Source organism: Lepeophtheirus salmonis, chromosome 14, assembly GCF_016086655.4.
Source record: "Lepeophtheirus salmonis chromosome 14, UVic_Lsal_1.4, whole genome shotgun sequence".
NCBI lineage: Eukaryota > Metazoa > Arthropoda > Copepoda > Siphonostomatoida > Caligidae > Lepeophtheirus > Lepeophtheirus salmonis.
The window spans coordinates 28,681,945-28,754,033 of NC_052144.2; the positions used below are offsets into that span (position 1 = coordinate 28,681,945).

At 31.5% G+C, this 72,089-nt stretch overlaps 2 protein-coding genes across 2 annotated transcripts; one reads left to right on the top strand and one right to left on the bottom strand.

The window, feature by feature from the left end:
• Positions 1 to 5,534: 5,534 nt before the first annotated feature.
• LOC121129621 (uncharacterized) lies at positions 5,535 to 12,141 on the top strand. Its single transcript, XM_040725345.2, has 4 exons — positions 5,535 to 5,731; positions 10,128 to 10,380; positions 11,320 to 11,681; positions 11,740 to 12,141. The coding sequence occupies exons 1-4, from the start codon at positions 5,676 to 5,678 to the stop codon at positions 11,867 to 11,869; spliced, it is 801 nt and encodes a 266-aa protein (XP_040581279.1). The 5' UTR covers positions 5,535 to 5,675; the 3' UTR covers positions 11,870 to 12,141.
• An 11,342-nt stretch (positions 12,142 to 23,483) lies between these two features.
• On the bottom strand, positions 23,484 to 29,347 carry LOC121129918 (glycine receptor subunit alpha-3). The gene is made up of 6 exons (XM_040725626.2): positions 29,092 to 29,347; positions 28,392 to 28,718; positions 26,887 to 27,099; positions 25,858 to 25,951; positions 25,704 to 25,804; positions 23,484 to 23,833 (listed from the first exon to the last, which is right to left on the bottom strand). Exons 1-6 carry the CDS (start codon positions 29,311 to 29,313, stop codon positions 23,525 to 23,527), a joined length of 1,266 nt encoding a protein of 421 aa, XP_040581560.1. The 5' UTR covers positions 29,314 to 29,347; the 3' UTR covers positions 23,484 to 23,524.
• Positions 29,348 to 72,089: the final 42,742 nt, after the last annotated feature.

Here is a 72,089-nt window from a genome sequence, read left to right on the forward strand (position 1 = left end):
GTGTAGAGATGTACAACTTTTTTTTATTAAATTATGATAAATTTGGCCAAAGCTATAAACCTCATATAAAATCACATCCATAATTATTACAAGACAAGCCTCCAGGGAATTCGTTAAAGTTATAAAGGTCTTAGCCCGGTCAAGGTTTTTAAAAACAAAACCTAACACTAATCTATGTTGTATCTACATTTACATATTTATATTCGTTGTTTATGAAAAAGGACACGGAAATCAAATTAATTAATTTAAAAGTTGTTAGACCATGTATCGTCACATGATCAGTAGGTTTTATTTTTCAGCAAAGAAAAACACCATAGTGCAAAGCATAATGTCGGCACTATGTAATTTATAATTCTATGTTGGTATGGTAGACTCTCGTTAAATAGAGTTTTCCCCTTTCTTTTAGGCCTTAGAACCAAGGACAATGAATACACTTTTTAGTGTTATATTCAAAAGTGTCTGAAACTCGGTAAAAAGGCGTCTTTATATAAGTAAACATTCTTCTGAAAATGACTGAAACTCCCCGAAGTATAATCCTTTCAAAAATTTGCTATTCTATAATTAAAAAATGAAAAATTGCACTACATAATACCAAGTGGTCCATTAAAATCTGAACACTTTGAATTTTAAACTTCAACACGATATAATTTATTTATAAACAAAAGAATTATAACAAAATTAATAATATAAATGGATGTTTGCCTGAGCTCTCTTAATCAGTAATGTAGCCCCCTTTAGCAGCAATAATGGCTTCCAGGCAGAGGCGAAAGGGCTGGCACCCTCTGTAGATGTAGGGGCTTCAGTGTTTGAATGAGGGACAATGCAAGCCTTCCCCTTGAAATGCACCCGAAAGGGTTTTAGAGGGGGTGGGGATTGGCAAAAGTGTCAAAAAGGAGTTCAAAAGAAATAAAAAGACTTCTCCACTCATTCAAAGCTCTCAGACAGTCTTGTGAGCCCCTGATTTCTCGTAGGACATATGGCCTTGAGGGATTGAGCTAGGCTGTTTTCTTTAACTCCTATATGTCCATTTAGGCTAAATTACCTTCTTTCTCTCCAACGTTTTGCGTAGAAGATGGTCCTTGAGACGCCCAACCACTTAGAGTGCGTGAATGGAAATTCGTCAATTACGTTCAGATATCATTTTCTCGACTTGTACAGGGTAGGGCAGAAAAACATGGACTTGAGATATAATTAGAAATACATCAATAACTATATATTTTCAATAATAGGCGAAAAAACATTGTAGGCCAGATTTTTGCAAAACTTTTTTCACTCAATATTGCCACCTTCATAATCAATCACAGCCTTTACACGACACCTGAACGCCAAGCAGAAGTTGATTACAAACTAGTCAGACAAGTTTTCCAATATAACCACTATGGAGGACTTCAGTGAGTCCACATTTAGGTGTGAGGTTCTGTTGGCTTCCCTCTCCAAAGTACCCCATATAGAAAAGTCCAGTGGGTTCAAATCTTTTGAGGAAGGGGCCATATATCTTTGGACCAGAAGCGAGCCATGTTATCTGTGCAGAACTTTTGGCACTTGGCAGACGTGTGAGAGGGGGGCTGTCCTGAGTTCAAACTTAGTTACCCTCCGAGTAGTTGTTCATAAGCACCTTATAGTCGGGCTCTTAGCTAATTTTCAGTCCAGACTAAAAAAGAACGGATACCTCTTCTTTCCATCAGAGGCCACACCGCCGAGGACCATTGTTTGGGCCAGATATTTGGTGTGTAAAAACCCTTGGACCTTTTCTTTTGTTTCAACAAGCCAACGTTAGTTCCGGCAGTTATGGAATTGATCAAATGTGAAAATCTTCTTCTTCTATAAAATTTTCACAATTGACCCGTTTACCTTGATCCATTTGAGGATTTTCTTGTACCCCTCGAGTATTCTGGCTTTCATGTCCTATGTCAGAAGGTTGTGGGATCCTTTTGAAAGAAAAAAATCCCAAGTTGTGCCTTATAGCCCTCCTGATGGCCCAAAGAGCCAAAGAGAAGTCGTTGGCGAGGTGATTCATCGATTTAGTTGGATCATCCTCTATATTCTCTGTATCCCTCTTTGAATTATATCCTTCCCTTCCTGAATCCTCAAGAGATTTTCTCCATTTCATTTCATGTTGGCCAGGCTTTTAGAGCACTTAACAATGTCCTTAATCTTCATCACATCAACTGCAGCATTTAGGAGTTCTGAAATGCGCTGTCTTTTTACTTGTTGCTCGCTCATGATGATGAACTTACTAAATAATTATTATAGTTTGTTTATGTAAAAAGGACGCTGGAAACAGAATATTAAAAAATAATCACTAAACCTTTTCATAGTAAGATAAAATAACCATTAATTAACAGTCCAAGTTAGGATACCCTGCCCTGTCCATAAGCGAGGAGCTTAGGTTTTTTTTTGTAACTGATTGTTTGTGCTTTAACATATCGAAATATAAATTAATTTAAATCACTCAACCTTCATTAACCATTGAATTAGTATGTGTTAAGATTTCAATAGACAACCCGGTGGTATATGAAAGGTTGAACTCGAAAGTTGGTAAATTGTCCTAGCACGAACTAAACTCCACGCATAACTCAAAAAATCGAATACCAACCCAGTTGAAAATTCTAAATTAAAGTCAAAAACTGGTACTTTTAAACTTTTGAATGACAACGACATATGTAATTCCATAAATTATAGTTCAGAGGCTTAAATCTCCAAGGTTTTTCAAAAACTCCCAACCCTGTATCCTACTATTTCCTACTTGCGTTTTGAAATCCTCGATTCGAGCAGTTTGACAATTTTTTGGCTCTAAACCTTCATAAATGCAATTACATATAATAGGATAGTAAAAGGAGATCCATTATTTTTCCAAAAGTTGGCTTTAGTAATGTGTATTTCGCTTTGTGTAAGTAAAATCGGTATACACTAGATAGAATTAAAAAAAAAAGATTTTGCTTAAAAAAATCAAAGCCAGTTTTGTCATTGTTTGACTTAATCTGGTTTGAGCGTCTGTCAAAGATAAGGCCAACAAAAAGAAAATACACTATATTTTACAGTTTTTCTTCAATAAAGGCGAAAACGCAAGCCAAACGGTTGAAAATGTGAATAGTGTTTATTTTCCTTAGACTTGAATAAACAATTTTGGTTTCGTCAATTCCGTCTCGATAGGCCAATTGTCGACAATATAACCACTGTTTTGATTAGCAAGAAGATAAACAATAATTTGAAAAAAAAAAAAATATATATTAAAAATTAAGGATTACTTTTTACTAAATCTAATATATAGTCAAGGGATCTTTAAATAGGGAAAAAAATATGAAAATTTCTTACTTATGACCTTCCAGTGTTGCAAAAGTATAATTTCATCGAAAAAGTGATAAAACTATGTTGTTGTTTTTTTTTTTTGTTGAAAAGTGATGTATTTAATTTGAGAGATGTTAGACAGGGTGCAACAAAATAACTCCCTTATTTATAATGTATGGATATCAGGTAGTAGCTGAGTAATAGTGGTTTTATGCTAGAGGCGAGATTTTAAAGTTTTCTTAGGAATACTCTCAGTGATGTTTGTGGAATGGAGTAGTGAGGAACGTGCGTTTGCCGTCGAAAATTAATAGTGAAAAAATGCTTTGACACGACGTTTTGATAAAATTATATTAATTGCTATTAGCTTCTGTGTTTTATTTTTAGTATCTACAAAGAACTTTATTCTTCTTTATTTTGTTTTAATCATAGAATATATAAAAAAAAAAATTTAGATTATCATTTTATTAAAAATTAAAATCATGGTAATGCAAATTTAATTCATACCGCAAGCCTTATTTATAAATTATCACCTCGTAAAGGAATCTTTGTAATTCTAAATTTAAAAAGCAGGTTTGCTATTTATATAATGCGAAAATAAAGAATTTTCTTGATGGGGGGCATTATAGCTAAAACAAAAATGGTTTGCCTTTAATGTAACTCTGTATATCTAACACTTGAGTCCTTATACGTTCAGTACCCTTATATTTGGGTATAAAAATGTTCCGGTCTCTTTTTCTCAATTTTACAGAAAAAACATAATTTATCCTTTTTTAATGTTCCTTTAATTGGTCAGATGGAGTTCCACTGATTAAGTAATAGTAAACATTGTAGTATTACAATTACTCCATCTGACCTAGGAATCTTGTATAAAATCCATTTTGAGTTTAAAGCACAAAACAAGAAGGATTCCATATGACACCATTGGGAAAATGATATGGCATAGTTTAAAAGCAAAATAAAGTAGAAAAAAATGGATAATTCCAAATAATATAATACAAATTTAAAAGAGTAAATTCCTTTTAATTCCTTTTCTGGAATGTCATGAAGAATAGTATCCAAGAATTAACTATTGCTGCATCCACAAAATGATATAATATTCTGAGATGGAATCTTTTCACACCTATTTTTGTTCTGTACAGAGGCACAAGCATTTCATTTAGGTCAACACCACCCAAGTTCCTACTGTACTCTTTCACGATTGCAGGGATAGAAACATCACTATGTCTTTTTTCAACTACTGAGGATCGTTTCTGGATTCTTACCCAAATAAGCAGATGCAACATTTACAAGGTTATTATCATATCATTTGACGACTGTAGTTTGTTTTTTGTCTCCTTTTGAATATCAGAGCTTCCTCTACCATCATTCTTTAGCATAGCATTACTTTTCAAACTACAGCCAAGTAATCTATTACTTCTGACTGTCCCTGTACAATAAATGTATATCTCCTTGAGAGCACAGAGTAGACTTTGAGATGTGAACCAATTATCAGTGTAAAGCTTGAAGTTTTGATTCTTTAGAAGTCTACTAACCAGCGTTATGACAATATATCTAGTTATCCCAACTCTGTACTATTAGACATTGTAGTTTCTTTTTTTCTGCCACTTGTGCCATATCTAGTAAAAACTTTGAATTTATGAGGTTTATTTATCATGTTTTGCTTCAATGAGTTATGTTCCATGAAGGGTATCATCATTTCGTCCACCGAATTATGTTAAAAAAGCTTGATTTTTAATTATTTTTCAGTTAAACTTTTAATTTGTCTTATGGAATATTTAACATATATGCATTGTTATTGCATCCTGTCTAATGGAAAAATACATTTAGTTTCTAGAAACATCAGCAAGATCAGTTACTTTGAGTTAAAAGATTATTAATTTCAATTTAAAAAATACATAATCTTTGATTTTGACCGATTTTTGAGGAAAAAAATATATATTTGTTGAAATGGACAAGGATTCTAATATGAAAAGTCCGGAAAATATCATCAGGCTTTTTTTGGGCGTTATAGAATTGAATGTAATAAAATACTATTTTTTTGTTTTTTTTTGTATTCCCAGCTAAAAATAAGTATCCTACAAATTATGTATAACTATGCCTTTTGTACCGTAGAGCACCTTTCCAATTTGAGAACGAAGGACACATAAATACGAAAAGCAACCATTGCCATGCTCTCCTCCTTCTTTTCTTCTCCTTTCCGCACGCATGAAGTATGCTGTACGTACTCCTACCTCGTGCTTACTAATAACTAACTTCCCTTTCACCTACCTCAATCAACACACACTCTCAAATACAAAAAATTTTATTCATAAACCTTCCAAATAAAATCATTTTCCTTTATTTGAATAAATTAGTTTATTGAATGACATTCTCATTTCAGGAGAACTATGGCTGATCAGGATCCTGTTGAAGTGACTCCAGAAGAGGAGGATACTCCCAAGAAGTAAGTAAATATATACAGGCCTGTCTCTAGGACTTTTAAGAATCATCTTACTTTTTGTCTGGCACTAATTGTTCTACATTTTTTTCCACGAAACCTTTCTGGCTATTGCACAAGATATACCCAATTTCCCCTCACACCCTAGTGTTGGAACAGGCCTACATATACAAGAGTTATATCGGACCTTAGGCTATCGGTCCTTGAGAAATGTTCTCTACATATCATCATATATTCAAAAAGTGCACTGTAAATGATTCTAAGAGGGAACAGGGGTGTGACTATGCTTTTCTTTTCGGGTTGGCTAGTTTTTTTTTTTTTTTTTTTTAACTTTGACTTTGTAGTATTTTAGTTAGTCAGGATCATTTATGTTAGTTTTACGTGGTGTCTCTTAAAGCCATTTTGCTTCAATGATATTTCGCTTTAATTTATAAACAAATGAGAGTTTTACGTCATTATTGTATATTTTTTTGGTTGAAATTGATGTTCCCTTTGAATTTTCTAATCAAAATATGTTGATAACAGAGAAGTGATTAGCACTTCTTCAACTCGAATTGTTGTCCTTTTTTATTTATTTTCTTATTATACAAATTTTATGACTTATTTTGTCTCTGGTGGCTTACTCATTGCATAGTGAGATTTTGATAGCATGTATGCATGGAAGTTTGGGGCTTAATTCCATCATTTATGGATTTATTAAGGCAAAATAAACTAGAGGCAAAATAAATTGGTTATAGGTGACAGTACCTAACGCCGTTTTACACCCTCTGTGGTCAGATGTCTATAGTGAATAATAATAAACGATTGAGACCGATGTCAGTTTGTTAATTGAATTCGTTCTGTATAATCTCAATTATCTTTTATGCACAATAATATAATTTACCAATATTCTTAATTAATTTATTTATATTCTAACTGTATAAAATATACATGTTCATGTAATAAATCTTGTAAGTCAGGGGGAACGGCTGGCCTTTGACTTTCCCACAAACTCCGCCTATGCATTGGATGTTAATAATAACTCCAAGATAACTCCAATTCGAAGTTAATTGATGATGACGTCATTTGGGAAAGATTGATCCATGGAATGTTTTTTTATTGGATTTGGACGCGTCCTAATCATTTAGAAGGGGAAAGGGCGGAACGTCATACTTTAGGGATCGATACATCGCTAAAATATACTTTAGTTTATTTTTTGTCAGAAAAACAAAATATAAACATACATACTATTTAACTAATTATGCATTGATTGCCGAAACACCAAGCTCTTTTAATATTTACATGAATGCTCGTTAGTGGTTAAAACTTTGTGTTTGCATTTTAATTTTGTTTTGCCTAAGAAAAATACTGCTTTTCTATAAATACATTTCTCCCTATGTAAACAAATAAAATATGCACATGCATGCATACAAGACTGGTCATGCAATTGTGTGTGAAAAGCATTGATGATAGACATTAATCATGGAAGTCATCAGTCAATGCTTGACTAAAAGCAAATTACTAATGGATTCATGTTTAAAAAAAAAAAAAAAAAAAAAAACAGTCATGCTTTTTTCCTAAATATTAATAAATTTTTAAAAACCATATCAACTACACAAAATTATTATATTCTTGTATAGTTTATAAATACATTTTTGTTATTACAAATGCAGTGTTTTGAGCCTATGGGCTGTGACTCACAAGAGGGCGTGAAGAGCATATGGGGAGGAGGTGGAATACAAGTTTCAAAAGAAATATTCATATAAAGAAGAAGATTATAACCTAATATGAATCTTTCAAAGAATGAATAGTGCTGTATTGGTCTTTATTTATTCAGCTTAGTCCTAAAACCGGTCCTTGCGACTTCAGTACTAGAATTGACTTAAAAAAAAAAAGAAATAAAGTTCAATTACGTCATCAAGGACCGACCTTTATAAGGGCTGATATGCAGGATTGAGCGGGACAGGACCGCAGTCTTCAGTCTTATATAGAAGCCAGCACAACACTAAGAATAAGTAAGGGACCCAGCCTCATCTTTTGATAAAAAATAAGCTGTTTGCGAAGGGCAAACTCATCTTAAATATTGTATTTTACATACTGTGTCTGACAGATACATTATAATACAGTGTGGCCGAGTGCAAAACACTGTGTGATTTACACGCAAATCTGCTCTAACTCCAGGTCTGGAGGATACATAGTTGCTCAAAAGTGATCATTAAATAGGAGGGAACAAATCAAAAGTCCTGGCCAAAATGTAGTAAATTTTTTGACTGGCATCCTGTGGCCCAGATGGTATTTTAGGATCTTGCCTCCCTCATGCTAATCATTTTTTAAAGCTCATTGTTATTTTTTAAGATATTGAACATTTTCCCCTCTCCCTAACATGTAGATGCGCAATTAGGGTTGCGAGTTTTGTTGAGGGAAATAAGGCAGCCCATAATTGCTATTTAGTTCCTTAGTCTCATTCTATTAGCTACTTATTATTGTCAATAAACAATAAAAAACCGTGATAGAACTAATCAAACTAGTTATTACTAGCCAACTACTGAACTAATCATTAATAACTGTTCTAACTGTTCTTTTTCTCTCTTTACTTAATATCAGTTATATTTAACATTTCGCACAAGTTGATTTATAATCCAGTGTGTTTTATTAGAATTTCATCTTATTGAGTTCTTTTGGATATATATTGACTAATGATGAATTGTTAGTTATATGTAAGAATTGAAAGATATTTAAAAATTGTCATAGTTTAATAAATTAATTCACAAAAATTAGTAACGGATTATAAAGGTCAATTTTTTCTTAGCCAATATTTTTATTGGTTTTTCAGGACTAATTTTAATTTTATTTGCAATTCAATATCTTACATATTTTTATAAGTGTGCATACATTTTCAAGGTCAATGAAAGTAGAGGTGTGGTAATCCCCCCCCCAAATAATTGACATTTTCTATAAGAAAATTTTGCTTGCTTTCTTTTTTTTGTCAAAAACGGAAAAATCTGCTGTGCTGCCTTTCCGATAGCAGCTCTGATTGTGCATATGCATGTGTTCAAATTTGAACACATGTTACTGACAACCCATTTATATTTCTGGACTGAATTACTTAATTTATATTAATTAAACAAAGTCTGTCTGTCTTTCAAGGCCTCATTTTGATAGTATTCTTTTTAACTTTGAACTGCAACGAACGTGCGTAGCTGAATCTTATCGTGTCATATAAAACGAAAAATAAAATTGGAGGACACATCTATATTCTTTAAAGAAAGTTTGTCTGCTTAATAAATCCGAGCAACGATGTTACTCCTGTATATAAATATTAATGTGTAATAATATGTTGTCAAAAAAGTCATGATCCATGAGGGTATTACGGGGAAAATGCCACAATTACCTGATCGATGAGTCCATAAATCTTTTAATTTCAATGTTAATTAGTAATTTTGAAGATCTTAGCAAATCAGTCTAAATAAAGTAAGCTTTTTGAATGAAAAGTAAAGGGATATAACTTGAACCAAGAGTTGTGTCGTATCCCTATAAGTTGAAAATAGTTGCAGCCCATATCTTCTATTAAAATGCCAGGATTTGTAGATAATACAAGATAAAAATAAATAAATATTATATATCTACATTCTAGCAGTACTTGATGCGCTTATTAGGAATTTAAATTGTGTTTTTTTCGCATAAAATATAGTTTTTTTGAATTTTTTGTCTGAGAATTATTGATTTGCAAATTTTTGAATTTTTAGTTATGAAAAAATATTGCATTTTCTCAGCATTGAAACCACATGAAATATAAACGCATATTTCAAATTAACATACCATTTTGAAAAGGATTAACTTATTTACATGAAAGTTTGCCCAAACCGATAAAAATATTCAAAATCTACAAATATTTAATTATCCAAAAATATAGACTTGATTTGTAAATACAAATAATAGATTTGTTATTAGCGTGTCAAACACAGTTGCAATGTAATATAGGTAGAATCATTTTTTTAAAGTAACATTTTGTTAACTTGTGTAATGGATAAATTCAGATACGGTCTTAATTGTTGCTGGGGCCTGAGAGATACGAATTACAAGGGCCTTAAATCCAAATTGGATTAGCAATAAGTATAATAACTGAGGCCGGGTCGATTAAAGCCTTCTTTCCTTATTGAAAATTGAAATTTAATTTCAAATCTTATTATTTAAGATAATTTTGTTAAAGGAACTTTTATTAGAACACAATTTTTCTCAAGTGACCTTTTTTAAAAAGAAATTCTTCATTCCTCTCGAGTTATCTACAAATATATATGTATATATATAATATCAAATGAAACTAATAAAAGTGCAGGCCCACTACAGCCGCATAGGCTGGAGTAGCCTAAAAATAATAGGCTATATCATGAAACCAATGTTTATTCAGATTTTTGTTTTTTAGGGAAGAAGAGAGCGAAGAGGCGGAAGAGAATAAGGAAGATTCCAATGAAGAGAAAAACGACGAACCCGAGGAAGAAGATAAAAAAGAAAACGTAGAAAGTGAGGATGAAAAGAAGGATGAGGCCGAGGGGGGTGGTGAGGATGAGAAAGAAGAGCCAAATGAAGAAGATAAGGAAGAAGTGAGTGAGGACCCAGTTGTTGAATCCGAAGCCATTCAGTCCAACGAGGGATCTGGTGCTACTGCTCCGGAGGAGGTATTGTATTATCTCGTGAAAGATAGTTTCCAGACCTATCGGAGGTATTCACATGAAGAAGCATAAATGTTTGGGAATTCACTTCTTTGGAATTCTATTTATAATAGTCTTCAAAACTCTACAATTTTCCTTTTGAAAATAAAGAGGTTCTGTGATTTATAATACATCTTCATTAGAGGAAAGAAAGTCCAATGAAAAGATAAACTGTAAGCACATAAGTAGTGTTGGATCGGTCCTAGGATTGATTCCCTAATCACTCTTCCTCTCATCTTCAGTCTTTTTTAACCACTCCTACCATTTTTAGCATTCAACAGTTCTAAGGACCGATACATCGGTCCTTCAGTCCTACGGTCCTAGCTATTTTTTCATTTTCTTCACTCCTAGCCTGGATTTAAATATAAAAACAAAGAAAATATTGAATTATTGCTAGAACGTAGATATAATAATAAGATCTAAAAAACCAATAAAAACCAGTTCTACGACTGACAAATTTTATTAAGACCCAACTGACAGTACTGCAGTCTTTTTTGACCGATCTCCCACTTCATGTAAGTAATTTTCAGTGGAGGGGACTTGGACTCTAGACTTTTGACTCGACTAAGACTGTAGCCGGGATTTTGAATTAGGTGAAGTTCAGTATGTAATTGAAGACTTGACTTGGACTTATTATGTAATGAATTTTTCCACCTGCATTAATTTTCATGCTCATTTAATCATGAAAATTTTCGCTCTTACAAAAAAGAAATATTTGAAATCAAAGAACCTATTCTTTGTGGAAGGGAGAATTCTTAAGGCTTGAGGATAATAACATACAACGTTCTTAGAAATAAATTGTTTATTGGTTCATGTCAAAATGACACAAGAATGATAGATGTGGAAACCCACCTTCAGACTCACTAAATAAATGATTTAATTAATACTTATTCGCCTATTTCTTAGGAAGAGGAAAACAAAGATGAAGAGGATGAGGCTACAAACGAAACCAACGAGGAGGATCCACTTGATCCTGATAGGGTAAAAGCTGTTTTTAATGTTTTTCAAAAGGACGATGTAGCCCCTGTCAGTGAAATCGGTTCAATGATTCGCTCTTTGGGATTTAATCCCTTAGACGAGGAAATTGATGAGATTATAAAGCCTTATTCTGAGGATTCTGTAGAATCCATTGACTTTGAAATATTCAAAACTCTAGTGGAGGCCGAGAAGGAGAAACGGAAGGATATTGACGAGGATCAACGATTTAAGGAAGCGTTTGAGATATTTGACAAGGAACACACTGGGAAAATTTCAAAAAATGAACTGAAGTATGTAGTTTAAGTTCCTTAATGTATATATAATGTAATCAAATATGTAATGTTTTAGAGAAGTTTTAACGACAATGGGTAGTATGAAACTCACTGAAGAAGAAGCGGATGACGTTATTAATAAATTAGAGCTTGATGAAGACGAAAACATTAGTCACGAAGCCATCATTAAGCTCTTGCGAAGTTAAATTAAATAGGGATTACATAATTATGGATGAATAAGTCATGATTAAATTGGAGGTAGATTTGCATTTAAGAAGCATGGACTCACTGTCCATTTAAAAATCCCAAATATATTTTCACACAAAGCAATTAGATTTGTAGATAGTCACAAATATCATGTACACATATACTTTTAACATGTTGTTTATCATTAACTGAGCTTAAGTATTTTAAACATGTTTAGGATTCACTTTATGAAATAAAACAAATATTAAAACCAATAGATAATATAAAAAAAGGTCTTTTATAAGTTTCCTTTCGACATATTAAGATTGTATCGGTTCTTAATATGGGACTTAAAATAGGTCTCGTATAGTCAAGCTTAATCCTTGATATAGGTTATCCTCACTAATATTATAGTAATATATCTCAGTTAATTGATTTAGTAAATCTATAAGTCTGTTCCATGCATGTAACAGTTCGACATTATTTTTAATTTATGTTTAAGTGAAGTATTAATTCTTCTGATAAATATTGGATCCTATATAGTCAAGATTGATTGACTATAACCGTCACCAGCTCATATATATAATGATGTCATTTAGCAAAGTCAATTTCTATGCTGTTTGCGTCCAATCTAATAAGGAATTACTATTATAACTACACAGTGATGAAAATCGGGCTTATTTTGGGCATGTAAAAAAAAAAAAGAAACTGGAAATCAAGATGATCACCCAGATCATTAGAAGAATGTTTTAGAAGAAAACAGCTTAGTTATCATGACTAATAAGTAAAATTCAGTGTAGAATGGGTATGTTAAACAAAAAAAAACAAAAAAACTAAAATCAATACGATCCCCCTGACCATTAGAAGAATGTTTTAGAAGAGAGTAGCTAAGTTGTCATAACCAATGATGAAAATCTAGTGTAGAATGGGAATGTTAAATAAAAAAGAAACCGAAAATCAACATGGTAACCCTTAATAATTTGAAAAATGTGTAGGAGGAGAGAAAGAATAATGCTCATGACATTTCATAAGATCAGCTACAATCAGCTGTGACAAGAGAGGAAGGAGAAAATGTTATAAACAAGGAGATTTGCTAGAATTACTCCGATGTTGATCCCTCATTATACTCTGAGTCCAATAAGTACTTATAATTATAACTCCGCAACAAATCCTCTCTACCTCTTTATGAGCACACACGAACGTTCAAACAGGTTAAGAATATAATTGAATCTATTTAAGAAAGGATGTTCACTACTCAGGAATTAAGTAATAATGACAACTACTTAGGAAAAGAAAATTCCTTAATATATACAGCCAATTACAAATTAACGGGCCAGCTAAAAAGCACTGTTTTTGTATCATTATTCATTGGGCATGCCATTTCGATATATTGTCTACAATCAGCTGCTACAAGGGAGGAGGAGCATACATAAATGCTCAATGGGGTTTGGAATATAATTGAATGTAGTAGAAAAAAGAAAATCACTAATTAGGAGTTAAATAATAATGATAACAGATGGGGAAGTCACAACACTACATGAAACGATACCATTTTAGTTAGTGTTGCTTCAATCCTTATTTAGTACTGAACACTGGAGTCCCGTCCAGCTTAGTCTTGGTACGATCCCATTCAGTCACACATATCAGGCCTCAAAAATGATAAAGTTCGGTCCTTGATGAGGTCACTCAACTTTTTTTTTTCAATTATAGTACTGACAGTCCAAGGCTGGACTTGCCCAAATAAATGAGGACTGAGAAAACCCTAGTTTTATAACTTTTGATCGGATTTTTTTAATAAAATAAACATTTTAATGCTACGTTTTTTTAAGAAAGGGAAACAACTTAAGGAAGAAAACAAAAATGAAAAAACAATTTTACCTTTGAAACTGTGGATTTTAAGAAGCCCCTCCCCCCTCAGTTTAAAAATATTTAAACGAAATATTGTATAAAACATCATCTATGTAAAAAAAACCCAACGTCTTTTCTTGAAAAGGTCATCATAATTTCTTTTCTTTAAAAGGAAGCCCATAAATTATTTTCTTTTAAAACCGTCAATTACATATTAAGATAGTCTTTTATTAGAAAAGTCAACAAATACCTGAGCTTTGTTGAAACTCTGACATTGAGTAATGGAAGTGACAAGTTTAAAAAAACAAACACTGCATTGGGGCCCCTTTCAAAAAATCTATTTTTACCTGTTATGTCTACTATTTAGAGCTTTATTTTGATGTGAAAGAACAGTATCAAAGTTAATAATAATGGAAAAAAAAACAATGCAAGATAGGAAAAATATACTATTTATTACTTTATTTTATTTATAACTCATGAAAAATGGGTTTCATGAAAAAATAAAATAATTGAATAAAAAAAAAGATCTTATCTGGGAGCAAATATTTTTTTCCATTTTTCTTCTAGTGCTTTATATTATTGCTAAAATTGTAAAATAAATCTGATATTACATTTAAAAAAAAGGTAAATTTTGATTGATTTTTTCATTTAAGTTTTAAAATATAAAGACTAAGTGTAAGGTTGCGTTAAATAAAATTACAATCATATTCCGAAATTAAATTAGATATATGACTATATAAATAATTAATACTTATCATTTACTTTGAAGCATCTTTAAATTATTGTAAATTCACAACTTCAAACCTTTTAGTTACTTATTTTGTCAAATTAAACGACTTAATTTTATTTAAAACATGAAAGACAATATTTTTTAATCCAAATAGAAAATTAATTTTAATTATTAAGTCAAATTTACTTATGATTACCTGCATAAATTAAACTCAAACGTTTTATCTAAAACTGATTTGTTTTTATTTAAATATAGATTATATCATTTCCCGCCTACCAACAGGTCCAAAAGTTTCGAAATTTTCACAAATAACTAGCAATTGGCTAATTTAATCATAAGATGAAAACTATATTTCAGTATTTACGAATATCTTAAAAATCAAATATGATATATTTGATTGGTTACTATAATTATATTAGCTACACGCAGCTGTGACAGGGGGAAGGGAAATAGAAATGAAAGAGGGCATATGCTAGAGTTACTCCGATATCGATCCTTAATTCTACTTTGAGTCCAAAAAGGACTCACAACTATAACTCCTCAACAAATAATTAAGGTTCATCTTTTATGAGCACACACGAATGAATGTTCAATCCGGTTTCTTATATATCAACAGTATATTGTGCGTAGTAGATAAATAAGAGTACTCCTCAAGAATTAAATAATAATGACAACAGCTTAGGAAAAGAAAATTCACTTTTCAGTTTGCCAACTCCAAAAAACAGGCGAGTTACAAAATACATCAAATTTCATCCTTTGATTAATGTCTCATCCAGAGCTATTTTTTGACCAAGGGCGTGTGAATGAGTGAACATATTTTAGGTAGATTTTTTTTGGATTAGTTATATATTTTTTCAAAAAGAATGTAACACTCATCCCTTCGAGTTTCTTTAGTTTGTCCAAATGGCATGAATGGATGAGGATTAAAGATTAGTTCCAGTACTTAGATTCTAAACAAAAACGCTGAAAAAAAAATATATATACATATATTATATGGATTATAACAGTCAATTAAACAGGAAGGGTACTGTGTACTATCAAAGATTTTATGAAGGAAGTTTATTTATTCAAAATTTTTATTAATATTGATTACAACACTAAGATTAAGGTCAAGAAAATTACTTTCGTTTATACATATTTTTTATTATCATCAATGGTATATAATAAGTCCTCTTCCTGGATCACCATTATATCCGTCTCTTGTTCATCTTTAATATTTTCCAGTTTACTTAGTTCTTTTACTGATCTATTAGAACCAAATAGGTCCTTTGTTTTTAACTCTTTGCCAGTTAATTCATGAGCTTTATCAATGGACACTTCTTGTGAGGTTTCCTCCATATTTTGTTTTTCCAATATGTGAGTACAAGTTGCATCTTTAAACTCTTTCAATGAATAAGGGATTGCTTTTTGTTCCTCCAATGTTGTCCCTTTAATGACTGGCTCAAGGTCTTCCCTTAAAGTAGCTTTCCTTTCAATATCTTGAGTTGGTTCTGATATATCTGTTTGTGTCCTCTTTTCAAAGTAATACTGGAGCCACCACATAGTTATAAAAGGTAAAGTCGACATTAAAAGTATCAACCATCCTAACAATACAGGAATGGACATATTCATTGAAAATATATGAACGTATACATCCTCAATATGTATGGTATGCCTCCAGGAAAACAACAACATGATAGCTGCTACTAATAGCAACAAGAATAAAAGTGCATTGATCAAAACTAAACGGTTCTTTTTCGGAACCAGAAGATTTCCCATTTTATCGATGAATTCAACTTTGTCCATACTTGATTTATTAACAATATTATGAATTGACGAGAAAAATATTTTTTAAATAAATTATTCATTTTGATTATATTATTATAATTGAATAAAATGTATTAAAAAGATTTCTTATGTATACTTTATTACTGTTGAGTGTGGAAAAACAACAGAGATTTCACAAATAATTCTTATGAATACAAATTGATGCCATGGAGAGACAGTCATATTTGAATAAAATAAAAATGAACATTTATATGAACCCCTTATCAAACGGATATACTTTTATTTATTTTTAATTTTTGATAGATGAGGATGAATGGATTAGTTAGTAGGATAATTGAAGAAAAATATATGACCCTTGCCAATATAGTAGCTAATTTATTAACTACATTATGTAAATATGAATAACATTTCAAATGTTATATATAATAAACTTGTTAGAGCCTCCTTTTGATGGATGTGACGCCAAGCTTTACTCAATACTTTCATTTATATATGTTGCCCCATTTCAAGCACCATATAACCACTGTGTCACTTACAGATAACATCATATTCTCTTTACGTTTTGTTTGTAGTATTTTTTTTAATATGTGAACTCTGAAATATACAATGGGATTAAATTGCTTGTATAGGTGCATTCTAGGTGATATAAATTAGGTTTGTTTAGTCTAAAATAAAAATAAGTAAAATGCATTAGATCGTTATCCGCTAGGTTATTGATGGAAATTATTCTTTGCATGTATTGAATGTATTTATGTAATTGAAATTACTACCCATGTTTTCCCTGATAGGCAGGGTACCACTATTTTATTAAATTTAGTCTGCCTGGCCAACTTTTTTAATAGTGGAGGAATATATTTTTGATAGACAATAAACGACTTAAAGGTCCTTACTTTTGTCAATCCCATTTTGACATAAAATTACAAGGAAAAAGTTCATTAATTTCCTTCATTATAATAAAAAAAAGGGCCTTTATAGTTTGAAATTTGATGGTTCAGACCCGTAAGAAGGCGGAGATTATCAATGCTGACGTTTCCTGAAATAACTTTACATATTATACTCTAAAGTTGGTTTTAATTTTCGCAATATCTAAAATAGTACTACTAAACCTCGTTATTATCCTTTTTATAAATAATTTTTGATCTTTTGGACTCCGACAATGATGAAAATAGTGTTAAATAAATAACATAATGGGACTAAAAATATTTACCCATTGCTATTATTGAGTTAATGTTGTAGGTATCTATTTTTTATAGGCTTGTACACAAGTATTGGTATATGAACGGTGTATATTTACAGTTTATATTTAGAATTATTTAAACAAAAGTCAAAATCGAGTCAAATTTATTAATTTTTGTTTCAATTAATATTTGTTTTTAACGCCCAATTATGATTAATTAATGATAAGTATAAAAATTCAAAATAGAAGGTTCTCTTCTTTATGACAGTAATGTATTTTCCCCTCAAAATATATAAGATGCAGATGGTGTTAACATGGCACTTAATTCAGCTGTGCCATAAACAGTGATGAAAATCCTGTGTATTTTTTAGCTGGCTCGCTTTTTTGGAATTGATATTTTGAAGAATTGTCATTATTATTCAATTCTTGATTAGTGAGCATCATTTCCTAAATAGATTCAATATATTCATAACCTGATTGAACATTCCAAGTGTGCTCATAAAAGACGGAAAGTAACCCTGAGTATTTGTTACGGAGTTATGATTGTAGTCCTTGTTGGACTCAGAGTAAAATTGGGGATCAAAATCGAAGTAATTCTAGCAAATGTCATTGTTTATATCCATTTCACCTTTCTCCCTTGTCAATTCTGATTGTAGATCATCTAATGAAACGTTATAACCATTATTTACTCTCTCCTCCAAGACATTCTTCCAATTGTCAGGTTAAGCATGTTGATTATCAAATTTTTTTTTAACATGCCCATTCTACATTGGATTTTTATCACTGACCATAAATTTCGATTTCTATGTATCCTATATAGTATTAAAATAATTTATTTGTGTGTGAGATGTACGTCCCACTTTGAAAAACAATGATAAAGCGCATTTATTTCAAGAAAGGAGACAGATACAGACTTTAAGCATTAAATAAAAAATGTTGATCATAATTATGATGTACGCACATAAAGCTATGTATTATTCTGATCAGACCAGATTCCTGGGTTCTGGAGGGCAAGTTTGTTTTTTTGCTAATAAGTACTGGCGGAAAAAGGTAGAACGTATCTTAAGTACTAATTAAAAAAGGAAAAAAGGAAGAATTGGATTAGAAAATTAGTCTTAGTATGTATCTTCATTATGGTTGAAGAAGGAACATCTTATATAATAATTATAATTATTCCAAAATCAGCCGTACTCTGGTGGCGATGAGTTTTCATTTTCACTTATAAGAAAACAGTTTCCGATTAAGTTACTGATGGCAATGCCAATAAATAAATCACAAGGTGAAGCATTCGAAAAAATTGCTTTATATATATCAAAATGAGTATTTTCACATGGTCAATGATATGTGGCATTTTCAAGAGTGTCAAAAGAGGTGCAGATTTGATTATATTTAATTCAAATGGACAGAATACGACAAAAATGTTGTATACGAGGAAGTTTTACAATAGAAATTTACCTATTATATATTTATGGTAGATCGTTTTAGTCTAGAATTTTAACATAAATAATAATACAATCTTTTTAATTTTTCATTGGCTATATTTAAGATAACGTGTTTGTGCTAGTAGTATACATATATATAAAATCACCCGCTTACTTAAATATACACTCCAGTGCCGGTGAAACCAACCCATTGATCAAATCGAAGTAACATATTTTCAAAATAAAAAATTTAATTATTTATTTTTAACTCTAGATCGTGTGAGCTGGGGAATTATATGATGGTGACGTAATCAAGGGAGTTAACAACAATTTTTTTAGCGGGGAAGGGGGACAAAGATTTTTTTTTGGAAGAGACGAAAAAGTCAAAAATTAGTGACTAAATTTGAGCGAATAACAGATTAAAAACTAATGGATTTTTTCTCTCAAAAATTATGACATATCAATTCTTTTAGAAAAATAATTTTTTTATTGTGATAGATATAAAAACTCTGCAGAAAGAGGGGGGGAATGGCCCCTATGGTTCGTTCCAGTGTCTTAGGAAAGATTACAATCATGATCTCTAGTAGGAAAATCAGTAATTCTACTAGTATACATAGATTACAATCCTATTAACCCTTGGACAAATTACAATTTTACTGATGGAGAAAATAGCATTGAATATTTGAAGAAGTTGTGTGTTTTCGAAAATATAACATCTTTAACTTGTCCTCTAGTTAAACCAATATTAACGTAAGTTTCATTTTAGTACATACATTATTTTTAGTTAAAAAAACCTATACAACCAGTGGGGTGGAATGTATTTTTGGATGGATATTATATGGGGTTTATGATGCTCAGGGAAGTGGCTGTGGAAGAATTTTTCCATTCAATAGTTAGACTAGACTTAAGCGAACTGCTACCTGAATGTACGAAATACGAATGATCTGTTAAGTATTCAGTTCTTTTAGTAAATCATTTTTTTGGTTAAAACAGTTCAGTTAAATGATATATTCTAGAATCATTACGAGTCCCAGCATGATCCTATAAATGATGATAATTGTTGTATCCTACAAGTTAGAGCTTGAAGTAGGGGAGAATAAGTGATAAAGTAAGAGAAGGGAGTTAGGGGCCCGATCAATTTGCTTATAGTTATTGTTTACGTAGATTTGAATTGTGAAAAGAGGAAGGGAAGAGAAAAGGGGATCATGAAATTGATGAGTGTGGATGTATTTATGAGAAGAAGTAGGAGCGTGTAGTTATTAGACGATCAAGAAGAGGAATGACAAGATTTACTTTCATTTTCCAAGGTATAAATAGATTGGGATTCCATTTCTACTCACTATTAAAGATTTATCATGACGTCATTTATAATCCATAAATCATTCGTATCCGTCTCCCATCCATCACTAATCTCCATTGCCGAATGGCCAGTGCAAAGCCCCCCTCCCTCTACAGCCCAACAAAGAAACTACTCATTAGTGTAGAAACATAAACATAAATGAAATGTACAGGAATGAATTTTACAGGTAATGAATTTAATAGGAATGAAATCACCGGTCACGGTATCCATAGATTGTATGCCTTGGCGTTATATTTTCAAAAACATGATACCTCTTCAAATATTCAATGCTACTATCTCCCTCAGTAATTTGTCCTAGGAGAGAATAGGATTTTAATCTCTACTAGTAGAATTGTTGATTCTCCTAGTAGAGATCATGATTGTGGTCTATCCTAGGACAAATAACGATCCTACTAGATTTCAATATCTACTGCTACATATACATATATTTACCATTTTATTATTACTTATGAAGAAATTTTAGCTATCATATAAAAATACAAAAATATAGCTACGGTTTCAATACAATAGTACTAAGCAATATAGTAATACAATATGGAATGTACTTTGTAGGGTTTTAATATTATGAAGTGTATATATGTAATTCATTTCAAAGTCGTGGAGAGATACTGATAGTATAGGACTACTTAAAAAATAATTACCAGTTGATGTGATTGACTTATTTATGAAGGTAACGACGCGCAAGAGCTTAAATTGATTAAGTCATTATACTAACAGCGTAGCGAAATAAATAAGTTTGGGAGGCTATTTTTCTGTCCATTGTCGTTTTTTATCGGAGGGGGTGGAGGTGTTCTCGGAGAACTATAGTCTGTTATCGTAATAGAATAAACAGTATTGTGAAAGCAACGTTAATTTTCTGAACTAGTAAATCTCTTGACTTATTTATTACGGCCTTGTCAGATTTGATTAATTATAGAGAAATAATCAAGGTTATTTGAGTAAAAAGATCAAGGGTGAATACATTATTAAAATGACAATGTTTGAATATGTTTGGTTGTGTTTCTGAGTGGTTTATCGATGAGATACATTAGTCATTTACATGATTTATTCATAATTATATAACAATGTGTATATAATCTCAATATATGTACTTGAATAAAGTCGAATTAGGAAATACATAAGTAAAGCTTCTCAAATTTTTAATACCACATACTTTTAGTTAAGGTGTTTTTTACTTCTGGAATTAAATAGAGTGTTTTCATGTGACGTCAGCATCTTGGGACATAAATTCAAGTATCAGGAAACAATTAGGTTTTATTTGAGATAAAACTATTTCTCATGAAACCTAAGTTACTTCCCCTCAAATCCTAACGCACGTACTTTCCTGTGGTTGTTTAGCAACTTCAATATTTAAGCTTTATATTTTAACAAACTGCTTTGTCTGTCCTTAGTAATTGTTGCATATATGATATAATACCTTCTATAAGCAATTCTAACTTATTGAAAATAAATATAGGCTAAATCAATAAGTTGAAATAGATTTAATATACAACACGTCGTTACCTTTATTGTATGACGCAACCTTTCCTTTGAAAAGAAACAGAAAAAAGGCTAGAAATCATCTGGTAGTTAGCCACATAAGTCAATCATACCAACTGCTATATATTTTGGATGTTTTCCTGGATTATCACCCTCATATATTATTTCTTTACCATTTTTAAAATATATTTTGTAATAAATAAATCTACATTGTATTTTATTCGTTAGATTACTAAAGTATTACTTAGGAATAGTTTATTAAAAGCGTAGCTTTTAAGTTGTAATACTATATGATAGCCAAAATTTATTCATATAAATAATAAGATGGTCAATATATATATTATATAAACGACGAGGGATCAACAAGAAATTGTAATTTTGTCCTTTTTGGTACTGAGCATAAGTATAGAATAACTTATTACCTTGTTTATTTATCAAAAAGATTACATTATGAAATAGCCATGACATATCGAGCTAGAGGTGGCAATCGAAAGATGACAACAAATACATAGTATTTTTGTGTTAGCGAGGTAATCCCGTGACAAAATAAATATAAAATATATAAATATTCACTTGCAATAAAGAAAAAAAACCAGCCAAATTGATACAATGCATGAGTCGAGAGTATTTCATTCAAAAATGCTTTGAAATTAAAGATTAGAACATCGATATTTCCTTCCATTGCACAAAAGATCCGAAGACTCCAATGAACATAGTATTTAGATTTCTATAGAATTTATTTGAAAGTTTTGTTTTATGAATGCTCGTCTATTGTCGTTGCGTTTCTTTAGGAACTAGAAAGTTATAATACTAAAATACAAATTATCTTGACTTTCATAAGAAGAAATGATGGTCACTTTCCTCAAAGCTACTATAAATTACTTACATGCAAATAAATATATATTGGTTACTAGTGTCTAGGAGTAATTCATGAATGGATAATATTTTCAGAAATATTCTCTAGAAAAATCCTGATCCAAAATGATGTGAGCTCATCGTTATATTTGTGAGACCGTCCTTAGGCACACAAGAGACCAATTCTGAGGCCTGAACTTCTTTGACATTACCATCTAAATGAGAATAAAAACCAGTCAAAAATCATGTAAGAACTATTTCCGAAGAAACTGGAAGACTTAGGCAAGGAGAAATTCCTTTTGGCAAATTAACATTTGAATACATGAGATAGATTCCAAAATAAAGAGTTTTAGTTAAACGTTAACTTTGTTTTTTATATTTAATAATCTTCAAATACTAAAATATAATTGCATTATTAACTAAACTCCACCATCTTTCTGGAGACTTCATCCGAAATATTTTATCAAAAATGAGCATAAAGGAAATAAGTTCAGTACAAAAAATTAGAATATAAAACCCAGTGACATTCTTTTCAAACAACCCATTAATTTCATTTGGCATCCCTTACATAGTAAAAAATAGTTGATTATATTAATTGACAAACTCTTGAGCCTTTGGTTAGAGTCCAATTAACACGTTTGATGGCATTGATCTATAACTTCCTTCTATTTATGTCTGTTGGAAAAGTAAACATTTTCATATATTGTGGCAGCTGACCATTTTAAACCAATCAGTACTGAGTGACCGCTCTTTCCATTGAGTCCTTTACCTACACCTAGATACATATATAATTCTCCCTGTTCATCATGCCTGTTGATATTAATCATGGGGGCTGATAAATAATACGAATACAATTAAAGCATTCTTTAAAACTTTGATAAACAGTCCTAAAATTTGTTAATAACTTATAAACTAATGAAGCATCATTAGTTACAACAACTGACATTTAATAAATTAAGAATTTACAAGCCTACTAGTTACAATGAAATCAACAATGTGAGAAAGGATTTTATTTCAAAATTCAATCAATACTCTATTTTAGCTATATATTGACCAATAAACAATATTGAACAAAATAAATAATGACATCAATATCCAGACAGAGGCATGATCTATATTCGTTGTTAAAACCCCTAGAGCAACCTCGTTTGTGACTGCACTTATTTTTGGCTTCTCCTCCACAATGGACAATTCACTATGGGACACCTTACTATTGTTTCTTTTGGTCTTTTGTTTCTTTTTCTTCAAATCCAGAACATATTTCCGCTGCCTCCGAATTATAAAGAGCACGACTGCATATTCTAAGACAGTGATGAAAACAAAAACGATGCAGCTAAGGATCCAGACCTAGAAAGAATACGACGAAAAATAATCAAGGTTGTACCTATATCGGACGGGCAGTTGTTCTCGCAGTTCAACACCTAGAACCGGAAATGACCAACTAGAGCCAGGATTGAGTAATATTGCATATCCGTCTCGGGCTAATAAATTGTGAAATTATCATTTTAGATTTTGACTACTTTTAATATATATAAATAAATTATGATATATGAAAGACAAATATGTATACTTTATTCCTATGTATGATGACTTGAAGTACACCTCTTTTTTTTTTGTACCTAGGTACAACTTTATTCTTCTTTATATTTTCCTAATTGTTTAATGTAAAAAATCTTTATACATTACATTATTAATGTCTAAAAATCATGGAATTGTATATTTAATACATACCACAAATCTTATCTTGTATAGAAAATCTAGAATGAGTCCTCGTACTTCTAAATTCACAAAGCGTTCTTACTGTTTTTATAATAATACAATTAATGATTTCTTAATTGGGGGCAATAAAGATACAACTAAGATGATTTGTTTTTAATTGTAACTCTTACCTCTATTGGAATATCTCTGACACTCGACTCCTTATCCATTCAGTACTTTTACATTTTGAAACAAACAAATATAGGTTTTTTTTAAAATTTTACCGTTAAAACCTTATTTTGCCTTCAAAGTTTTTACATAAATGTTTCCAAAGGCTACAGTATTTGTAATGTAATGTTTCTGTTAATGAATCAATGCATGGAAAAGTTCACTATTTTGACATTTATATCCTGCTTATTTCCTTAACATGAATATTTTCCGCCCTAGATTCTCGTTTGTTGCTTATTGATGTTATATATTGTGTTTTTGTAGATTCCAGGATCTCTAAACTTTGAGTTTGTCGATTTCCCCCTGCCCCCAAAAAAGTCCAAAAATAATTTCATAGGTCAAAAGGACATCTCCGTAGTTAAAGGAGGTATACGAGTGTGGCCTGAAAAGTTTCCGACCTTAAAGGGAAGATGGCAGCACTCGTAAATAAAAGCTACTTGTATCTATCAAACATCTGTTGGCATATTGACAGTTACTCAACAAAGTTTCAGCCATTTTGGAAGCATACTTGCTATGTAACAATAGTTTGAGTGAGTTGATGTGATTGTTATTGTGAAAATTGACAAAATTGAGGATCACTCTGTTGGCACAGTTTAGGTGCAATCAGTTCGAATTTTGGCACCCATTAATTACCGTAGATGAAACTTGGATAAATCATTATACGTCCGAAACAAAAATACAGTCTAAACTGTGGAATGGTAAGATTTTCGTCAAATGAAGAGAACCTTCATGGACAATTATTTTACAGAGAAAAATTCCGAGTACTATTTGGACGGGTTATAGAGATGGGAGCATCGCTGGGAGAAGTGTGTAAAGTTACAAGGAGAATATGTTGAAAAAAATAAAAAAATTCACTAAAAATGTCTGGTATCTTGGTTAGGTCGGAAACTTTTTAGAACACTCTCATACACGTAGCCGTAGTGTTGTGTCAATTTTTATTTAGGACTGAAGACTGCAGTCTAATTCAGTCGTAAAAACTTATAAACTTCTGTCCTTGATGAAGTCACTCAACCTCACTTCTTTTTTTATATCAGTTCTAGTACTGACAATCTAAAGGATCCGCAGTATTAATGACCGATCCCAAGGACTGATAGGACCACTCCTAGGACTGGACTGGAACGAATAAATAAGAACTGACACAATAATACTTAGCTGTCCATCTAGTGTTAAACATGAAACTAGACCTAGATCGGTGAAATGAAAGAAACGAGACCGAAACCGATAGAAAAGTTGAACCTAAACCCAGTACAACCTTGGAAATAATTGGTGGATTAGGATATATTTTCCTCACTTGTATAGGATTAATAGAGTGGGCTCTAGGAGACTTGGAGAAAACGCTGTTTGCTATGTTGACCAAAACAAGGAAGGTTGTAATAATCAGTGCAATCCGACCTGTAATTTGATAATCTCTAAAAAATATTATGTTATTATAGTATAATACTTACCCGGTGGAGCATCTGGAGGGATCACTAAACTAACCCAACTTACCACAACAAAAATTCCAGATGGAATGTAATAATCAAAAATATATACCTCTGGCTGAAAAACAATGAAGATGTATTGACATGGTCAAGTATAATACAGGATCGATTAGATAAATCCAGACTATTTTAAAGACTTATTTAAAACAATGTGTAGAGCAAATAAAGCCCAAAGTGTATAATTAACAATATATGTAAACCAGAAATTATGTTTTTAAACAATTTGATTATCTTCATGACAGCAGACATCATTCCCTCAATATGGTGTCAAAAAGAACTAAATACATTTATCACATCCTTGGGAAAGATTACCCTTCATTGACATTACCACTGCCCCCATGTCACCAAGAGTCATGATGTAGACTATAAATATAGTATTGCACTTGTGAGATCTATCACGTCCAATTTCAGCTACTCAGTAATCATTCTGAGTATCTAAAGTTATTTGTCCTCAATTGAACTTTATTTGTTAAAATCTGTGACTTTTATATTTTTTTTGTAAGGGCACAAAGTCTTGAAGTCCAAATTAATGGCTTTGAAGATAGTTAAATTTCTACCATTGCAGTTTTTTTTTTTTGGTCAGGATACTTATATGACTTTTGGTTTCACCTGATAGCCCCTTATAAGCCAGTTACAAAGGTGAAGTCTTCATCTTATCCCACCCTAAACTTGTAGGCTTGCTCAAATTTTTGTTATCTTTCCTCCAGCGATTGTAAGTATCGTAAACTATTTTCTTGGATTAACCTATACCAGTCCTTGATTGCACTAGGGCCTTAACCCGCGTGAGCTAATTCAACCATTGTATCTTTTGGATTTTTTTCATATTTAAGCTGATTGTTTATTTGATATGAGAGATACGTTCTAAAATCCCTAATCTCACACTTCCAAAAAGTAAAATATTTTTTGCTAAATGCACGAAATTAAGTTTTTGATAAGATTTACAATACTCTGGATTTATCTGAACGACCTTTTGAAAATCAATTTTCGTTTTACTTTTCGCCTAAAGGTGATTTTGAAACCAGCAACGGACTGCTTCACTTCAAAGTCATTTGTGTATTGTTCGATCCGATGCTTTTTATCTTTTGGAAAGGGGAAAAAATCCGTGGAGTATTTTAGTATTGTACTCGTATTTGATCGTCCCCAATAAGAGGAATTCCCTCCATGATATAAAATCTCTTGCTCACTTTTTGGAGAATCGAGATATACCTTTAAAATAAGACACATATGATGATTCGAATGTCAATTCTAATAATAAACACATTAATATCATATATTTTTTATACTAGTACATAATTCATTTGTCCAATGAGTCAAATGTCAGATACATTTGTAACGAGCATTTATTATTCATGGACCTTAGCTCTTTGAATCAAAAGTTTTCAAAACTCTATTTTGTCGAAAAGTAGATTTAGTTCTATAAATAAGAATTTATTATTTAATCTTTGATAAGTCTTTAATTTAGAGAACTCAATTTATCCATTTCGTTAATAATTAAATGGTATATATATATATATATAGATTTTATTTAAAAGATCGTATTGGAGCAAAATGAAGCCTAATAAATAAAATTTAATCATTAGTGCAGTTAGGAGAGAAATTTTACATAAGTGACAAACCTTGAATGCCCCCCCCCATTTAAAAATGGTAACTTCTTTAGACTATAAGGATGTTTTTGGTGTACCAAGTGGTCTATTTAAATCTGATCACTTTTAATTTAAACTTCAAAAAGAAATAATAATTAACAAAAAAAATTTCAACAAAATCTTAATTAGTAATGTAGCCCGCTTTTAATGGTAATGATGTCTTCCAGGCGGCGGTCTTGCAACGGAAAAGAGGGGGGTTTCATTGCTGATGTAAAAAGTGTCCTTTCCACTCTCACAAGGGTCTTTCCACCCACTTTTTTATAGCTCTTCGAAACAGTCTGGTGTAAAACCCCGAGATATCTTGCATTTACAATCATGGACTTGACGGGATTGGCATAAGCTGTTTTCTTTAGCTCCCCCAGATCAAGTTTGGCCTTTTTGACAAAGTTCTTCTCTCTTTCTAACGTCTCGGACTTGCTGACGGCGTAGACGGTTGTCCTGGAATGCTCGAATGGTAATTTGTCGAACAGGTTCGAGTGTCATTTTCGGGACCTGTACGTAAGTTAGATACCCCAGATTTTTTTTTTGAATCTAACCTATGACTTTTAATCGAAATATGATTTAATTTCAATCACTCATTCTAAATTAATTATTGAATTAATAAGGGTTCAGATTTCAATTGACAACTCAGTATCTCAACTCATCCCAAAAAAAAAAAAATTATTATAAAGTCCATGATTTACCCAAATATACTCATAATATATTTACAATATATATATATTTTTGAAGTAAAAAAATAAATAGGAAACTTCTTAAATCATGATTTTTGTTCAAAATTGTTTTTTGATGTTGATGCACCACATTTCAATTCCTTAAAAAAGGTACAAATTAATAATTAAACAAGAGGTTCCTTACCTCAAATAAACAATTATGCGTATCAAAAGGGAAATCATCAAAAGCCATGGGACATGTAAAGGACACCAAATGATTACCCTCATAGTAAAACCTCATGGGGGAGGAAGTTCCAAGATAGACCATAAATTTTTCAGCCTTATCGAAGGAAGAAAGAGTTTTGAATTCCTTTAGATTTGAGATCAAGAGATTAGGAAACCAGAGGATCTTTTGATAACTCAACTCTAGGTCATACCATTTCCCAACGTCTACCATTTCAGGCGAGATTTTGTATTCGGAGTTGAGAATTATGCGACTGTCGTTCCAGTAAAGAGGGATTTTCATTTTGAGCTAAATGAAAAATGGTATATTAGATAGTTAGTAGAGGTGAAAAAAGTCCTAATACTACTAGTCCAAGTCGAGTCTGTGGTTTTTGCACAAAAAGCCAAAGTTCATGAATATTTTCATGGAGTTCAGTTTCTCTAATCAGATTTTATTCTGCTCATTTCAAGCCATAATTTTAATTATGGTCTATAGGGTTAAGGATCCTCTTGAGTTCAAGTATAAACAAGCTTTCGAGTACAAATCAATTAGCTATGGATTCCTAGTCATGTTGAGAGTTCATTTTTGTGAGATCAAGGGTAGTCGCTAGTCATCAATTATGGACTCTAGTCCAAGTCCAGTACAAGTCCCCACCTCGGATATTTGGAAGCAATAAACTTACTTTGATGGTGTGGGAATGATCCTCCACTTCGAGTATGTCATGTACTATAAAACCAATGGCGACATGGATTGGAGTTTCATGTCTGGAAGGAAGTAGTCGACTATAGTTTTGTGGAATGTTAATTACACTTATTCTAGGAATAGGGGTTGGACAGGAGTTTTGATAACTGTACTCAATGTTCATGGATGTCAGGACATATAGGTATATCAAAGAACAAATCATTTTCGTGGTATGCTTCTCTCCATAAAGTTTTAAACATACTAAACGTCTCTTAGGTGTTAATACGAGTATGTACCTTGAGATTGAATGTGAAAGATACGCTCACTGGGTTTCTACCTTTCATCTCTTTCTTTCTCCAAGCATGACTTTCCATATCCTTGTTGTACACTACTATACTAAAATAAACATATCATATGTTCATAATTAATTATAGAGACATTGGATAATTAATTATATATAACTATAATAAGCAAAAACTTTTATTATTAAATTTTAATTGCATATGCATTAGGGTTGAGACTAGATCCGAGACGGATTTTAATTACTGTTGTTGTTTGGGTTATTTTATTTTTCACCGATCTGGACCTATATTTCGGTGAAGATCGCAATCTAAGATCGTGAATAATTTTTTTTTTTAAACCGTTCGCCGTTTTTGTTGGTCTCACTCTGTGAACCCATTTTCTCATCTTCCCCATTATACGAGTTGTACACATATGATACAATTTAAACTTCATATGACGTCATGTACCGATGCTTATAATTTAGAAACACCAATGACTTTATCAATAACTCATTTTTACAATCGGTTTAGACAGAATTATAAAAATGAGACAGTTTCGTTTTGTGAATCAAGATATATCTAATTTTTATATGAGGCTGATCCAAACTTCTTTAAAGGGCGGAATTAGTTCGATTCAACAAGATGTATTTCAGTCTCAGATCACTCTTGCATTTTCAGATCGAAACCTAACAGTCATTTCTATATACCATACAAATTACAAATTTATAATAAAGATTTAGAAGAAAAACATAAATGCTTTATGTTATTTTTGTATAGATTTTCCTTTGTTCATTAATTGTAATTCATTGATAGATAAATCAAATATTCATAAAATAGTTGGAGCGTCTGCAAGGTAATATTTAGGACGGGGGGATCCCGTATTTGGAATTTATGTGGATAAAAAAATTAAAAAAATAAAATTTTGTATAAAAAAAATCAAAAATCAAATTTTGAATATTAAATTTTTTTAGAGAAATATACCTAAATTCACAGTTATTCACAAAAATTTAATTTTATGAGGAAAAATTTCAAGAAATAAATTTCAAATATCAAATTTTCTAGTTAAAAGCGAAAATTCGTTAATTTGGAGGGGGATTACTGCCCCTTTCGCCCACTCCCTAAGGTACCTTCCAAATTATCGTTAGAACCATTTATCCCTTTCTTTTTGTCACTAATGTTGAAGGAAAAAACATTGCTTTTTCAAAGAAAATGACAAATAGTTTTAATTTATTCATGCATTTTTTATCATCGATCAACCACAAAGAGAGTTTTCGGAGCTTTCAAGAAGTTTCGACTACAAAACTCACTGACAATATCTTGTTACCTAAAAGTAGTCCAGAATGATAGACGGGATACTTAGTATTTTTATAGATTAATTTTGACGCAAGTGCTTCATCAATTATTGCCATTGATCAGTCCGTTTTCATTAGATACTGCTAGAGTTTGTCAAATAGTATTATATTTAATTTCGAAACACTTTCACGCAACCTTACATAACATATTTATTAAATATGCTATGTAAGAAAGTTAAAGGGTAAACTGAAACAAGACAAATCTTTTTAAGTTATAATATATAAGGTATATATTTTGGTTTCAGTTATAATATTATGAAATTGAAAAAAATATTAAATACAAATAGCTGCTGAATTATCCATTTACTAAATTTTTGCACGATTAGTCCCATTTTGTAGGAAATGCGCTAAAGATAAATTAATAATTAATTTTATCTTTTGACTGCTGGAATGTTTTTTATCGATTGCTATTTCTTCTAATATTTATATATATGGTTATATTATTTCAAAATATGGCATTGAATCGAAATTATACTCTAAAAAACGTGATTTTTAAAAAAGGTTAGAAAGGCCAAACCTTTTGCAATTGAATATTGTAAAGATCATTTTCGGACTTAAATAATGGTAATTAATGCGGGTCTTAGCCAACAGACGTTCAAAGATCTGAAGTTTGATGAATATTGTAATTTAACTAGAGAGCTAAACGTTGTACCATCAGATCTGGTGCAATAGCATAATTATAAATTAGGGCGATTTTCTCAAATCAAATAATTGAAACCAAATGTGTTCCAGAAAATTCAACATTTAAGACCTTCACAAAATCGCCAATAACGAATTACATAATTAATTAACCATTCACGACTATAAAACAATATATGTTGATGATTTAAATTTTCATCTTTTTATTTGCGCTCACTATTCCTTTAAAAACTCTATATGAAAAGTTATTTAAAGATAAATCAAAGGATCACCGGGTATGAAAATAAAGAAGTTCATTGAATGGGGGACGTTACTTATTTGATATGATTTTCAAAACATTGTAAAACAAAAATTTAAATGTGTACTATTATTATGGAACTAAAACAAGACTTTTTCGATTTAATTATTAAGCTTATTTTATTGCCTTATAGAAAAAGTCGTTATTTCGATACATAATGTATTACTTAAAAATCGAATAGCGGGAAACAAAAACAATTGATTTATTTAAAAATATCTGAATACATATTTGATCTTTTTCAAACTTATTTATAGTAAAGTCAATTCATTTGTGCTTAATAATTAGGGTTCGAGGTGATTAGGAGGGAATGTAGTTTTACTTATTGTTGTGTCAATCCTTATTTATTTGGTCCATTCCAGTCTTAGAAATGGGCCAAACAGTACATGGGATTGGTAATTAACCCCGTTGGTCCTTCGTAATGTCAATACTAGAACGGATTAAAAAAGAAGAAATAAAGTTGAGTGACTTCATCAAGATTTAGGACTGATATGCAGGACTAAACTAGAACGAACCGAGACTGAATTGGACAATACTTCAATCTTCAGTCCTAAATAAGGACCTACACAACAATAGTTTTACCTCGATTCCTTGTTGTTGTAAATTTTAGTCTGTTGTTCGAAGGATTTATATAGCTACGTATATTTTGGATTATTCCTTGTTTAATACAACTATTAAACTAATACTCATTGATGAGAAAAACATGATTTGCCGGTATAAAAAAAAAAATATCAAGCGAAAATTAACCCTGTCACCCTGACGATTGGAAGAATGTTTGAAAAACGAGAAGCTTCAATTACTTAAATGTCGATCCACAACTCTAATTCGAGTCCACAAAGAACTGACACTTTTAACTTTGGAATATATTATCGGAATTATCATCATCTTTCACCCACTAGTGATTACTTTATAATAATTGTTTTCTCTTCAATAATAAAATAATAATAGTAACAGCTTAGGAAGATAAAAATAACCCTTTTTAAATTGTTCATGATCATATTTTTTCCATCACTGTATATTGTGAATAATTTTCAGTTACACTATAATAGGTGAATTTAAAAGTTTTGAGCGTTTTTTCGCTTTATTGTTACAAAAAATTAACATAGTTAGGATTATGCGATTTAGATGGTTCCAAACGGTTTTAGGGCTAATCTTCAGTTCCTGAGCAATGTAATAGTTGCTTACATGCCGATTCCAACTCGACGATTTCTATTATATTATCGATATTTTAGATGTCCATATTATCAAAACGGAATCGTTGGTCCCACCGCTTTGCTGTTGCGTTCGATACATCAACAGCACCTTTTTTTACCATCTGCTCCGCCTTTTCCCCTAGATCGTAGTGATAGTGAAGAATGTATTCAATTTTTTCTTTTTGTGCTTCCATTTTGGAACGCTGTAACACACAAATGGCTTCACCAAACACAAAACAGTAAATGAACTATTTTTAAATGTACGCTTAACCTTTAAACATACTTTAAGCTTTTTGATGCAATGCAATTAATCGTAAAATATAATTCAATCAAGACATCTAGCAAAAAAAAACTCAGAACTTTTTACTTAACCCATTACAATTTAAATAACTTTATAAGGCGATGGGGTACAGAAGGTATTTCAGGTCTTAAAATGGGTAGACCAAAAAAAGTTGAATACACTATTTTCTTAGAATACTCATAATTTGAAAAAAAAATTTTTTAAAGGATATAAAAATTTATGATATTTTTTTTGAAAATTTACTTCTTCCAGAATTTCTGATGAGTCACATATTAAAAGCTCATCAAAATCTATTAAGGAACTATCAAAGGAGTACAATACCACCTTAAAGTTTGGGTTACTTCGAACACACACATTTTAAAAAAATAATGTGCAAAAAAACCAATTATGGTACAAAAAAATATGTTTAGGGGTAGCCATTTAGCTTCAATTTAAAATGAGTCAAAAATTGTGCATATAAATGAATGTTTCATTAATATACAAAATACACAATTTCATAAAATAGTTCGGGTTTCCCCATCATTTATGTTTTTGGAATCATCTTTCAATAAATGATACATTCTATTTAAGATCAAACATATTTAATAAAGAAAACAAGTCAGGCTAGAATATTTTTTTGGGGGGTCTTAAGATCAAAATTAATAATTTTGACTCAATTCAATGTGACAAAGTCTTTCCAACAAAAATGACACATATCTCAGGGGTGTTCGTAGGAGGTAGGTGGAAGGGGCTGTAGCCTCCCAAAATGAATGAATTTTCGCTTTTTACCAGAAAAATTTATTTTTTGTAATTTTTTTCTGAAAAATTTAATTGTTTATGAACAGCTGGGTATTTTAGATTTTTTTTTCCAAAAAGTTAAATTTTTTGAGAATAGTTATAAATTACTTAGGCCTAATTAATAAATACTAATTAAATAAATTAGATATGAAAAATATTTAAATTTTAAATATTCTTCCTTCTAAAATATTAATTAGTTGCTAAAATGAGTTAAATAATTTACTTAAATAAATTCAGTTTTTAAACATTTGCTTGCAACCTTACATTGATTATTTATGATTTATTGTATAAGAAAATTAAAAATTCAACAGAAAAAAAATCAATTAAAATCGATCTTTTATAACAGAAAATCTTTTGAAGTCTTAATATAAAGTTTGCTTTAGTTTTTGATTTAATATCAAGCAACTAAAAAATTCTTCATTTTACTTAATTTTTGTATGATTAGAGACATTTTATAGGAATTGCATTAAAGATAACTTAATAAATAATTGAATGTTTGATTGTTTTTTATCAATCGTTAAAACCTTAAGTTTTCATATATACTGTTATTTTCTTTTGAAATATAAAAATAATTTGAAAAAACTGTTTCTTGTACAATATAAGTTGAAGAAATTAACTGACTTTCATAAATAGTACAAATAACAACTCAGGAGCTAAATTGCAATTAGTTTGTATAAAAAAAAATATTATGTCATACCAATAATATGATTTACATTAGGAGTCACTATTTAGAGTGCATTCTGTATAAACATTCATTTTTTGTTTCTTACTCCTTCACCGCATGATAGCAACTGACAGTATTTCCATGATAGCTTTAAAATCTCGCCTCCAGAATGAAACAATGTCCTCCCCGATGCTACTTCTTCAGTCTCATTGCCACACGGGATAATTAGGAAGATATGTTACTGCACCCTGTACATTGACAATTAGGGCTGTTACGGTATGGGGTTGTACCATAGTCCGGTTTGTTACGACCCTCACAGTACGGTACGTTTAAACCTTTGGTGTGGTATAATTAATAACATATTTAATATTTAGATACTATAAAATTTTGATTTAAAAAAAAATTAATTTAATAGATTTAGATAGTGAGATGTTAATCTATAAGCATTCTAGTATACAAGGAATAATTTCATGTATTTGTTTATACAAAAAAGAGATAATAATATACAAATTGATAAAATACATCCCAGTGGATCCAAACCCAATGATAGGGTAGAAGAATAATTTAATTTTTTTACCCCAATATTTTCAAGTTAATTTGTCATTACATTGCCATGCTTTTTTTAGAAAAATTAAGTTGATTTTTACAGAAAATTAATTATTAACGAATAAAATATTGAATAAAACTTGAAAGACTACAGTAGTTCTATAAAATAAACATTTTACAAAATACCATACCAAACCGCATACCTTAAAGGCTGTACTGCAGTTCCTACCAAACTGTGGGTTAGGCGTACCGTCCCAATCATATTAGAAATGTATTCTCATTGGTGGTGGATCGGTTCTACATTTATTTCCTAATCAGTCTCCCCTCCTCCCCCCTCCTTTTTTTGTATAGGTTCGATCTTTTGTACCACTCAACGGTCCTAAAGACCGATACATCGTTCTTTCAGTCCTACGATCCTAGGTATCTTTTTATTTTCTTCAGTCCTAGCTAGGATTGAAGAATATAAGAACTAAAAAAATAATTAATGATAGTTGGAACGTAAAATAATACGTTCTAGTCGCAAACTTCCAACTTTTAACTTGCGGTATCTCATCTATTTGAAAAAGGTCATGAATTATGATGAAAGTTCAGCGACTCAAATGACAGAGTAACTAGTAATTTCATCTCTCGTAGCTACCATAAACTAACCGATAAGGAGTCCTCATAGTACTGAAAAATGTTATTGTGATGGGACAAATAAGACTGTATTCATTTTAGTTTTTTTAGACCGATTCAACACTAATTCTCATGGATTCTAACAAATCCAGAAAGCATATGATCTATCACTTACCTACATCTAATCAATATAACTCTATAAAAGTACAAAAACGAAAGATAAAGCGTAGCATATTTCTACGGGTACTTATTTATGTATAAGCTGTATGTAGAGTATTAATTGGTACATCCTTTATTAATTAAATAACCTTTAAGTAGTTGTAATTTAACTCAACCATACTTTATATGACAAATTTAATTAATTCTAGGCGTGAAGTTGTAAATAATCACTAAAGTTTTGCCGCAAGAACTGTGATTAAATTGTTTTGTAGTTTATTATTTATGTGATAAGTATACTCATGAAATATTTACAAATTCATATTTTTGAAGTAAAAAAATAAATAAGAAACTTCTTAAATGATGCTTGTTCAAAATTGTTTTTATGTTGATGCACCACATTCCAATTCCTTAAATAAGGTACAAATCAATAATTAAACAGGAGGTTCCTTACCTCAAATAAACAATTATGCGCATCAAAAGGGAAATCATGAAATACCATGGGACATATAAAGGACACCAAAAGATTACCCTCATGGTAAGCCTCATGGGGGAGAGGAGGTTCCCAGATAGACGATTAATTTTTCAGTCTTATCGAAGCAAGAAAGAGTTTTGAATTCCTTGGGATTTGAGATCAAGAGATTAGGAAACCAGAGGATCTTTTGAAACCTCAACTCTCGCTCATAACCTTTCCCAGTGTCTAAAATTTTTGAAACCTAGTTATCAAATGAGGCCTCCAAATCACTATCAAAGTGAAGTCGTGATATGCTGTCGTATATTATATATCATACTACCTTATGATTGGAACGCGGAACAGAACAGAAATAATGGCTGAACAGTGAATACTGAACGAAGAATAAAAAATTGAACAGAACGCCAAAAGTAGCAGAACGCTTAAAAGCCTGATTATAATTTTAATTTGAGTTCATAGTGTGAAGGCTTTTCTTGAGATGAGTATAAACTAGCTTTAGAGTCCCAGTCAAGTTGTTAGTCTTAGCTATCGATTCTAAGTCATGTCGTGAGCTCTTGATTGTGAGATCAAGTCGAATTGCAGATCTCCATCTCTGATAAGTAGTTGCATAAATAAGCATACATTGATGGTTTGGGAATTATCCTTTACATCGAGTATGTCCTATACTATAAAATATGCAATTTTTTTGGAATGTTTACAAAATACAAAACTTCGTTACATCACTTGTATTTAGAGACATGTTCCATTTCAAGTGAATACAAACCATTAAATACTGCCCCTTTATAAGTCGAGAATAAGGATTTATTCCGTAATATATACATCAAAATAAAGACTACATACATAATTTATATATGTATCTAGAAAAGATATTCATATGAATTCATGATTTTTTTTTGTTTCTTGAACTTATCATGAAGAAAGTTGGAAATATCCTAATCTCATTATTTGTCAACTACTTCCATATTATTTAAATTAATTAGGGCTGTTTGTTTTTCGACATTTTGTTAATTGGGATTTTTTTATGCTGAAAAGTCGTGCTAAGAAGATAACCACATGCAAAATTTAATTGTTCTAAGATGGGTCACACATTTTCGTCAAATTTTAAAAAAAGTACAATTTTATTATGCTAGTAAATAAAATCCGCACACTCTTTGGGTTGCCCTGGAACCAAAAGTTCGTTATATAATTTTTTTTTAAATCCCACGTAATATACAGACAAAACCCATTCATTCATACTTATTTCGTCACAATGGAAGAACTATACTCAGAGCTGCTGGCGATTCAGTTCACAGAGGTGGAACAGAGATGCTCCGTAGTTATATGTATAATTAATGACAAATGATAAATTGTGACATCTTTAACACCACTGGACCGAAAATGCGTTACATCCAAACCAGAAAGAAGCGGTAGGATTTGAAGAAGCCCTGGAGGACTATTTCGAGGTCATGGAGGTCTCAGGAGTACTCCAGGAAGGTCTTGTACGTTAACCGATAAGGTGCGCGCCATCATTGTCCAGTCCACGATAAGGTCTTTTCTCTCAATGTCAAATGGTGTCGTAGCAAGACTCTGCCGTGTGTCCTTGAGGAAAACTACTACAACCTTGTGACAAAGGAACAGCTGCCCCCTCTAGCCAAGATCTTCATCCGGTGCATTTTTTTTGGCATCCTTGACGTCCCACACAACTAGGGCATATTTGGTGGCCCCCATCAAGGTGCACATCACATCCATGTCTGGGACCTCATCATAAGGACCTTCTCCTGCTTCAGAGGTCGTGGTCGAGGCTGAGGGCAATTATATAGAGTAATCCTCAAACCACATAGCCTACAATGACTCTATTTTTTTATTTGAAATGAAATTATGAATAATTATGGATTTTATGTTGTTTTTTGTAAAAATGAGAGAGTGTACGGATTTCATCTTCGAGCCTCGTATTTAGTCAATAAAGATTAAAATATAGAATTATTCTTTACTTCGCATTAAATTACTTTGATAAACTTTTTCTAACCTATAACAAATATTTTTCATTTTATTTTTTTTAGAAAGAAGAGAGAATAATGTAAAGGAAATGGATGATCCGACAATAAAAAGTATCCTCTGATTACATTTTCAGAAAAGAAAAGATCAAAATATACGTTTAAAATTGGATATTAGCTACAATATTGGACAACCAGTTTTACCTATTGATTGGTAGACTGTTTACAATATATTTTTTTTTTTTTGGATTGCCAAATCTTTATTGTATTGTCACATGGATTGAAGAATAGATTATATTTTATTCCACCTTTCAGGTTTTCAATTTTTTTTTTTTGAAAACTTACTGCGTTTCAAAAACATGATTTTCATCAAATATGACACATAAGTATGTTAAATACTGAGATCCCTTGTTCCTTGTAGTTCACGGGGTTTTACATCTACGGGAAATCCCATTTTAACTTATTTAATACAGGCCCCTCTGTCTAAAATGCAATATTTATTTAAATATTGCACTTTTGTCCTATATGTTATATTTCGATGTTTAACTCTAGTAACTGATTGTAAGCAATTGTTTCACGGAACTGAAAAAAAGGAAAAAAAACAAGAATCAAAGTCAACCCATAGTATATGAACGTCATATACAAAAACATGGAGCAACGCAGAGCTGCAATTCTTGAGCTATCCGTGCGTGGAAAATCAAAATTAGAGATCTCTAAGGCACTGGACTGCAACTGTTCTACATTGTGCTGAGTGATTGCGAGTTGTGCACCAAAAGCTTCCACAAGGTCCAAACCCAGGCGAAAAGTATTGGTTGAGGCAGTTTAAGGAACAATTTAAGGTAGAAAAGGCAAGGTGACCCTCAATGGTCTTGCTTGTGAATTTGACTGCAGCCACCGAAACATGCAGCACTTGGCGAATCAAGATTTAAGCCTTAATGCCTGCAAGAGAACTCCTCGTCAGTGTTTGAAGCCTTGGATCGAGTAAAGTGGGCGATCTGCTACAAAATCCTCTCAACAAGATTGAAATACAAGACTATTGGCTCCCCACAGCCCCGAATGTGTGTCCCTCCCCCCATACTTTTTTACTTGTGGGCTCTTCAGGAGTAAGCTTTCGGGAGTCCAAAATTCAACAAAAATCCAACTGAAGGTCACCATAATCACTGCTTGAGCCTACGTAGAGCCGAGCTTTGTAAAGAACTACTGTCCAAAGTTCCACACCAGGCTGGAACAGGTGATTAAAAAAATAATCTCCGTTTTCTATAATTCATCATAACACTTTGAGGACGTATAAATTTGTAAGAGCAAAGAAATAAAACAATATGAAGCTTCTTCGAGAAATTAGACTGAAAAAGGACTTAAATATTTTTTTGGAAAAAAAAATATCCGTCTTTTTACTCGAAAACTCGTCTCTCAATGAATTATTATAGCACTTAGAGGACGTATAAAAGCGTAAAAGCAAAAAAATCCAGCAATATGAAGCTTTTTTTTCGAGAAATTAGACTGAAAAAGGGGTAAAAATGAGCATATTTAGAAAAAAAATCTAAAATCCGTGTTTTTATTTAGAAATTCGTCTTTTTATCATTAGATATCCGTTCTTAATAAAAATTTTTACATAAAATTTGATAGCCATTCTTTGATTCATTTTTTTCACTAGGAAAAAGTTGCCAAAACACTAAATTCTTCTAACTTTTATGCCTCTCACTAACAAACTAAACATATTAAACAGCTAACATAGTCAGTATATGTTTGTGGCGAGTGTACTAACATAAAAAAATAGAGCATACCAAATTACCTGCAAATTTTAAAAAATAACCTTATTTTTTTAACACACCTGGTATAGGCTTTGTATTCAAATTTGTGGTATGACTTCAGATACCCAAGATTAAGAGCTATAGTTTAGAACCTTTCTTTGATTTCAAATAAGTATATGAACTCCGATATAGTCTTTCAAAAAAAATTACATCCACTTCTCATACTTTTATTGTGGCAATCAATTTTGTCTACTTTTAGTACAATTTGCGCGAAATGAAGATAATTTGTTGAAACTTGAGGTGATGATTCCATTTACGTAGAGTAAGGAAAAAAAGAGAGCAAGTAGAAGGCGGGAGCGACATATATGGTACAACTGAATTAAGTACCTTGTGAATATCAGCTGTTTGTTATATAATATTGAGGGGAAATTAATTTATGCTATAAAGAGGAGAATCTTCTAGATTTAAAATAGCATTAGAGCACGGAAAATATAGTTTATATACATTTATTTTATAATGTATTTTTAAAACAATTTAGAAACAAAGATAGATCATCATTAAAGTTGATATCATTGTAGAGAAAAACGCGTGCAAGGAGAAAGGGGGGGGGGGAAGACATATGGTATCATTGTTTAAAATACTGATGTGATTATCATCTGCCTGCTTTATTATGATTTTTGAGGGTATAACGAAAGTATTTATTAGCAAAAATTTTAATGAAGATATACTAAGTATAATTGACTCAGACGTTTTTTATCCGTTACATTAGATTTCAAAACGTCATACGCCATGAAATTGTAATTCATTATCAACCTTATTCTCAGAATAATAGCTAATGAAACGACAAAGTAGAGTATTTCCAAGTATATTTGAAGTTCCAAGTTTAAAAAAGAGTTGTTGTGACCATTTAAGCAGTTGTTATTGGCTTTTATGAGTTTTCTGAATACCATTTCTTGAGACTTATCAACCATAACTAATCCTTAATGTGATAAAAAAGTAATATTTATTGATTATGTAATATTGGAAAACCTTATGATCATACCCAAGTCTTTAAGTGAAGAAACTAGTCACAGACAAACTAGTTGTGAACCATCCATAGCTTCTACCCCGTTGTTGTGACCATTTAAGAAGTTGTTTTTGCCATTTAATGAGTTGTGTATCATAACTCTTGATATGTTTAGCTAAAATAGAATCATATTTTATGGTTAGATTTAAAAGAAATTGAATACTTGCTGTTAGATAGTACAAAATTCAGAGTTCCATTTCGAGATTAGTAAATATTTTATACTTTTTAATGATAACTTGATTGTCATTTGGTGTGGATGACTCAAAACATTTTTGTATGTATTTCTATAAATGACATCAGTACCAACATCCTCCATTAATTTAATGAATGTTCCTCGTGAAAAGACGGGTTACCGTGTATTTCTCCATAAATTTTTTGAACGTAGATGATTAGCAATGGATAAGGGTATATACATACATGCAATCTGCCTCTTTGTGAGATCAGAGTTAAAGTCTGACTTGATGTATTCATCATTAACTTGATTTTTTAGATGAATATCCATGCTCTAGATATGAGATGAGGATAATGAGTGGCTTGTAATTCTAGACAGGGGACTAAAGGCACATTTATATCGACAAATCCGACAATCCATCTGTTACACGTCCAGTAAGCATTTTCCAAATTCCTGGGCCTCCATTTTCATAAATCCAGACAGAAGGCGACGTTATTTTAGGCATTTTATTCAGTTCTCTATCGACTATCAGTATCTAATATTATATTAATATTGAATGATAAAGGCGGGAATGATAACGTTTTTGATAGAAGAAGATGAATACTATTTAAACAATGATGCCATGCGTATTTATTTCTTCCTCATCGCACGCTTTTCTATTCTTACCAAAATTATCACCCTTAGTCATCATATTTATTTTAGAAAAAGAAGTTAACACCAGGACGTCCTATTAAAGAAGGAAAAAAAGGAAGAAAGAGCACACGCAACAACCATTTTTCCTTTTCTAATATTTAAAGTAGTTTTTTTCGTTATAAACATGTCAACTCAACATATACCAGACTTCCAAGTTAAAATCCTGAAGGAAGGGGATCATGTAATGTCTATTTAATATAATATAATCTATTTAGAAGAAGACGCATAAGTTATTGAACGGTTTTTTGTTTAGCTTACTTACATATGCATTCTGCTTCAAATGATATTTTCGAAGTAATTAAATAAATAGGTATAATAAAAAAAATTAATTATTTTTACAATAAATGGCTTTAGTAATATGCAGGGTTAAAATAATTATTTTTCAAAAAAATACTTTATAGATAGTTTTTGATTGTTTGAGCGCGCATCAAATATGGCGAAAGACGAATATAAAATGAAATTTTTTCTTCCATAAAGACAAAAATGCAAGCCAGATTGCGGAAATTGTGAGTAGTATTTATGATTCTGATACTGTAACACCCAATCACGGTTTCATCAAGTCCGTTCCAGTAATTTTTAGTGTCAAAATACACCACGCTTTGGAAGGCCAGTTGTCGAACGTGGATTAAATAATGGAAATCATCAATTCCGAGTTTCATGTAAGCACAGTTTTGATTGCCAAGAAGATAACATTAATGAAAAAAAAATCCATAAAAATATAATCGATTTTTTTCTATTACACCTTTTATTTTAACTTTTTTTTTATTGTGCTAAAAAATATTTCATGCATTTTCAAAACTATATCCTCTTCAATATCCTGTGAAACATTCTCAACAACTTGCACATCGATTTATTGTTTTTCTAGTTACATTCTAAAATTGCTAATATATTAGTCAACATTGTCATGATATTTACATTGTTTATAAAATAGTATAAAAGTATAAAAAAAAGCATGAAATAGAATTATTTGTAGGTACATATTCAAAAAATGTTTTAATTATTTAGTAGTGGAGAAAATCATTAAAGGTTTAATAAATTTTTCATTTTTGACCACAATGACAAAAAACATTGATTTTCCAAAAGTGAAAACATACAACTTAATAATACAAAAAAAAAAAAAAGAAGCTCCTTAACGAAATTAATATTTCAAAAGTTAATTTCATAATTGTTCCCTTAAAAAAATAACTTCGATAATATATTAATTGAGCTATCAAGGCTTATTAAAATGTATATAAAATGTTATTCTCTGTAGATTCCAACAGTAGAAAAAATATTTTCAAGTTTCTCAAAGTAAAAACAATCCAAATCTAAGGGCAAAAATTCGTTGTCTATACAATGGGGACGCAAAGCATGCAGTAGCTAAACTAAATAAGGAAAAAAGTGATTTATATGAAATCATGAAGAGATACCTCAAAAGCAATTTTTTATTAGCTTAAATATTGTATTAAGCTATATTTTGCAGATTTTGTATATTTCTCCTTCACAAACTGTAACAGCCTCGATACGCCTTCGAACATATAGGCAGCTGTGGACGACGAAGGCCGTGTCCATGGCCTACCACGCTATCACGCTGGAAGCTGAGAGGGAATTGAAGTTTGTTTGAAAGGCACGGCAGAAATTCTTCTCCAAGACAGTCCAAACTACAAAGCTCAGGGGAGGAGAAGGACCTCATAGAGGAATGATAGAAGTAACTGTATAATTTTTGGTTCTTCTTGCCTGTATGGAGCTGTAATAAACTTCTTGATGTTAAAGGCAGTTCAAACGGAGATGGAGCAGATTGAACGCAATTTTTTGGTATCCCATTCTGTAGTGCTATCAATTCAACAGAAGAAAATTATCAAACTTAAATTTTATAAATGGTTATCCGTTAATAAATGAGTAACGAATGTAAAAAAATAATAATTATTGTTTTTTCTCAATATATATTAGTGGCAAAAATGGGATAAATACAATTAAAGAAAAGTCTGGAAGTCGATAAATGTAATTAAGATTGTGTATCATTTTTTTAGTCTTATATATTATATAAATTCAAGTATAATATTAACGAAAATCGTTCGTTTCTGTAGATAAAGGTAATAACTATTGAGATTTGAACATAACCATAGTTGTTATTCGGTTCCTCAGTTTCATTCTAGCAGCTGTTTATTATTGACAAATACACTCTACTTATAAAACACGTCGTTAACTTTATTTTATCACACAGCCTTTCATCTTTAAAAAAAAAAAAAAATGGCCGACATCAGTTGGTAGTTGACCATTCTAAGTACTCCCAGACTATCATTGCATTATTATTTTTCCATAATTTACAAAAAGGAATTATATAGGGTTTACCGTAATGACAAAAATTAGGAATTGGGTATTGCCGGATATTATTTATTTTGCATTTTTTTCCCTTAAATAAGAAAATAACCATCAAAGTCCGAAGAAATGGTCCTTCATGAACGCGTTTTGATATGAAAATCTGTAAAATGTTTAAAAAAAGGAAATTTAAATGTTGTTTCTTTGAAATTATTGATTTGAATCAAGTTACAGGATTTTAATTTTTTTAAGTATTATAGATAAAACATATATTTTGCAACAATAATTTAACAACTTTTCCCTAACTTGCTCATTATATGAGTATTTTAGTTCCAATCATACTGCTAATAAATCAATATTGTATTTTGGTATCGCGTATTACGCGCATTTATTTTGATGTTTTTCTTCATTTTAACAACTCAAATCTCGTTTTTTGATACCAATTGTCATATATATTATTATCAAATATACTTTCAGTCTTCATATATGCCAAATAAAATTCCCCATTGTACCAATTTATAATTTTGAACTACAAAAACTGTCTATTAAACTCTTAAAAATATGACATTTTATTTATCATCCCATAATTTCTAGGGGTTATTAAATTTATTTAAACATATTTATATTCTAAAAGTTTCGCATTTTTCATTATTCACTATGAATTAATTATAGCTTCTAATTGTTATGTTATTTTCATTAATTGGGAAAATCAAACGCGATTTTAATTTTGCTCTGATATATCGAGCCATCTCTTTTGTCCATAAACTTGAGCTGAAGCGTTAGTTACTTCTTTTACTGCACGTTCACAACTTTGTGTGTGGAATGGTATTTTAGGAAGTCGAAGCGGTGAAGAGACAAAACGAATTAGTTGACTTTGAGGAATGACTGCCGTGATAAAGGGATCAGTTGCGTTGTTCCAATCCTGGATATTAGTAATTGACGTAGCATCCCAATTGAGTTTAGTTGAACAGTATGGGCGTACACTGATATCTCCCAAATCCCTTCCATCTCTTATTTTTGATATTCCAAATTTTCTATCTTGTTGCTTACAAATTGATAATAAAGACAGTATAACATGCTCAGAGTGAGCATGCCACGCACCTTTCTCCAGAAATTTCATGGCGATACTTTTTACTTTTGTTGAAAGTTCATCTTTTTTTTCATGTTCTGAATTAATTGTATTTGATGCAATCTATGTGATGGACCGTTTAAAATATCCGAATCTACTTTAATTTCGAACCACATATGAAAGTAAAAATTCTAGATGAACTCGACAATAACGCACAACGTTTTTGCTTCATCTTCATTCGAACCATATTTTGAGATGTAGAGTCTTACGAAACGACTTGCTGTTGTGAGCCATCTTGAATATGAAACAATGTCGATTTTGATTTTAAGAAGATCTTCATCTACAATTCCTGTGATAACCATTTTTGTAATACAATAAGCATAAAATTGATCATTAGACAAATCCTCAATTACACTTTCTGACATTTCACGCAGGGGGAAAATTGTACTTATTTTTCTGAATTTATGATCAAATTCTAAGTTTTAAACCTGACCACAAATCATTTTCCCAAGTTTCCCTATTTATAACAAATGAAAACATAATAAAGTTTATATATATTGTTCATATAATCTAGTATACCCGAAAACGAGTTTGCTCCATTTTTGGGACCATCGAGCTCAGTTATTATGTGACATAGTGGTAATTCATTGTTATGGAGTTCACACACTATTCGAACAAGTCTATAGCCCAAAATTGTCTATATTAATTGCAGGGTACCATCATGAACCGAGCCTCCTCCAATATAGCGGGATGTTTTATTAATTCCATGTTCGGATAAAAATGAAAATATAGAACTAGTCGTTTATTTGGTGTCTTTTCCTTCGGGAGCAAGATGACCAAAATAGGAACTTCCTGTTTCGGATGTTAAAGTTACATGCTCTTCTTTCCCTTTCGAAGGATATCTTTGGCCAGGTTCCCGGACTTTATGGAGACAGCGGACTATATGTATATTGTTTCTCTCTCCATAAAGTCCATTTTCGTACTATATGAAGACAGCAGATTATTTAAATAGAACAACTAGTTCGAACTCAGCGTCCTGCATCCATCCATCCTTACTGTTCCTATGAATATATAGTCACGCGTCTTCTGATACTCTATTCAAGGGATCTCGTAAGGTGAGATCCCTTGAACATGTGCTTCACTTGGTCGGTGGATCTTGTATCCTTTAATGGAAAGATCGTTGATTTTGCAAGTGCCTCTCCATGTCAAGGTCTGTGATAGTGACTTTGGTTCTCGTTAATCATTGTCCTATACATAAATTCCTCCAGATCCTCTATGGAATCATCGTATACTTCTTTATTACTACTGAGTCTCTTTTGTCATTGGAAAACAAATGCAAGATAATTCGCGACTCGTAAAGATAATGTGCTTCTCTTTTCTCGATATTTTGGTCTACTATGCATATTCTATTCTGATATTACATATAAATAGTTATTTAGAACTGGAGAGTTCCACAATAAGAAATAGTTTCCGAATAAATTACCCAGTGAGGAAAAAGAGTTTCATTTCTCATCCACAGCTCCTTCGTTGAAAGTCTTGAATCTTGTTCCTTCCAAAGTTGACCTTTTGTTTCGTCATTTTATTCTGAGAAAAATATATAATTGTTATGAATCCTTCAGTTTCCTTGATGTAAATAATGCATAAACCCCTAGGAAAAAAGTAAAAGTCAATCTCAGATTCTCAATGAATATGCACCCTTTTTTCGTAGATACTTGTGTCTGCAATACATATATGTATTTTGCTGCTATCTGCATAAATAGCAGTTTGAAATTATTGAGTACTAAAAAATTATTGCTTTCACCAAATTGGAATATTACCCTCAAGAAGATTTAATCCAATTTTGAAAATTTTAGTCTCAATCATTTAAAAAAAAAACCATTTATTTATTGATTTCATCATATTGGAATATATCCCCCATGAAGATATAGGATCTTTAATTTTGAAAAAAATTATTCAAAATGTATCCGGATATATAAAACAATAGTTCTTGAGATTAATATTATTTATTTTAAAATTAAATTAATGAACTGAAAATAAATATAATAATTTGGAACAATTGGTTCAAAATTAAAAGTTTTTATTTTCACATTATTTATTTTTTGATTTTGCTTTAATATTCTTAAGTTTATAATTTTTATTTATTATGAAAATGTTATTTTTTAAGAATTTTTATTTAATATTTTAAGTAAAATGATTTTCTTAATGTATTGATGAAAAGATATATTTGAAAGTTTTAGTCTTTAATGCCATTTTTATATTAAAAATTATTTGATCTATTGAAATTTTAATTTTAAAATAATTCATTTTCGTTGTTATTATTTCAAAAATATAAAGAAAATTATATATTTGTAAAGGGATTGAGAAGATTCAATTTTAAAAGAATTTCAAAAGTTTCATTAAGATTCCTTTGTATAATATAATAAATTCTGGCATATTTAAAATTAAATTATCTTTTAAAAGAAGTTGTATTTATCATTTAAGTAAATCGCTCAATATTAACAAAAATGTTCATGGCAAATTATCCTACACGGAATAATTTTATGGATACAATAACAACAATTAGTTTAGCTGTTGAAATAATTATTTAATTATAAGTACGAAAAACACTCGTATATAATATATAAAGCTCAAAATGTCCTTCCACAACGATTCCCTCAATATAATTGATTTAGTACCTCTTCCTCCACCACAATTTTGTGACCCTCCTCTCCTAGAAGCACCAACAGCTCCTGTTCTTCGTGATAGTACTACGCCTATAGAGTTCACGACTGGGAAGAAAGGATCCATAAACGTATGAAATATAGATATATTTTTATTTACTTTAAAATTTGTATTGTGTTACTATTTGATTTAAACTATAGGCATAATTCGTAATAATAAAAAGATACCATTTAAAAATCCGGGTCAGGTAAATCAATTTTAACAAAAAGAAATCAACTAATTAAAAATATCATAGTCAGAAGTCACCTCGACGGAGAAACTTTGGGAATTTAATCTCACGGGGAAATTTGGGGAAACCTTGTGGACACCTGAGGCAGTGTGAAGGTCCTTATGATATAGTTCCACAGTTCTTATTGCTATGATTGTTATGTTCACTATGCAGTTTGACATGAGGGCATATAAAAGGTATGAACAAAATGATTCACATCCTTTTAAATCCGCTCTAGTTGGTGGTCATTAAAAGAAACTCTGCTTGAGAGCAATCCATAGCAAGACATCTTCGGATGGAGACGAATCCTAATGGAATATGAGACACAGGATAGAAATTCACTCGAGGAAAACTTGCTTTTGAACTGTTCTATTTGATAAGAAACTTACTAACATGTTCACAACTCATCTGTTGGCAATGCATACTACTCGCATAGGTAGGCAGTAAACATGATCATTCATCCATCCATCTAAGGAACTCTTGACGAGTTGATCTCGATCTAGATATTGGTGAAGTGACTGAGCGAATTAAGTGGTCTTCTCTTCTATCTGTAATCCACCTACCCCGGCTACCCTTTGGCCATTATTATCAGATACAATGACATTTTTTATATGTAATCGGCCAAAAAAGAAAAATTCCCTCAATTGGCTTATTTGAATTTAATTTTAGCTCTTGATTTTCTTCAATATATTTTGAAATTTCTCTTGCAATTTTACCTTTTGATATTATTTTACTTTTTGCTCAGGTTTCTTAACTTTGTAATCTACTAAAACACTTGTTGCAAGGGCAGCGGGGGCTTGTACAGAAATGTTATATCTTATTACTTGTTAAATAAGAACAATTACATGTGAGAAAGTCGAATAATCTGTCAAGTCCATGCTCAAAATGTTCCAAAACTTTAGATAAAATTTTCCCAGTTTTGCTAGTGATTTTTTTTAAGAATATACTTTTTTTTTAAATCTTCCAAAGATTGGAGAGTCAGTTGTTCGGATAGAGATCATGATAAGATTAATTTTGGCTTGTTTCCATGTAGCAAGTACAAGTGGAAGAATATCAACCATCATGGATGCAGTATCGTACTTACCTAAAGGTCCTACTTAACGTTTTCCAAGTAGCTGACAGCATTTTAATATGTCCCTAAGAGTTGCAAATCTGATTTTGGTAGTTCAGAAGAAGGGCCAAGGTATTTAACAATAGTAAATGTGTAGCACTTTTTAAACGTCATGTTCCAATTCTTCTACAAGCTAAAATGTTCTTCTTTTTTCTTTCTCTCATTCCATCTTACATGATAACTTTTATTAAATAATTACCGGTTAATTCTTTATTTATATTAAAAAGATTTTAAAGTTAATTGCAATATTATTTAAAGGTTATTATTTATGCCAATAATTAATAAATAATGGCGATTGAAAAACTGACATCAATAATATTTATGTAGATCATTAAAGGTCGTATTAAAAGTTTTATAAGAGAGTTTTTGTAGTCCAAAATTATAAATTAGTACAATAGGATATTTTAATTAACATAAATGAAGACTGAAAGTATATTTGATAATAATATATTTTACACTTGGTAACAAAAAACGAGATTTAATTTTTAAGAATAAAAAAAATATATATATCAAAATAAATGCGCGTAATACGCGGTACCAAAATACAATATTGATTTATTAGCAGTATGATTGGAACTAAAATACTCATATAATGAGCAAGTTAGGGAAAATTATTGTTGAAAAATATATGTTTTATCTATAATACTTAAAAAATTAAAATCCTGTAACTTGATTCAAATCGATAATTTAAAAGAAACAACATTTAAATTTCCTTTTTTCCACATTTTACAGATTTTCAAATCAAAATGCGTCCATGAAGGGCCATTTTTTGGACATTTGATGTTTATTTTCTTGTTTAGAGGAATAAAATGCAAAATAAAAAATATTAGGCGATACCAAATTCCCAACTTTTATTATTTTGGTACAGTCTAATATATATATTTATATCATAATATTAAAATCCTACTAAGTATTTCATTCGGTACTGTAATTTAATAGTACTTACAGGGTGTCCACGATAAATTGGAACTATCTTAAAATTCAACCTGCTTGATAAAAATGGAATTTGGAGTGTATTTGTTAATATGAAAAAGTTAGACATGATGTTAAACAATAAATTTATTCAACATGTCCTCCCTCAGCAGCCACCATCTTCTCCATCCTGCCCCTAAAGGATTTGCATGCCCTGATGACTTCTGCAGAATCGACAGCATTCCACTCCCTCTTAATGGAGCCCTTCAGGGCCGTGATGCTCTTGTGGCTGACCTTGCACACCTCCCTCTCCAACTTCCCCTACCAGTATTCATCACACGGATTGAGGTCGGGTGAGTTGGAGGGCCAGGTGTTGCGATCCCAGAAAGTGATATCGTGGGAGTTGAAGAGGTTAGTGGTCCTCATGGCGATGTGTGCAGGCGCTGAGTCTTGTTGGAATATGAACTCCCTCCCAGCGGCCGTATCCTTCATCCAGGGGATGACGAACTCCTACATGACTTCGCAGTACCTTATCGCGTTAACTCTTTCCTTGGGATTGAAGAAGAAAGGAGGCATCACCTCACCGGTGCTGCAGATGACACCCAGGGTCATCACGGAGGCCGGGAACTTTGTTGTGAAGACCGCAGGGACCTCTTCTCTCTCCTTGGCAAGCCACCTGTCATTCTGGACGTTGTAACTTCTGTCGACAGTCCAGTTCTTCTCGTCGGAGAAGAAGATGATTCTTCCTCCATGGCTCTTCAGATCAATTGAGGAAACGCTTACCGTTGGTGAGCCTGGTGGCCTTCATGGATGCCGTGAGGATGTGTTGTTTGGCCATTCGGTATGACCTGTTCCCGAAGTCCTCATTCACAGCCTTGGAGACCAGCTGCTTGCTCACTCCACGGTGCTTGGCCAACCTGGACAAGGAAATCCCTGGCGAAGCCTTGATGGACTTCCGGAGGCCTTCAAGGAAGCGGGGAGTGCGGATTCAGTCACTTTTCATGTTGTGGGCCTTGCAGCAGACCTTCCCCTCAACCTCCCAGGCATTGAAGACCCGGTACACCGTGGTCTTGGGGTAGTTAAGAAGCTTGTAGATAGCAGAGGGCTTGTGTCCCGCACGAGCCAATTCGAGGATGGCGTCTCTCCTTGCTTGTTCCATGATGACTATTGTTTGTTGTCAAAGTAAAAGTAAAGTAGTTCCAATTTATCGTGGACACCCTGTATTAATAATTTGTTCAAAACGTAGCTATACATTTATATTTCTATATAATAGCCAAAATTTCTTCTTTGAAATAATAAGCTGTCCAATGTATATATATATATACGACGATTGATCAATAAAAATTGACCTTTTAAAAAAGGATGATAAGTATTCATAACTTGTTACTTCATTTATTTATCAAAAAGAATAAATCAAAAAAATAGCCATGATGTATCAAGTGAGACGAGGGATTCGACAGCTGAGAAAAATATATATGGTATTTGTGTGTGACGAAATTTGAGGTGCAAACGCAACATCGACTTTCAAAAAGAGTAGCACAAAAAAAAAAAAAAAAAAAACACAATATTTTAGTGATAGGTATATATGTTAAGTTTTGAAATTTTAAGGTTTTTTTTTGAGCGAGCAAAGATGTAGATTGAATTCCGAAATAAGTGAAAAAACCTCCTTTAAATCAAGAAAAAGTCTAAAAACAAACCTTTAATTGGCAACTATCCGTGAATAGGTGTCGAAAATTATTCAAATGTGGGGCAGTTTCTTAAAAATGACGTCATATATTTTTTTATTTGTATTTTTTTTAATGGACTTATGTATATATCAAAACATAAATATATTTTTATTTGAATAACTTAACCTTTTCGATACTAAATATTTTTGTTTATAAACATATGATTGTTAATTAAGCGCTTTGAGAGCTCTTTTCAAAAATATAATTAAAATCTTAACATTATACAAAATTATACACTAAATAAATTTAGCCCGTGATCAAATACTAGAAAAGTCATTCTTAATATATCAGACTCTGTCTTTTAATTCTTTCAAAAACTGGCAAAGAAGTATGAAAAACAACCAAAACGTCATCTATTAATACTATATTAAAATCTTTTGAATATTAGACAATGCACACCTATATGGCAGTATAGTATTTTATAAAAGATTATTGTAAGTAATATTTTGACATTTCAAATTCAATGGATTAAGTTTATCTACAAAAATGTGTGAATTTGTCCAGGAGACCAGACCTTAACTGCCGGTCTTTTGAATTTGTCTTTAAAATATCGATTTTTATTAAGCCAAATAAGATATTTATTAATATCATTGCTCATATCTGGCAAAAAATATTCCCATTTTCATTATAATACAAGATAACGGGATGTGTTTCACTAATTAATAGCAACTCTCGTAAAAAAGTAGGACACTTATAAGTTGAAGTTATCATTTTTTTCTATACAGATGACTGAAAAACAGTAATGTACTTTCTTAACGGAGATAAATTTACTGCTATAATTTCCTTTAATAATATAACTTTCAAACATAATGTATATCCATTTTGGGCATTGATGACAAAAAGAGACAGAGACAAAAAGAATAAACTGTTAATCCAGGAATTAACGAATATTTATATAGACACAATAGTTTTCAATCACAATGGTATCTCCAAAATATCAAGAATTCCTATTTGGGCCATCTCTAGGATTTCTCTTTACGAGTTAAACACTTTGACTGTTTCGATATCCATGTAAGATGACTATTTTTGTATACTTCAGATAACGTCACTTAATCATTTTCTGTCATTTACTACTACTGGACGTACGCTTTTTCCTCCCTTTGCAGGATTAACCTTGTAAAGTCACTTAAAAGTGAGAATTCCTGGTGGCGGGGTGGTTAGTATTAGAGTAATATTTAGTTATACAAAACTCAACTGCCGCTCAAAAACAAATATCACAATGATAACTTCTTTATACTAATATTGAGCATATAATCTTCATTAAGCCCCATAGTGTATTGCTTTCCCCTCCCTCTTGTTTCTTGGGCTCGGATTCCTATGATGTTTTTTTAGCCCTCAATTTTTCTGCTAACTAATTTTTTTTGTTGAATAAGTGTAACACTAAGAGATGGGAAAAATTGGCTAACTACTAAGTCCTGCACTTCTGTTAGTATTTACAATAGGAATTGCCAGAATTGTTTTTTTTATTATTATCTTTATTTCATACATACTTGAGAGATATATATTTCTAATAATTTATAATTTTATAAAAATACAATTTACAATGATTAAATTATCTGTTTAAAAGCACTAATTTACATACATTTAATCATTTTTACGAAATATATGTAAAAGAAGATGACGGTAGAAAAAGAAAAGAAGCGGAGGCCAGCCCGTTCCTAAATAAGAAGGGGGAAGGCACACAAACCAAAAGCTTGATAAAAAATATGAATTATTACCCATTTCTTCTTCTTCTCTTCCTCACTGCCATGGACCATTAATTGTCCCCACTCCACACATTAACATATATACTGACAATAATACTGTATAATGTGAAAAGAAGCCGAAAAAGGAAGAAAAACGTAAACAAGACTTGAAATAAAAATAACTAATTTTTAGTTTACAGGTCTTGGCGACATCTTGTTCTTCAAGGGGAACCCCGAATTCTATCTGCTGGGACACGAGAGCCTCCAGGGATAATGGAATTCCCCCTCACTATGCTCATAATTCCTTGGACTTTGACAACTAGAAACTCAATTTGAATTGCATCGTGGTGCTTTGAGGATGTTGCAATAAGTCAGTCAGAAGGTCTCAGGACCCCATTATAAGTTCCAAGAATCATGCACTTTACCATTCCCCTGAGGGAAAGTATTTTTGGGCAATAATAGAGAAGATGGAAAGACGACTTCGTGTCCAAAATACAGCAAATACACAAGCGCTCCTCGTCACTTACATTTGATTTATTAGTATAAAATGAGGATTTGACAATTCTATACCGCAACCATTTAGGTGTGATTCCGTGAAAGGGTTCCTCAAAATTATTATTGTTGGTTCCAGCAGGGTCAATTTCATCAAGCATTACATTTTGTCTGATTACCAAAACAATTAAAATCTAATATTATTACTATTAGAATGATTGTTACAATAACATTGGGCACGTCGTAACTTATAATGTATCTCGTGATCTCTTCTCTGAAAAAAAAATGGCAAAAATCAGTTGGTAGTTGGCCAATTCTTCCAATAATGGAATTATTATTCAATAATAATCAATTAATGTTTACGGTTTTATAAAAACTAGTTTTAATCCAACCAATTAATATTAAGAACACTGAATAGTGGCAAAGAAGAAGAAAAGTTGGCAGCTGGCATCCAAATACAGTTTACATTTTTGAGTTGTAGGGTAACACCGTGCGGAATAACTGCAGACACCCCCTTACCTCTGTAACACAAAAATATGTGTATTTTCTTATCAACCGTATTTATTTCTGAATTTTTTCTCCTAATCAAAGTTCTGAACGTAAGTTGGTTGAACTAGAAGGAACTACTTTTATGCTGTTAATAATGCTCAACAACTATTCCCAACAATTTGATAGTTTAGAATAGTTGGCTAACTACCAACTAATTTTACTCCTTTTTTCTGTTTCTTTTTCTGAGAATAAGTTGCGTGATGCAAGCAAGGTAATGACGTGTAGGTGCAACTGATTATTAATTTGTCACTCGAAGCACTCATCAAGATTAATAGAGATGCAACTTTCAATATGGATAATATCTTTTTTTTAAAACTAGGATTAAGCAATACAATCAGCTTGTTAAGATTGGTATTACCCAGACCCATCCCTACAGTATGTCCAAAAATTGATGGTGGTATTAAAAATATCCGTTTTATAGTGAAAAAAAAAAATTAGTTGGAATAAAATGGGATTTGGCTGATACAATCATTAGGCAATATTGAATTTTTCTGATGCAATAATTTTCGATGAATGCATCATACATCAGTATAAAAGGGATCAAAAACACCACAGGATGTTAGTTGAAATTCAACATCCGAAATGGTGAGAGAGCACTCTTTGGAGACCAGGGCCAAGGCTGTTGGCATGATATAGGGTGGATCAAGCCAGAGAGACGTTGCTCAAAGGTTACAGATTCCTCTCAGGACCATTGAGAATTGGTGTAAGAAAAGGAAGGATGGACAAACCCTTACAAATCAGAAGGGTCGAGGAAGAAAGGAAGAAAAAAATTAGCAAAGTTCCCAAACTGGTGATTTCAAAATCTTTGACCAAAAAGAGGCAATCCCCAAGGAAACTTGCAGCAAGATTAACTTCAAAGGGCTATACAATATTCAATTCATCTGTCCCAAACTACCTGAGGCACTCATTGAATGCTTTGCCATACAAACCTCGTCTGCACCCCAAACTTTCAGAAAACCAAAGGAAGGCCTGGCTTCAATTCTGTCGTGAGCGGAAACACTGGACTGCAGATGACTGGAAATGTATCCTCTTCAGTGATGAAAGTCCATTTGAGCTATTTCATGCCCCAAATCCCCAAACAGATCGGGTTTGGGCAAGAGATAAGGGAGATGTGGAACCCACTCCAACTGTGAAATTTCCTCTGATAATTCAGGTTTGGGCCGTTATCAGCCACCAGGCAGTGTCAGATCTTCACCTGATTCCACGAAACCAAACTGTGATGTCCGAGTACTACGTAACAGAGATCCTCAGCAAGTCTCTGATGTCAGCTTTGTCTCGTACTGAAGAAACTGGACCTCCTTTGAAGAGGAAAATGTTGTCTGACACATCAAGAGCCATTTTCCAGCAGGATGGTGCCCCTGCTCACCACTCCAAAAAGGTACAAAAGTGGTGTTCAGACAACTTGGATTCTTTCTGGGGCAAAGGCACATGGCCTTCCAACAGTCCTGATTTGTCTCCCATTGAAAATTTGTGATCCTTGATCCAGAGGGAACTCAATGAAAATGCGCCAACAACTTCAGAGGATGAATTAAAAAAAACTGACAAAAGCTTGGGAAAAATTTCTCCAGATACTTTGAATAATCTGTATGAAGGGATACCAAAATGCATAAAAAAATGTATTAAGCTTAAAGGTCGTCATATTAGGAAGTAAATAAAGTTTTTCGCTAAAAAAATCACTTGTTTAGGTTATTTCATGATTTTTTTTAAAAACCACCATCAATTTTTGGACATACTGTAGTCTCATAAATTTAAATTTAAGAAATAATAAAAAATATGGCCACAATTGATTTTCTTAAAGGGAACAAAATATTCTATAAGAATTCAAAAAATATATAGACTCTTATCTCATAAAACAAAGTAACTTTAATGCATTCTAAAATAAATTATGCAAGCAGAAAGATAATGTCTCCAAAATTCCCGAATAATTTATTTTTTGTAAATATCTGGACTTTCTTGTATTTTATTTATGTATATTAGTGTTGTTCCCGTAACAAAATTGGTATTGACATCTCTTTGGTCTTTCAACTAATAGAAAAAATGTTGTTAAGGAGAATTAAGATCATTGATGAAGTTTGTGTGTATTATGGACATCTTAAAAAAAATAAACCAAATATGAAGATTTTAATATTGACAATTTGAATAATTGATTGGGGGATAGTAGTTTAGCTCTCATGGTGTTTCATTAGATCAGCTACAATCAGCTGTGAACAGGGAAGAGGAGGGGACAGAAATAAAAAAGTACAAAGGCGAGAAATTCTCCGATGTGGATTCTCAATTCTACTCTGAGCTCAACAAGGACTTTAAATTATAACTTGACAACAAATCCTTCCTCAAGGTTACCCTCCATCATTTATGATGCACATACACGAATGTTCAATCAGGTTTGAATATAATTGAATGTGGTAGAAAAGGAAGTTCACGCCTTAAGAGTTAAATAATAAGGATAACAGCTTAGGAAAAGAAAATTCATTCTTTTGCTTACCTAGTCAAAAAAGAAGAAGAAGAAAAAAAAAAAGGCGAGTTGAATACTAACGATTTTCATCACGAGGTAAACATACACTTACAAAGGAGCTGGAAGCGGGTTCAAGGAGGGAGCGAAATACATAAGCATCTCTGTACTTTGAATACCAGGAGTGGATCCCCTTGATTCAGAGATGCAGTAATTGAGTCATTTTTTCATACACTCATATAAGGAGGACCTGAATACAGCACTGGCGTATTGCCGGCGCTAATATATAACAGATGTGACTGCCGGAGATAAACTAATGTTTTCTATAAATTTTCTTTTGGATAGTACCGTTTTAAATGACTCGTTGACCCGACACTATTAATATAGTACCGGTATAGCAAACAACACTAATGCATTGGGACATAATTTCTTTATTTTACAAAAACATTTTAACCGATAATGATAATTGAATGCGTTTGATCTCAAGTTTGGATTAGAGTAACTTTCCACGAACAACAATGAATGTACGACTAAATGTTTAACCAATCTTTTATGTTTTGATTTAAATTGACCTGTTTTAAAGTTTAAAGATGTTAATTTTTTTTTTTTTTTGGGGGGGGTGAAACTTTTACTTCTTCACTTAATTACTGTAATCAATACATAAATAAAAATGGCTACTTTTGCAACTACTTTCTACATCCTTATATCATATAGATACTGTACTTGCCAATTTAATCCTGATTAAGAATCAACATTTGAACAAATATCGATACCACAAAGGGAGGACTCAAAACTTTTAGTAGCATAGCTAAATTACGGAAACTGTGATTTTTGTGTAATCAATAAAATACGACTCAAAATCAATTTGTGAATTGTATAACAATATTTTTATTCAATAGGCTCTCTTTCACAAGAAAAAACAGCCTGGAGCGAATCTAAATTTGTATGAGGAGTGCGGCAGACATTCTTCTCAAAGACATCATAAAATGTAAATACCAGGGGGCTAAGGTCAGGGGTGGAGGACGGCCACATGTGGCAAGCTAGAAGTCAGCTATATTATTGCTGCAGATTTTTTTTTTTTTTTTGCTGTCTGGGGATGTAATTGACTTGTTGATATTGAAGACAGCCTTATTATGACTGACACAGGCGTGGAGGAGATCGTACACGTATTGCCTTTCTGTAGTTGCTCCAATATTTTTACACATGGGATCATAAACAAACTTGTTTATTTTTTTGCCAGGTAGCGTTTGGCTGCATAACCTTGTATTGAAAAAATACGCCAATAAAATCTTAATTATATGCCACTGCAAGTTTTTTGTCCCCTCTGTATAGTGGTACTCGGGTACTCACGTATTTAATACGCTACCTACTATTTTGTCATATATAAATTGTCTAACGTATAACGTACACCCCCCTCCCTTCCAATTTCTAAGGCTAAAAAATTGTCTTTTATAAAACAAAGCAATAATTAAAATGGTATTTTACTACTACATTAAATTTCTGAGCATACCCTCTCTCACGAACCTAGACAAAACTACAAAAACTAACTTCACTAAGTGGAATTGAATTGTACTTACTTACAAAAAAAGCATCCAAATATCGATACTAATTTTGGTATTGAAACCAGCACAAAAATATTGGTATCCGGACAATACTACCTACTTCAAATATAATTTCTTTAATATGATCAGCGAAACCTGACTTTAACATGGTGTTTTAAACCTGACAACTTGAAAAACAGCTTTCCATGGTCATACCGGATGGAGTACAGAAGATAATCTTGGTGGTACGATAGAAAAAAAAGATTTTCTATTATATATGTTGTGAACAAGTTGTAACATGTATAAGCAAATTGTACAAGCTGCAAACAAAAAATGAGATGAATAATTTTAAATGAAGGATTTACAGTGCATGAGATGATGTTAATGCAATGATTGAATATTACGTTTATAATAAATATATAATTATTCATCAGATTTAAAATTTCATTAATTGTTTTACAGCTTAATCCATCAATCTCTAATCCAATTTGCTTAAACTCAATCCCAGATCAACACCGACAAAAGAAATAAAAAAGGGGGGGGGAATCCTCATTCAGGCTTTATGCATCCATTAAAGAAGATGGTTGGACCTTTTTACAATGATGAAAAGACGCTTTCTCAAATTCATAGGAGCCTATGTGACTTGATAAGCCTTAGAAACATTGAATATACGATGCAGAGGCTTCGTAAGACTATTGACAGTGAAGCCAAGCCAAAAAGTGCCGTCCAAAGTCAATAATGACTCGGAAGCGCATTTAAAGGGCCCGATTTAAAAGTTATCAGAATTGTTAATGATCGTTGTCCAAAAAGGCGTCAGAAATCGAATTATTCAGCCATAAATGTACTTAACGATGATAAAATTTAATATTTGTTTTGGTAAGATAGTCATAGAAGCTATACGAGCTAAAAGAATATGAAGGTCCGAGAAGATGAGTTGTCCAAAAACACATAACTGGATACACCACAGTTAATCATCGGTCGTCTGACATTGAATATGCACTTAACTAACTTTCATGCGACGAAACACTAAAAACTGACTTTAATTCTAAAATACTTGACGAATTCTGGAATTCTGTGATGAATAAATAACCACTACTGCCTAAAGCAGCTTTAGATTTACTTAAGCCATTTGGACAAAATTATTTATGTTATAAAACTTTTCCGTATTAACTTTTATCAAAAATATATACCGATCGTGGCTTAACAAGGAGGATGATTCTCAAGTTACAACGTCGAATTTTAAGCTTATAATAGACCAGCTTTGCTCAATTCTCAATGCACATCCGTTAAATAAAAACCTTTATTTGTTTATGAACCAGTTTGCACATCCGCACCCTATGATATTTATTTTTGTGGTTCTCAACTTTAACTTTACAATTTACCACAAAAATAGAATTGATAGTATAGAAATGATTCCAAATAGTAAATATATTGCTGATTTCATATTTACAATATATTCGATTATTTTTTCATTGTTTTTCTTATATTTTTAAATATATTTAGAGTTAAATTATTTGTTTTTTATCAATATCGTCAAATAACTTATATTATTTACATCTGGGTGGAACTTTAATATCTGGTCTTTAAGCCATCTATTTGCATAAAATGCAATCTGAATGTTATATTCATTTCTCAAGAAGAGGTATCCAGCCAAATAAGAGTTAAGGGTAGGATTCAAAAAAAGTTTGGGAACCACGGATTTATAGTAAAATGTTAATGTTTATTCTTCACTTTCGATTATGGGATGTATTATCTACCGATGGCAGTTATTTTCAATAAGTAATTTATAAATACAAAAACTTCATAAATATATATTCGTAGTTTTTAATTATTATTTTTATTGTTCTTAAATTAGTTCTGATTAATTATTGCATTAAATACAACATTAAAGCTAATGAATAACTCTTTATATAATTATGATGAGAATTATGCGATGATTAAAAATAATAAGATGTACGTTTTTCAAAGGATATTTATTACTTATTTGATTAAGTTTACAAATCGATAAGTATTATGTGGCTCATTAGTGAATTCAAGTGTCAATTAAAATGAATGCAATTATTATTATTTAAAAAAACCACGATATAACATGTACAAATAGGATCTTGCTCACAAGATATGCATTATTAGGTTAGTAAATCTTAAGCATTATTTAGCAATGGAGTTTGTTGTTGTTGGCATTTTGAACATTATTTTTTATTTTATAAACCTGTTATCAATATTCTTTAATTCTTGAGAAGAAAATATCTAAGTGTATGGCAATCACAAATACATATTTTTGTGAATGCATGGCTAGAAAATTCAGACCTAGGAATTGATAATGGAAACAAACAGTACCGCAGCTACCTTATACAGAGAGTGCGTAGTACCCCAAATTACAGCAGGGGTCATGAAAACTAAGGTTGCTTACGACAATTGTTTTCAAAGTTTGGGGGGGGGGGATTTGAATATTATGAAACTATATATACATGTAATTCTGAATTCATTTTAAAAATTGTGAAGAAATAATATGACAATAGTCTTGTAGTAGTACTTCAAATTAAAATAGTAGTTGGTATGGTTGACTTATTTACCTAATTATGCGATAATTTCCGGTCTTTTTTTCTTTTTCCTTTTAAAGGAAAGGTTGCATGATACAATGAAGGTAGTGATGTGTTTCATTTACATAAAATTATGTAGATGGAATATTAAAAGGTTATAAATATACCATAAAATACAACATACAAAAATAAGTACAAGAACCAAGACGGATAATCAATTTATTGCACTCACGGTTCGACTTTGTCCGTTCCAGTTCTAGCAGTTCAAAGCTTGAACTCCTGGAACTGATAGAACGATAAGGGCACAACCTTGATAAGTAGTGATGCTATTCGGTAACATTTTCCCACTCGCCTGTGTTTTTGCAGTTGGAAACCTGAAGAGTGATTTTTTTCCCTAGATGCGATCATCATTAATATATTTAATTCCTGGGGAGCAAACTTATTTTAGGATGGAGTTAACGATAAGGGTTTGCTCCTCGGGCTGATATAAGTTTCGAAACCAGACTCTAAAGGGTTTTACTTGGAATCGACAACAGAGTAATTCCAAATTATTTGTCCTTGTTATTAACAGAGGGGATCTGTGTTTATTTCCTTCTTCCTACGGCTCCTAGTGTATCTAATAAAACGTCATGACAACTAATCTGCTCTCTCCCCAAACATTCTTCTAATTGACAGGTTTACAACGTGCATTTTTTTTTTTTTTTTTAAATACGGACAGAACATGTTATGATGGAGTATGTAGTTAAGGGAGCTGCAACCAATTAAAAAAGTGCACGTCAGTTAAATATAAATGACCTTGTATATTGATTACAACCCAATCACACACTTTTGAATGACCTTCCTTTTTCTAGCGTCTATTTGGGCAACTATTCCCACTAATGCATAAAATATGTGTCACCAGTATAAAAAAATAAAAGGAACCGGAGATTGACGTGATCACCCTCACAATTATGAAGAATGTTTAAGAGGAGAGTTGTTATGCCATTTTATTAGATCAGCTGCCAGAAGCCGTAAAAAGAAATAAACACAAATCCTACGCCGGAATATCTCTGATGACGATCCTCAAATCTTCTCTTAATACAACAAGAACTTACACTCATAACTTCCGAGGAGAATACCCTCATTTTTACTCTTCGCCTTTCAAAAGCACGCGCACAGGAAACTACATTATAGTAAGACGTTCTAGCTTTAAGAAAAAAATAATAACTATAGCAGATTTGGAAAATTAAAAAAGCCTCTTCCATTTATCAACTAGAAAAAGCCGCTGCTAGCAGGCAAAGTTTGCTTTCCCACATATTCTCTGGTCTAAGCAATATTAGGTTGACGAAAACAGGCATTAATAAAATCTGCTAATTTGAAAGCTATCAAATACTCTCTGAAGATCAGCAGTCAAAAGAAAGTCAATAATTACAATAGAATAGTAATGGAAAATAATGATATTTACTATGTCTTATCCATACGTTGATACAAAAAGTATATTTATTTATAGCCCAAAGAACAATGATCTAATGTTTTCAAGTCTTTTGATAGTCTATTATTTTTATGGAATAGTGATTCAAAGAATAAAAGATTGATCATTTTAGGAGACATTAATCAATCTGCGAAACAAAGAAAGATACAAAGGATTACAAATATGAAAATAATGAACATACGAAAAATAAACTTAAGGAAATAGTGCACAAGAGGTTTGGATTTAAAAAAGGGTTCCTCAACATACTTATTCTTATCTAAAACTAAAATGGAATTGTAAAGTGTTGACTTTTTTTATTCATGTATGAAATAGTACATTTATTCGACAAATGAAAAAGAAAAAAAAGATTTAGTGATTATTGTTTGAGATAATGGTTCAATCATACTTTTACATAAACAAACTGCCTATAATTAACATTTTGTCAGCATGAGTGAGCAAGAAATCAAAAGGCATCTCTAATCTTCTAATGAGGTTGAGATGATGACGATTATGGATATCGTTCAGTGCTCCATAAAACCGCTCTCCCCCAAAACCTTCTTCAAATCGTCAGGTTTACCACGTTGATTTTCGGTTTCTTTTTTTTAACTTACCCAAAATGCTCCTCACTTGGTATATATGAGTTTCAACCCCAATATTAAAATGGATATTTTAGCAATATAAAACATTTTTGTCCTATAATGTTTTTAGCCTCATTGAAACAATTGAATTCTTTTTCACCATTATATATTTCATACATATGAATTCCTACTTTAAAAAGAAGTTGGGAAAAAAATTATTCAATTTTTGTAGACTGTACAAAATAGAAATAAATAAACTATTATCAAAGAAAAAAAACTTGGATACATGAAATTCATGATAAATTGAGAATTTACCTAGGAAGTAAAGCAAAAATATGATACAAACAAGATATTATATACGTCCTGGAGGTGCAGGAGCTCCTCTTCCCCCTAAATTAAAGAATTTTTTTCCTCATTCGGCCTGATTATGCAGCAGAGCAAAATAAATAATACTTTAACTTTTCTATATAAAATTTAATTTTGGGTGGATAATTATGAATTTTGGAATTTTTTTCCAAAAGTGTCATTTTTCCAATTTTTTTGTAAACAGCTATAGATTTTTGAAAAATTTTACACAAAAATTAATTTTTTTGTGAATAGTCATAGATTTTTGAAATTTTTTTCCATAAAGTTAATTTTTTTCGAACTATTAAACTATAGATTTAAAAAAAAATATTTCCACAAAATTGAATATTTCAAATATAATTTATAGTTTTTTTTTTTAGCTATGGACTTTTGATTTTTTTCAAAAAAAATCAATTTTTCGATTTTATTTAAAAAAAAGTATATAGTTTAAAATTACACAAAAACTCAAAAATCGAAAATTTTAGCCTTCCTTGACCTTCATTTAATGAGTTAGTTTCCCTTGCATTGCTTTTCGCTTCGAAACAGAAGTTGTTGGGAGTTTGAATCTGTACTTTTTTAAATGTTCAATTGGAAGTAGAGAAAATCCCAGCTATAGAGACCGACAGAATAATCTTTATAATAAAGCCCCGATAAATTTATCAATGAACTAACTTAAATAGTTATTTTTCAATATCGAAATTAATTTTAACTTAACCAAGGTTGAGTGAGTTAATTTAACTTAAAATACTCCAAAGTTAATAAACTTAAACTTACTAGTTATGAAAATTAAACTCGAAATTAACTTTAACTTAACTAGTTAATTTTCAAAGAAATCGACATTAACTGAGACTCAACTAGTTATTAAAAATAAAATAATAATTAACTTTAACTTAAGTATTTAAAAAGATAAGTTAACTTGTCCTTCACCGTTCTGGAGAAGTAAAGGAGGGTTAGTTATTAAAGTACAAAGTTTTTAATACATTTGATCATCATGAAGCCCTCTTCCAACAAATTTTACGGAATACGTGAAGAACCATTTTTTATAACTTTGATACACAACAAATGTTGATGTCTTTTATGTTTTTAAAATCATTATATTAATAATATTTTTTTATCAACTTAGTCTCTTCTGTTGGATACTTTATCATTGTTGATTTTTATTAGTATTGTAGTATGATGTAATTTTAGTTGAAAAGTTAAAGTTAAATAATGATTAATAAAGTTGAACTTGCGTTCAAAAACAGAACAAAAAAACAAATTATACTTGATACAAGTTAAATGATTGCCGTTTGAGTGTAGGATGATCCATTCGATCATTTGTCGTTTGTTCTTATCATTATTGTCTTTGTTTATTTTTTTTAAATTTGAAACCATAAGCATGTGATTCTATAAATTACCTATAAAATTAAATATTTAAGTTCTTCTTTGGCTTTATTCTAGATTAGAAAATTAGTATCTAATAGATTTATCAAGCAGTGTTAAAAACTATCTAGCTAGGGAAGACAGATGTAATTTATTTTGCTCTTGGCTGAATGCTTAGAATTGGTTTTATTAAGACACAACAACATTTACAAAAGTATAATTTTAAATACATGGACTGAAAATTTGCGAGCTTAATAAAGAAAACACGAATTATTTTTTTTAAGTTGTTATTTTTTTTATTATATAATTGGCCAAATTCATAAAATTGTACAGTTTTTTAAATTACAAAAAGAAATCAATAAAAATAGAGTTTTCTCCAGTGATTAAAAAACGCATAAAAGATTTAAAGGATGTTAAAAAATGAGGACAAGTCCCCTTTAAACAATACAAACCTATCGGTGATGATACTTCCCACAATAGATAATAGAGGTCTCACTTGAATATAAAAATAAAAGAAGTGGAACTACGACTCTACCGTTTCTATGCAGAAACAACATTCCCCTTTCGTTTTATTCGATTTGCTGCTAATTATCGAAGATGTCGACAACCTGTACCGAATTTTTTATCTCATTATTTTTTACATAGCTGGGTACTTTGGTTTCGGATACATGATCCCTTCTATTTCCATCTCTGAGTTGATTAAAATTTCAAGTAGGTGAGACTGGGTCCAGTTGCAAGGGGCCCATTTTCTCGAACATTCCCGGATTTTTTACATTTCATAATGTTTTCAGCCATAATTATGGTATCAAATCCATAGAGATAAAACACATAGAGTGATGTTCCTTAGTAATAGCAAATTCTTTGACGTCGCAACAGCAGACGAAAAAAAAATTGCTGACCCACACACTGAAAAACATTGTATTAAGATCTAACAATTTTATAGTATTCTTGAACTGAATTATAAACAGAATAATCTCCCAATTCCTCATTGATATATTGAAAGACTAAATTTAAATTTAAAAATTAGAAAACAATAATAATATATTTCATTAAATAATGTATTCAAAAATAATTTATTACCCTATTGACATTAATTTTTTGAATAGCCATCGATCTATGTTTTTAACATACTTAGGTAATTAGGTATTACAATTTGAATGTTTTGACCAACTGTTTCCTCCTGTATTTTATCTCCATGATACAATCCTATTGAGTTTTACCCGATACTAGCGCCTCACATCAAGAAACAAGTCGTGCCGGGCATTAAAAAGTCCCATTTGATATTAAATATGATTAAAATAATCATTTGTTTCGTACAACTATCCAGATAGTCTTGCTACATATCTTATTATAAGAATCAAATGAACAAGAAAAATAATCCTGGATGTTTTCACTACGCAATTATATACATTAGAAATTGGGGATCAAACGTAATTTTTGAAACTACGATTCAAATTCATTTTAGTAATACTATGTATTTACTATGACCTATTCATCATTAATTATAATTAATATAGAAAAATATAACTTATTTGATTTTTATCTGTCATTATTTATTCAATGAATGGAAAATCAATAAATAAATTAAAATGGAGTCATCAATTATACTATCGAGGAATATGTTTTAAAAGGAAAAAATATTATAATTTTAATTGGTCAGTTGACGATTACGTATCAACTACTCCCTTCAACTCCCTGATATTACAACAAATATTTGCTACTCCAAAAAACTACTTTTAACAATCCATATCTGTTTTTATCCAATATCTCAAAGAAAGATTGACAAAAATGAGGGATTCTGTACAATAATAGGTAGTACATTAGACAAGTATATTTACAAAGTTTGTGGCTGTTTCTGATTTCTCCCCTACTAAATATATAATTAACTAAGAGATAGAGATAGAAGGGATATCGGATCCGATTTCAAAGTACCAGACTACGGTATAAGTAATCTTTGATTATTTGAAAAGATCTGAAACCAAAGTAGCTTTGAGTACTCAAACTTTTCTAGATTTTAAACCTTCTAGTATTTCTTAGTAAGGAAAAGAGGGATATTGGATCCAGAAATGAAGCACTAAGGTACAGTATTGGTAAATTTGTTTTATTTGGGGTCCAAACAGACTTTGGGTACTCAAACTTTTACTGAAATAAATTAATGTCCAAGTATTGCTAAATACTTAATTCTATTTAAAAAATATAAATATATTATCTATTTCGAAAGGAGCATCTCTATTGATCTTGAAAGGTGAAAGGAGCAACATCTACATAAACAGTTGCATTGTGTGATTAATCCAATGTTATTATAACAATGACTCCAATGTAATATTAATAACATTGATTTATTTATTGTTTCGGCATCAATCGTGAGTAAATATGTAACCGTAGGCCGACTTCTATTTTATTTATGTAGGTACAAACTTCGACTAAAATGCACATAAAACTCGAGACAAGTATATGTCTAGTTTTAGTATGGGATATGGGTCCGAAATTTCGGGTACAAATAATTTACTAGAATATTTACGTTTAAAGATCCAAACCCACCCGGATTTCAGAAAATGTAAATCCGCCCTATCATTACTCAGAGATGAAGTACTCGGACTTTTCTTTTGACGCGGAACCATGTGTACTTGGACACAAATTTAGACCTTCGAATGAGTTATGTATCATTTATTGAACTTACATAAACATTAACATAACATTTTGTTCTCATCTGACTACTTTTCGTTTTCGATTCTTCTCATCCTCCCGTAACTTCCCTTTAAATTCAAAAAATAGTACGAGAGGACCTTGTAGTAGATGCCCGTGTTGACTTTCTCATTGGCCTTGAAAAAGTAAGGAGGCATCTTGCTGCCGTCGGACGCCACGACACCGAGGACCATTACCTGAGCTGGACTAAGCTTAGAAGGGATTATTTCGCCTGTCTAGAACAGCGTCCACTTGTTGACTTGTGCGCAGGGGAGTTTGCACACTTTCTGTCATTTTACTTGTTGCTTGGACATTTTTGAACGCACAAAAACAAAACAAACATCAAATTGTAAATTTTTGTCAGTTCTTTCAAATGGCTTCAAGTAAAAAATTGTCAGACTTTTAGAACTTCATCTAGACGGCCTTGAAGGGGATTCTAATTTTTGAATTCTCACCCTGAATTCACTTTCATAATTTGTTAATAACTCAGAAAGTCTCTTGGGTGGATAAAAATCCCAGTGAAGTACAAGATGGCTATCATTGTTCTATCTTCAGACAATCCTTATAACTGAAAGATGTGACAATGAGTCAATCTTGTTGATTCTAGTCTTCATTAAATTATTTCTTAATCTCAGACTCTGCCAACTTTACAAAATGAGTAACTTTAGAGCATTCATAAAACAGCTGAGATGACGTCTTCATTTAATAGGTGCAGGAGGAATACATTCTGTTAACACAGATTGGTTGTGATTTATTTGTGTAAATATATGACGTTGCCAATCCATAACCAAACCATTATTGGCAGGTGACCGTGTTTATAAATATATTTTTATTTTTCAAATAATTCTTTTGTCGATTTAGTCCATTACATTGCCCAAGTACAATTTTCAGTTCGTCTTTTGACCTATAGTGTTGGATTTTGGTCATGGGTTATGGTATTTATGTCCAGTTTCATTGTGGAATTTGTAAGAGCTTCCAGAGAAACACAAAAGATGGCGGACGACCGAGGTTTTTCTGTTGGACTGAGCATTAAATATAAATTTTTTCTTTTGGCTTGAGTGACTAGATAAAGTTATCCAGCACAAGTACTCTTGAACTAGCAGTTGACCAACAGAGGGCAATTCTCCTATACTAAATGAATCACACTTACTACTAAATTTGCTGGTTCATTGGATTTAAGGAGGGGGAGAAGAAAAAGTATGATTGACTTCCAGGATGAACACATCTGCCACCACTAATTATCGCATATTTTTTCCACTCTAAATAATTGTAATAATCCCATGTACACTTTATCCTTCAATTAATTTCCATATTTTGTATAAAAAAATTCTGCTTAATTATCTCATCCAAAAATCCCTTTCATTTCAAATTCATTTTAGCCATCTTAGATGAAGTGATTTTTAACATTGTTTGTTCAATTCAAATTATCTCTTGTTTAGGAATAAACAAAAATTAAATGCGAATTGCATAGTTGGAAATAATTGAAAAATTATAAAATGATTTTGGTCTTCTTTTTTTGGGGGGGTTGATGGACACAAGACTGACAATAAATTGCAATAACATTTGACTCATGTAGATCTAAGAAATGCTATGAAAATAATATTGTAAGTGTCTAATATATATTGTTATAAAAAGATGAACAAATGCAAGATATTATTTATCAATTAACAAATGTAATAAATTCATTTGTTATCATAACACAATTGAAATATAATTATTTATAAATGTTTCATTTTAAACAAAACATTTTTTATGCTATGAAATGACAACATTAAATTTAGTCATTGAATAGTCACATACTAATTCATCCCAGAGTTATAATATATTATGGCCCTCAAGGACATGTCCGCTTTTTACATGTCCTTGCTTGTAGTGCCAGGTGAATTTAAAAAAGTTAAATTACTTTACTGCCCGCTTTGTGGATGTTCTTCTTCGAATGTTGTGAGGATTTGATGAAGACAGACAAAGTTTGTTTATAGAAAATACAGGACCAAGAGAATATTATTTCCTCTAAATACTTGTCTAGGAGCATTGTTTATAAACATTGAACTCTACCTGATAATAATAAAATATAGGAAAACATTTTTTCTTCTGTAATATAGAATTTGATTGGATATGTGATCCAGTAGTGTAATATATGTCCCTTTGCTGTATAAAAATTTAAAAAAATGGATCGACGTATTTCAATCTACAACACGTGTATAGGTTTGGACCTCAGTCGTTCTTAGAGAAGTAAATATGCATTATGTATATGAACTTCTAAGAAGATTGCTTCGTTAGATGGAGTAATTTTAATGCTATAATAATTACTAATTCAGTACCACTTCATCTGAGCAAGGAAAGGATTATTAAAAAAAAAAAAAAAACTTCGTTACTCTGATAATTGGGAAAAAGTTTCGGAGGGGAGTAGATCAGCTATCATGACGTCAGAGGAGGTAAATAATACAAATCATACTCTGTATATAGAGTTTGGTCTGATTAGTTTCCTATCTAAGCATGAAGATGGCAGCACGAGTAAATAAGAGATAGTCACATCTGTCAAACAATTGTTGACGGTTACTCACCAAAGTTTCAGCTATTTTGGATGTGCAGTTGTTATGTAAAGTTGTTTGAGTAGGTTTTGATTGTTTTTTGTGAGAATTAATAAAACCGAAATGTTGACTTACTAAAGGGTGATTCAAAACGAGCGGTTTTTTCCAGTAGGGATTTTTTGACAGGCACGCGCGAGTTCTGTCAAATTCATAAGTCATTTTTACTCAGTATTGTTTTACAATTTTTTATGGAAAGATATACGCCACAACAACGTGTACAAATTGTTCAATTGTACTATGAAAATCAGCGTTCTGTGAAAGTAGTTTTTTGCAAATTACGCCCAACTTATGGCCCACATAATCGACCTTCAGAATCCACAGTGGGCATAATAATCGAAAAATTTGAAGGGGTAGCAATTTGCTGGGATGTTCCGTCGTCTGGTACGCCACGTACAGCTCGCAGCGTAGAAAATATTGCGGCCGTAGCCGAGAGTGTAGCCAACATGTTACTGTCAACGGCGAACGTTATCGCGCCATGGTACATAATTTTTGGTACCATCAGGTGGGATTTAGTTTATTTCACAAGGATCTCAAAAAACCTTTTGACAGAGGGCCTGAAAGCCAAGAGGCTCAAGAGGTGCAAGAAAATCCTCACATGGATCATGGCAAATGGGTCAAATGTGAAAAGTTTCTCGGAGAAAAGAGTTCACAGTGAATCAATTCTACAACCGCCGAAACGACAGCTGACTCGCAGAAACAAAAGAAGAGGTCCAAGGGGTTTACTTGACCAAATAGCTGGGCCAAACAATGGTCCTCACTGTTGTGGTCTCTGATGGAAAGAAAATACCTCTCCGTTCTTTTTCAATGCTGGACAGAAAATTGGAGAGGAGGCCTGCAATAAGGTGCTTAGGTACACCATCTCGCGTAGGGTAACTACGTGCGCACTCAGGAAGGTGCACCCTCTCACCCAATCGCCAAGTGGCAAAAGTTTTGCGTAGATAACACTATTCGATTCTGTTCCAAAGAGATATGAACCCCTTCATAACCAGATTTCTAAATTCAAGTCCAAGTTTTACTGCCCTACACTGTATAATAATAAAAAAAAAATATATGTGACCATTCGACACAAGGGCAAGCTAGAATGGCTTTTCTCAAAACTGAGTCTAGATTATATTTGTATTCTTGGAATAATTAATATAAATTTATATCAATAAATTATACGGATCAATCCTTTGAAACTGCTGCTAATTGCACATGAAGTACTTAGAAGTCATTGTCACAAGGAATTACAAATTGATATATGTTATTTAAAGTTTTAGATATTATTTAGTATTCTTAAGTATCTCAACTTATCACAAAAATTTGAATACAATGCTTATGATTCACCCAAAATTTGTATATATCAGTTGTGCGTATACATATATGACGCAAAAAAACCCCAACAAATTCTATAATAATCTTTTTCTTTTTTTGTCTGCAAGATCTCTCTTATGTTAACTCACTGCATATTCAACTATTAAATATATTAGTATCAACGTATTAAACTAAAAAAAGACTTTAAACCAAAACTGATCAGGGCACGTGTCTTCTTTTTTGAAAATCAAAATATAGTCATCCTTTCTTATACAAGTTAAAATTAATTCACAAATCTTTGAACACGAGTACAAGTCGAGTCACGAGAGATAGGCCCAAGACTATATTTTTGAATTTTATTTGATTTTTCATGTGCTTATATCAATTCGATATATGATGCAAGACTTTAATAACATATGTTATGGTATTTATGTAAGTTTATATCTA

What these genes read in the sequence shown, in the direction of transcription:
- LOC121129621 (XM_040725345.2), top strand. Translation starts at nt 5,676, where the DNA reads ATGGCTGATCAGGATCCTGTTGAAGTGACTCCAGAAGAGGAGGATACT. An exon ending in GTGCTACTGCTCCGGAGGAG is followed by an intron (nt 10,381 to 11,319) that starts GTATTGTATTAT and finishes CCTATTTCTTAG; the next exon opens with GAAGAGGAAAACAAAGATGA. An exon ending in ATTTCAAAAAATGAACTGAA is followed by an intron (nt 11,682 to 11,739) that starts GTATGTAGTTTA and finishes GTAATGTTTTAG; the next exon opens with AGAAGTTTTAACGACAATGG.
- LOC121129918 (XM_040725626.2), bottom strand. Translation starts at nt 29,313, where the DNA reads ATGATTTGTTCTTTGATATACCTATATGTCCTGACATCCATGAACATT. An exon ending in CCCTCCAGATGCTCCACCGG is followed by an intron (nt 25,805 to 25,857) that starts GTAAGTATTATA and finishes ATCAAATTACAG; the next exon opens with GTCGGATTGCACTGATTATT. An exon ending in ACTCTATTAATCCTATACAA is followed by an intron (nt 23,834 to 25,703) that starts GTGAGGAAAATA and finishes TATTCTTTCTAG; the next exon opens with GTCTGGATCCTTAGCTGCAT.